This window comes from Chroicocephalus ridibundus, chromosome 8 (genome assembly GCF_963924245.1).
Source record: "Chroicocephalus ridibundus chromosome 8, bChrRid1.1, whole genome shotgun sequence".
In the NCBI taxonomy this organism is placed as follows: domain Eukaryota; kingdom Metazoa; phylum Chordata; class Aves; order Charadriiformes; family Laridae; genus Chroicocephalus; species Chroicocephalus ridibundus.
Window position 1 is genome coordinate 19,962,513 of NC_086291.1, and position 71,224 is coordinate 20,033,736.

At 41.5% G+C, this 71,224-nt stretch overlaps 2 protein-coding genes across 5 annotated transcripts in view; one reads left to right on the forward strand and one right to left on the reverse strand.

Moving 5' to 3' along the window:
• The first annotated feature begins 5,488 nt into the window (after positions 1-5,488).
• Positions 5,489-46,635, forward strand: SLC44A3 (solute carrier family 44 member 3). Of its 4 annotated transcripts, none has more exons than XM_063344192.1 (17): positions 5,489-5,559; positions 6,150-6,257; positions 6,740-6,908; positions 8,744-8,886; positions 9,484-9,620; positions 11,025-11,118; positions 13,000-13,169; positions 13,730-13,819; positions 14,492-14,616; positions 16,173-16,359; positions 24,497-24,662; positions 29,760-29,916; positions 32,453-32,536; positions 42,442-42,579; positions 43,045-43,281; positions 45,123-45,221; positions 46,364-46,634. In XM_063344192.1, the coding sequence occupies exons 3-17, from the start codon at positions 6,855-6,857 to the stop codon at positions 46,367-46,369; spliced, it is 1,887 nt and encodes a 628-aa protein (XP_063200262.1). In that variant the 5' UTR covers positions 5,489-5,559; positions 6,150-6,257; positions 6,740-6,854; the 3' UTR covers positions 46,370-46,634. The 4 variants fall into 4 exon arrangements, 3 of the variants coding, with proteins under 3 accessions (XP_063200262.1, XP_063200263.1, XP_063200261.1); XR_010072275.1 differs by lacking the exons at positions 5,489-5,559; positions 6,740-6,908 and adding exons at positions 5,770-5,931; positions 44,587-44,711 and having other exon boundaries at positions 46,364-46,635; XM_063344191.1 differs by lacking the exons at positions 5,489-5,559; positions 6,740-6,908 and adding an exon at positions 5,772-5,931.
• Positions 46,636-50,289: 3,654 nt separating this feature from the next.
• The window catches only part of CNN3 (calponin 3), a 24,222-nt gene continuing 3,287 nt past the window's right edge, over positions 50,290-71,224 (reverse strand). Inside the window, exons 2-7 of the mRNA XM_063344354.1 lie at positions 55,353-55,474; positions 54,837-54,903; positions 53,339-53,476; positions 52,710-52,826; positions 51,814-51,960; positions 50,290-51,402 (exon numbers count right to left, since the gene is read on the reverse strand). Of these exons, the coding sequence (XP_063200424.1) occupies positions 51,055-51,402; positions 51,814-51,960; positions 52,710-52,826; positions 53,339-53,476; positions 54,837-54,903; positions 55,353-55,474 (939 nt within the window). The 3' untranslated portion in view covers positions 50,290-51,054. The remainder of the gene's footprint in view (positions 51,403-51,813; positions 51,961-52,709; positions 52,827-53,338; positions 53,477-54,836; positions 54,904-55,352; positions 55,475-71,224) is intronic.

Sequence of the window (71,224 nt, forward strand, 5' to 3'; positions counted from 1 at the left end):
GGGGTGACATCGTGTGGGGGAACGCCGCACTTCCCACAGGGACTCGTCTCAAACCTGCAGTCCGAGCTGCCTCTCTGGGTTCGACATGATTATTTTCCGTTGGCAAACATTCGATAGCTGAATCCATTAATGCAAATTGCCCTTAAAAGAACTAAACTATCAATGGAGGATCTCGTGCTGGCACAAAAAACTTCAGTCTCGTCCTCGTAATGAATCTGCTGCTTATCTAGAGTTGATAAAAACCACACTTGCGTGATTTCCACCCAGTTAATGAAAACCTCTCACCCTTTTCACTCAGAACTAGACTTGACTGTGTAGGTCACAGGTATTTCTACAGACTCCATGTGGTCCAGCTTGATGTCTGTTTGATTTAGGTTTATCCCAGGTTATTCCATTTTCTTTGCTGCTCTCAAGAATGCCTTCCATTTCCGTAATTTACAGAACAAGCCACCCTTCTCCGACCTTACAAATCCACATCTTTCAACTTTTCAATTTCTCTGAAATTCAAGTGCTTAATTCCTTCCCTGGGTATTTTTTGGAGTGTTGTGAAGAGCAATGCAATCACTTCTCGTATTGATGCACTCAAATGTACTGGCATGTCTACTCGTTGGACTGGAGAGGGACATTAACAGTCCTGAACAATAGAAGTGGTTCCAGCTCAAGCTCTTCCATCTTATGGCCATTTACCAGTCAGAACACTAAGTAAGAACACTGTAATTCTGCCACCCCACAAAGCTACAGCTTTAGGTACTGTTTCTTGTTTGGGTTGGTTTATAAAGCACCATCTAATCCTGAAACACTGATCCTCTTGCTCTGTTCTAAAACCTTGAAATGAGTCAGCTCTAAAGTTTAGTATCAGATTCAGCTCAGCAAATACACTCAAAACACTTTCCAAGGGTCAGACTGTACTTTAGCTTGTGTATTGGCAGGGATGAAAGGGCTCTTTGTGCAGATCTCTGCTTGCTGGTGTGGAAAGTGGAACAAACTAACTTTCTGGCATTATACTCCTTCCTTGAATGATTCATATGGTTGGTAAATCACAGGAGGGGTGGTCGTTAGCAATAGTAAGCTAAAGCTATATAGCTGGGCTATAAGATGTGCACACTCTATTCTTCTACATCCTTGGATAATCTACTCAATAATCAATATTCTGAAATAAAAATAGAGCTCCTCAATGCATTGGAGATATCAGGAAGAAGGTGGGATTGATGTTCATTGGAAGCTGGAAATAAGTGGCTTGTTAACTGGTTATTAACTTCTTGAATTCAAGTGACATTTAAGGCTGAGAAGTGGAGCATATCAAAAATCATCAAATTACTAGAAAAAATAGTTCAATTTATCTTTTGTGCATTTTCATCATTATACGGATAACAGAGTAGTTAATTTTCCAGTTGTAAACGTATTATCAGGTGGGATTTTCCAGATGAGCAAACCAAAAGGCTAGCATGGAATATCATAAAGACACTAGTTCAAGTCATCAAAAGGATTGGATTCCCTGGCTCCACAGGCCAGACCTCTGCCCGCGGATCCAGCGGAGTAACTTCACAGCACCAGCAGGTTGATCAGAAAGCTGGCAGGGTGATGTGAGGTGTTAGTCAGGCCGGAGTGCGACAGGATGCTTTCAAGCCAGCGTTGTGGACATTTGCTGGCAGCAGAGGAAAGGCAATACTCCAGCTATGAAAGGGAGCGGTAGCAGATCCGGATTCCTTTGCTCATTCCCCTCAGTCTTAAGCATTTATGTACCTTCGGGACTTGCGCAATTGCCTGTTTAATCCCCAGATACCCTCCCCTCCAATCCAGCATGCTGTCCCTCGCCAGCCAGTCCTCTGTCCACCTCCTCTCTCTGCCTGTCCCCTACTGTCACAGCCTTCCATTTTCCTTTAAGACTTCTGTTTCTAGTGTCTTTGCTCAGTCAGTCGCAGTTACTGGGGTTCAACCGCGGCATAATGGCCCGTTGTGTACAGCATTAAGTTAAATGCTTTAATGATCCTTCCTGATACTGGCCTTTAAGAATCCCCTAATCTTTCTCAGAGAGCTCCTAGGCCCTGCTTGCCTTCTTAACTAAGGTATTCCTTATCAACTCCAAGGGATGAAGTTTCTCAGACATGAGAAAAGGCAGAAAGCACTTCTTTCTCCTTGTCCATTAAAAATCTCTGATCCAAATCACCTATAAGAATTCCCTTGCTACTACCCAGAACAGAGACACCATAATGTCTGCTTCTCTAATTTCATTCTTAGAAATGACTGAATAATTTGTGCTGAAGTTGTCCAAAAACCTTCAGCACCTGCCGTGAGAAGTTTCAGACTGACGGGTTCAAGTGAGGCAAAGTCATAAACACCAGCTCTTAGAGTGGAAATTGTCAGAGAACCTGACGAGCAGCTTGAACATAATAGGTGGCATTATATTCAGTCTCTGGGTGTTTCAGTTTGGGATAATCCAAATAACATAGCTCCATATGGACAATAGTGCCTACTTGCTAAGCTGCTGTACGTAAGCAAGATCATTTGAGAGTAATGGAAATTTTGCTCAGCTGCACCTTCTTTAACTAGGCAGAAAATATTGGCTTTTACGTTGACTTTCTCAATTGCTGTGTCCTGCTATTAAAGTAATTTTTCTCCGTTCGTTGCCTGACCCAGAAGGGGGTACAGATGAGGGTAGCCATCTCACTTAACCAGTCTAGCAAGGAACTGTCATGCTTCCATTTAAGACCTTCCTCTCCCAACCCAAATTCCTGCCCCAGTTTTTACCAGGTAAGAAAGTTTCTTGGTACGAAAGTGGAGCCTTAAGTGCAGGCAGCACCAAGATTCATTCTCTGTGAATTAACATGCTCATAAGAAATAATAAGAACCCTGTGATTAAAGCAGAGGCTTGGAGTCAGGAAATGAGTTTATGTCTGGTTTTCTTGTATATATTCTGGGTGACTGTGAAAAACAAAGAATTGAAACTAGAGAAAAATGCCCATGAGTTTTCTCAGCTGCAGTATTTCTGTTGCCGATGCTGATGAACATGTCTGAAGATGAGTAACATGTAAAAAACTACAAGTAGTTTTGACCATGTTAATGTTTATCATCTCCCTTCCTGTGGTTGCCACACCACAACACACCAGGCAAGCTGAATGGTTACTGTCTTAATTCACAATTAAATCACTGTGAGTGCCTGGGTACTCCAGGATTTTAAGTATTTTTTGCCTTTACAAGGAACATTACATACTGGAGAGAGCAGTGAAGATTCATATGTGGATGTGGACCCTCGTGATACTAATCTCCCACAAATGTGGCTGTAGTTGGATACAAGACTTAGATGAAGCATATTATAAGGTCAGCATCTTGTGACCAGGGGATCGAGACCGAAGGCTCCAACCTGGGCTTCTCAACAGAGGGAGAGCACAAGCCTGCATACGCCTCTCCGGCCAAGGCATTAGTGCCCTCAAAAAAGGAAATCTTGGCAATTTGGGCACTTGCAGGACTGAGCAAATAACAAAGAAGAGCTTTGGTATTACTTTTCGGATGTGGATGCTTAAATCCCTTAGCTGATCTGAGCCATGCTTCCTGGTGTTCTCCTCACCCGTAGCAGGGAAGTCGCCGTTTCTGCACGCCGGCTGACCGCCGCACAAACCCGCCCCAAACGCTGCGCCGTACCTCGACACGAGGCCAGAGCGCCACCTAGTGACACACCGTAAAATTACTCATCTCTTACTAAGTGGAATGTTTTACTTCATCATGTTTGAAATTCAGAAAAAAACCCTACTACAATTAAAATATTTGATTTACAGATTTTTTTTTAAAAATCCTATTCTAATCCTGAATTATTTTCTGTCAAGTATAAGATAACTTTTCCTAGGCTGGTAGAAGGAATACAAGGCGTATGATTGATACTTCTTGGTAAAAGCAGGCCTTACTCCTGGTTACAGTGTTTTCCCATGAACTTCAGTTGCTTGGAATCTGGATTTTATTAAAAATATTCGTTCCACTTGCTCTTTTCCTTTATTCACAGTAAGAACGCAACACAAAGCTTAAGGAGAATCATTCAAAAAGGGCCAGATCAATAATGAAAGTTAACATTAGCATGTGATGACAGCAAGCCATCAAATTCTAATATCAGCCTTCATCGTTGGCATTGTTCTTTTAGAATGATTTTTCTTGATCAGATAATGAGGTTACTCTCTGTCTAGGTTAAAAGTGATTAATAACTCTGGATATTTTTTAATATAATTAAAATACTAAACTTCTCTTACAGAAAAAGTTAAGTTTCACACAAAAATACACATTTGTGTTTCAAGGGAAAATTACATTTTTCACATATTTTTAGAATTCAATAGCGCAAAGTGAATTTTATTCTAAATTTCACACAAATTATGAAAATTCTCAACAAACTGATGAATAATGAGCATTAAAAGGTAAAATGCTGATAAAGGCAAGAACTGTGAGTTGGCTGGAAACTAAATTCTTTAATACATCCTTTGTAAGACACAGAGTTTTTAGAAATCTTTCCTATCCTGTCTTCTCAGAACCCCTTCTTGCGGGGGGGTCGGTAAGTTTAAATCAGTGTTGTACAGAGCTCTGTTAAATCCGTTAAAAAGTAAATTTCAGAAACATGGCAATAGTTAACTTCTTTTGAAAAATGTGGTTATTTCCAGGTAGCTTAGAAGGACTATGATGTGCTCTGGGGCAGAGATTCATTCTTTTCTTTTTAAATTCCGGTTTCTGATATTACCAATTTACTTACACGTATGCTAGTTTGTGACCAAAGTTGCACTCTGCATTTTCACTTGAGAACTGGAATAAGTTCTTTTTTCTAAGCTAAACCAGCCTAGTGCTCTGTCTCCTGTATAAGATGGACCAATTCTTAAACAGCTTTCCAAAACGGCTTCAATTTAATTCCATTTTATTGCAGTTGAAGATGTTGTATTACTTCTTCAAGAGTTTCCCATTGACTGTCAGGAAGGGAATAAAAACATCCTTTTATTATCTTTTCAATTTGTAGTATTAATTTCCTCTAGATAATTGAGCTGAACTTAGGGAACATACACATAAAAAGGCAACAGGGACAGCACTGAGAAAACAGGTTATTAAAAGCGGCTAATGATTTCTGCATGGTTGTTCAGCCTGGAGAAGAGAAGGCTCCCGGGAAACCTCATTGCGGCCTTCCAGTACTTAAAGGTGCCTACAGGGAAGATGGGGAGGGACTCTTTATCAGGGAGTGGAGCAATAGGATGAGTAGTAAGGATTTTAAACTGAAGGAGAGCAGATTTGGATTAGATATCAGGAAGAAATTGTTCACTATGAGGGTGGTGAGACCCTGGAACAGGTTGCCCAGAGAAGCTGTGGATGCCCCGTCCCTGGAAGTGTTCAAGGCCAGGCTGGATGGGGCTTTGAGCAGCCTGGTCTAGTGGTTGGTGTCCCTGCCCAGGGCAGGGGGGTGGGACCTAGATGGTCTTTAAGGTCCCTTCCGACCCGAACCATTCTGTGATTCTCTGGTTCACTGGTCATTCAGGTCACTGCTCTAATTCCGTGTGGCTACTCCGGAGCACACTCAATATATCTGGGCACCCATGAGAGGTAATTACGGTCCGACATAAGACGCCAGCGTCGCGGCAGTCCCCGAGCGCTTCTCGCCCCGGCCAACGCCACCCGTCCAACTACCCAGGGAAATTAATTGCGGGAACGTAGGGCTGCCAGGCTCCGCCCGCCCTGCCGCCCCCGGCCCGCCGCCGTTTCGGGGGGAGAAATGCCGTTTTCCCCCTCAAAGGCGGCTGCCCGGCGGCTGCGCGGGGAGCGGCGGGGACGGGGCTGGCAGTGCCCGGCGGCAGCGGCAGGAGGAGCTGCCACCGCCCGCCCCCCGCCCAGCCCGGCACCGCCCGCCGCCCCCCCGCAGCCCGGGGGCCCGGCGCGCCCCGGGGGAGCATGGAGCGGCGCGGGGGGCGGCAGCAGGTGGGCGGCGGGGCTGGGCCGGTGCGGTGCGGTGCGGTGGGAGCGCAGCGCGCCGCGGAGGTGCCGCGCAGCCGTTTGCGGGCAGAGAGAGCGCGGGTGCGTGGCGTTGTACGGGCAAGGTTGTGCGCTTTCAGAAACCGCAGTCGTTCGAAAGTGGATTTGAATTTCACAGGAAGTTTGTTGTTTTCTTCTCCCTTTTCTTTCTTTGTTCCGTTGAGGATTCCGGAGGTAGCGTTTCCGAACGGAGGGAATGGAGACCGGTGGTTGACAGGAAGTGCACGGACACGCCCTGGTTGCTCCTCTTCTTTCTTTTCTGGGCTGGTTTGGTAAGCATGCTTTTTCTTTTTCTTTTTTTTTTTTTTTTTTTTTTTCTGAAAGAAAAGTCAGATCCAAAGTTAGTGGGGCTCTGCACAGCGGTACGCTAAATCTGAACCGCAGTTATCACAAGCACAGGGTTGCACTGGGACAGAAGTGACCTTTGCAGCGGTGCCCTGCTTTATTGCAGCCTTCCACAGGCGTTGAAGTCCTGACCATATGCTTTAGAGGCCCTGCGTGCCCGGCGCTGGCTCATTTAGAATTGGCTTTTTTTGTCAATTAGTCCAGGCTCTGACTGAGCTCTTATTTCCACTTTTTCATTGTAGTCTTGTTATCTTGCAACGTCTGTCTCAAGTTAGATCAAGCCACTGTCTGTCCTGTGTTTAGAACAGCATGCAACAGGCTTTGTCTTTCTTAAGTATGAATGTCTTTTTCATGATCTGAGGCTACTCACGATTCTCGTGAATACACTATTAATCTGTTTTCAATTCAGTTCCTAATAACTCTTTTAATGGAAGCTAATGCGGAGGAATACATCTGCGTTTTGAACACCACAGAAGCTGAAGCTGACCTTTCTGAACAGGATAGCCTCTTTTACATGCTGTCTTATGCTTAGCGCTTCGATCAGTGGAGGGAATGCAAAAAATGAAACCTATAAAATGGTGAGGATTTAGGATTTTTGTTTGTTTTCTGTCACTGTTTTTTTTGCTCAGTTTCTGTGAAATAGCTTATTGCACACATGTATTTGGTTTTTTTTTTGATCTTATTTTTAGAAGATGAAAAAATTTTTGGTGACACTGATTTGTTCACATAGTGAAAAAAGTTGAAACTGCGTTAGTAAACTCAGTGGAAACGCGTTATCGCTGGCATTTATAGACACACCCCTTCAGCAATCATACAGCCATCTATTACTTAACAATAGTTATGGCTTTTATCCATCATTCTGCACTTAAAAAAATTAATTCACATGTACTGATGGCAATGGACCTGAAACATCCATCTTTAGAAGGAATACCAGGATTTTTCCGAAAGCGTATTTCAAGTCAAATTAGAATGCCTGCTCATTTCTCCTTTTTCCTCTGGGAACAATTTAATTATTAACAAATATCTGCTATGTAAATAATCTGGATCTGGAAATATTTTGTTATCGTAACAAATTGTCACAAGTAGTATGTCAACTTTAATTGTGGAGTCTCTACAAAGATCTCCATATTGAGACAGCATTAACATGCAGTCGTAATTTTAAAAAAAATATTATTTAACTATTTACACTGCAAACATGTAAGTGAAAATGAGGCTACATTGGGGACTAAGGAAGCACGTACTTAAATGTTGTTTATGAGACTCAGTTTTTGCCCAGATTTTAGTCACAAGTGTTAAATGTAGAATAACAAATGAAGGCTCTAAGTCCTTTAAGAAAGCAGTTGTGCTGGATCTGATATGTGCAGTCTGTCTCCAGCACAGCTGATCTCCAGCAAAGTCATAGTGGCTAATGTGGGACTGAGGAGACGTGCTGCTGCCAGCAGTTGGCATGTAGCCACAGACCGTGGTGGATTGTCCTTGTTGTGTATAAAATGTGGTTTACACCCCATGGGACAGAGGAGACGACTGAATCACCGAGTTCTTCAATAGCTGGAGTGCTGTAAATAAGCCTTTGGATAAAGTCGTACCTAGGACTTCATGAACTTCCCAGAAGAATTACTGCTGCTTGGCATGTGGAAAAGTTCTTTTCAAGGGGCATTTTGGCCCTCATGGGGTACAGGAGCAGGGTTTAAGTTGTATTCCTAGGCAAGGTGTCTTATACTGACTGAGGGTTGCTGCTACTTGGCCAACAGAGATGCTTAGCTGCCTCTGGAGTTTACAGGGAGCTGATCTGCTGGGGCTTTGATCCGGCAGCAGAGCATCTAAAGAGCAGGACAGTGTCACCGAGTCCACAGTGTGGCGCTCTCCAGGTTTTTCACATGTGTTAAAGAACGCATCTTCCTGAAATTTCAGGTAACCTGCATTTTAATTATGCTTCATGTGCTTAAAATATACCTCTGATTAAATTCAGTAGCAGCTGCAAGGGCTCAGCATTTCAGCCAGTAGATTGCCCAGGTGTGTCTTGGAGGGCACCCTGGAAAAACGAGAAGCAGTAGGCATGTGAAAAACTACCGTTTGAGTGACCTTGCCTAGTGCCACACATGAACTTGGGTACAGGCAGTGGTGAGCACCTTACTGCTGCTTTCCTATCGTTTTAGTCGAGACCCCTGTCTTTCTTCACCTGTGATACTCTGCTTAATTTATATACTTTCAGCAACAGATGAAGGAAAGCTCGGAGGAGGCAATAGGGCTAAACTTGTCTGTATGACTTGCTCTGGCGTTGTGCAGAGGGGGGAATTTTAGATTTAACTGTTTGCATCCACAAGGAAAAACTGCATGGATCGAAAGGCGTATTTATTGAATGGGAAGGAAAATCTATTGTAGCATGATTTCACATTAAAAAATATTTTAACAGATGTTTATAACTGGCTATGCTGTGATGGCCGGTGCCACAGAAAGGCTTGTGCTTGGATATGACAGCTTCGGGAACATCTGTGGTAGGAAGAACACTCCTGTAAAAGGGGCACCCCTTTCTGGACAGGACATGACTAATAAAAAGTAAGTACGTCAGATGAAGTCTAAGTAAATCAAATGTTTGAGAACTTAATAGGATACACATCTTCTAGTTGTGGATCGTATACATGTGTGTATATATACGTGCTTATGTTGAAAGGCAAAAAATAGGTGTAAGAATGGTGCAAAACGCTGAGTGAAACTAAAAAGTTAAGATGATAGAATTTGAAAATGGGCTACATTGTTACGCTTTATGCTGCTGCCTTCTAAAATAAGATCTTAAATAGGACTTTGGCCAAACCAGGATTCATTCTATACGGCAAACCTTTGTACTTAAGGAAATTGCATGTTGAAGTTCCCAGTCATTCCATCAACTCCCATGAACTAGTCCTTATAGAATGGCACCCGTCTTGGCAGCTTCTGATCCCATTTAAGAACGTAAAATGAAGTGTAAAAATGTAGCATATTCTCAAATTTCTTCTTAACTTCTGACTTCAAACTCCCTTTTTTTTCCATTATATGTGGAAAAAGAGTTTCGTTTGCTTTGTAGAGCTTTAAAAAGATGGAAAGAAGGCTCAGAATTTAAACCTATAAAAACCAGAAATCTTGTTTTTTGAAAAGAGGATCTTTTTTTCTTTCTAGGTATGTGTTCTTTCTGAATTCATGCAGCCTGGAAATGCAAAGCCTCAAAATCAGTTCAGTTTCCTTGTGCGTGTCTAGTTGTCCACAAGAGCAACTCAACTCTTTGGAAGACCTCCAGAGTTTTGCAAGGAATAATGGTGTGCAACAGGGAATATAAATATCTTAGTGTATCCGTAGAACAGCTGAGCAACTTGCACTTTGTTATTCTTATGTTTGCTACGCTAGGGAGTCGTTTCTTACCATTAATTTCCTGAGCAGGCCATGGCAACAGAAAATAAAATGTCTTATTTCTGCTTTAGTTCAAAGCTGTAGTTTCTACAAATGTTACAGCTCTCGTATGCAAATTCAGAAGTTGTTGATTAACTCCTGCACAATGCTGAGATTATCCAGTGGAAAACTTGCTGCTGAGGGTGAAGCAGTGTAGTTTGGTGGGGGTGCCAGTAGGTGAACAGAGCTCACGTGCTATTTGAGAAACCTGTCCAACTGGTTCTTTTAAATTTAATTAAAACTGGGGTGGAATTACTAATTCCAGAGACACACTAGTGTTTTTATCCCTTTAGACATCAGATCCCAAAGTTTGCTTTTCAACCTATCAATGTTTTTGTTTTATTCTGGTGTTCAAGATGGAGATGGTGTCAGCAGTAGCTGTTGTGCAAAAGAGGCAGCTCCAGTTCATTCCTGTCCAACACGTAAATAAAATAACCTGTAGCCTAACCCTGATTCCATAGCGTGTGCATAAACTGCAGACCATATGAATATTAGTGGCTAATTTTATTGGAGGTCAAATTCCATTTTTTTTGTTGTTGTTTTGTTTGGCAAGGATTGCTATTAAAATTGACAACAGTTGTTTTAGCTTCATTTTGGGGTATTTTACCATCATTTGGCATGTAGAGAAAGCTGTAAACACCTGTGGTACCATATGGGTATTTTCAGTGTAACTGAACATAATTGCATGAAATTCCATCTACACGCTACAACTGGTTGCATGTTTATCTCGAGGGAGAGGGCAGTGTTGCATTTTGGATGGCTTGAATGTGTCCAGCCTTTCTTTCCCAGAAGCATTATAAAATGGAGCAGGGTATTATTAGCAGAGTATTATTAGCAGGTAGTATTTAGCCTAGAGCCCAGAAAATGTTATGTTTCTGGATAAATACATAGCCTGTTCTAAATCATGAGGGGCCTGGTTCTATTGTAGCTTCTGTCATTTTAGACTTTTCTATTAGCTTAGTTTAGAGCTGAAGTATCACACCGTGGAGCAAAAAGTGTGCCTGCCCTCCAGGAAGATCAGTAAATGATGATTATAGATATGTCTAGAAGGCAATTCTAGATTCCACAGAGGTTGCTTTAGATTTACCCAATTAACTCATTTGTTATTTACATTCCCACTGGAATGTCAGGGATGAATATGGCCTGCTAAGGGATCAAAGCAGAAGTGTAAACAAAACTTAGTTGATAACGTGTTTTTCTCCAAAACTTTAGCAAATATTAAGTTACCTTTTTCTTCTTTTCTTTTTTTTTTTTCCCCTTTTTTTCCTTCTTAGGTTCTTGTCTTTGTGTTTACAACCTGAACGTTTCTAGTTACACCCTAAATCCAAAGGCAGCTGAGCTGTGTCCCGCACTGCCGGTTCCACCAAGGTAAGAGTTACGGGGTTCTTTACAACACCCTTGAGTCCAAACAGCTTCTTTGAGGATTGTTACTTCCTCACGCGTTGTATTTGACTTGGTACTTTACAGTCAGAATGGTTTTGCTCTGTTTATTTATTTTTGTGTGTGTATCCTTCTGCGGATAGCTGTGTCCTGTCCCACAGAATGAGCAAGGACTGCATTCCCTCCATTCCTCTACCCTTTAGCGGTTTTTTTCCTCTCCAAATCTGGGGAAAAGCACTCCATATGAGGAGCAATTGAACTCCTGCACAGACTTTTGCTCTCTCCCTCAATGCCAAGGGAGAGGAGCTGTGGTCTCCGGCCTTGCTTATTATCCTGAACCCAGAAGTTTCCATCAGAATCATTATTTTAGCCAGCTGGCTTGAAGCACGGGTCTGTGGATAGCACTGTCTTTAATGTTTGGCATTGTGAGTCAAAATGCTTAAACCCATGATTTTAAATTCCACTGTGTCATGAAAATACAGCAAAGAACTGGAATCTCCATGTTTGCAGAGCTAAGTCAGCTGCTCTGAACAAGAGAAAAGGAGGAAAACAGCAAACAGAAGAGAGCAGAAGACACATAAAAATGTTACATGCAGTGGATCAAAGGAGAGCATGTAAATTGATGAAAAAATATGGCATATTTTACTTATTTCTTTTTAGGCTCTTTTCTCTTTGGCAAGGAACTCAGCAAAGTTATTTGTCTTGCACAGTAATATTTCATAGTAGAAGAAAAGCTAGTCAGAGAAGTTTTTAACTATTGATGAACAGACCTCTCCTTTTTGGGTATGACTTTGACTGTTGTAGTGCAGCACTGCTGAACTGGGACAATAAATATATTTGAGAAATTTGTCTGGGATTTTAGAATGTTTAAATATCATAAAAGCAGTGCAAGGTGTTTGTGGTCTAGAATTATCTGCAACAATGTAGTTTACAGCTAGATTAGCACCAGTTTAGGTTTTACATGGGATCAAAGGAGGTGAAGAGTATTGTGTCCAGTTTTGGGCACCTCAATGTGAGAGAGATATCGAGGTGCTGGAGCGAGTGCAGAGGAGGGCAACGAAGCTGGTGAAGGGCCTGCAGAATAAATCTTATGAGGAGCGACTGAAGGAGCTGGGACTGTTTAGTTTGAGGAAGAGGAGGCTGAGGGGAGACCTCATCACTCTTGAAAGGACACTGTAGAGAGGTTGGTGCTGGTCTCTTCTCACAGGTAATTAGCAATAGAACAAGAGGGAATGGGTTCAAGCTGCAGCAGGGTAGGTTTAGACTGGACATTAGGAAAAAATTCTTCACAGAAAGAGTGGTCAGACACTGCCCAGGGAGATGGTGGAGTCATCATCCCTGAATGTGTTTAAGAGTCGTTTAGATATGGTGTAAGGGAGAACTTTGTAGAGTGGGGTTGATGGTTGGACTCGATGATGCCAAGGGTCTTTTCCAACCTAAATGATTCTGATTCTATGAAGCCAGACTGGAATGGGAATAGGAGCTGCGTGCTGATGGTGATTGAGAGAGCAGTTCATTTTTTTTCTCCCAGGTTGATCTCGAATGGATATTCTGGCACAGTGATACAGGCATGAATCTGTTGGGTGTTTATTTTGCAGATGAAACATAAAACTACCATTTGCAATGGACCGTTCCCATGCCCAGTGCCCTCCTGCGTCAGACCCCACATGCGAGGTCCCCTCCTGGGCAGGGAGGATTCCTGCCAGGTCACAGACCAGACTGTCCAGCTGGGGCTGCAGAACTATCTTGAGGATGCCAGTAGGGAACCGCAGAGGGCGTGAAAGAGAATGGCGGAGTGGATCTCTCTGGAGTTGAAACTGTTTGTCTAGTAATTAATATTTTTAACCATCTTTGTTTTTAACCTTCCAGTAAATCTTTTCCGTTGTTTAACCGATGTGTCCCACAAAATCCTGAGTGCTATTCCAAATATGCATCTGTCTTAATAAGTATGGTGAATGAAATGGATGTCTTTCACCGAATTCTGAGTGGAATATTGGCAGGAAGAGATACTGTGATAGGAATGAGTTTCCTTGCACTAGGTAAGGCTATAAATGAAAAGTAAATAATGATATTCAGATAAAATGTGAGGTTTCAAATGTTTCTGTTAACTTTATATTTTTAATTTAAAAGTGATCTTTTTCATATATTCTGGGCAGAGTTGTTTTTAAGAAAGGGACCGTGTTTTATCAGGAGGCATTTAATAGACTGATGAGATACAGCTATATGAAATTGCAGATTCTGTGTTTCTTAATATGATTGTGTGCCTTGTTTCAAGGGACTGTAAGAAATTGTTGATTAATAAAAAAAAAAGGCATCAGCGTGAACATTTAAATCTTATACATAATATTATTGAAAAGCTAATAATTCCCAAGGTGAAATATTTCAGTTACAAGCTCATTATTAGTAAGTTAAAGGTAACTGTGTGTTTTAAATGTCAAAAAGTTTGCCAGAATTACCAAATGCTGTTGCTTTTGAGACCACTGTTTAAAAATTTAAAGCTCAAATCCTGTAAGAACCTTAAATTTATCTTAAAAGTAAATACAAGTTAAGTTAAATGGGTTGTAACACTCATAATAAACTTATTTTGTATATTTTTCAGCCTTCTCCTTTATGCTGGTTTTAGCCTTCAGATTCATTCGGACCCTTCTGGTCCATACTTTGGTTGCACTGGTTGTGTTCGGGCTGTTGTGTAAGTATATTTACCTTTTAGCGTACGCTTAGTGAAATGGAGCATCTCACTGAACTGACGGAGAGGCAGCTGAGCAAACAGCTGTCCTCCTTTCCATGGCCGTCCTCGGTAACCTTAAGCTTACCACAGCCATTTCCAAGCCGAGCCCTTCTTGCCGTTAGGTGCCAAGGGCTGGCTGTGCCGTTCCAGATGCTGAGTGTTGGGATGATGATGATTTTTATTTTTGTATAGATGCTTGGAAACAAGAGTTCTTTTGGCAGACGAATGCAGTTAGGAAAATGCTACTGTTTTGAAGAAAGTTTAGTGAAGTTTTACACTGCCTACTTTAGAAAGGGAGAACAATAGGAATGTGCCCAGCTGAAGCTTGTCATTCCATAGAAGTTAACTTTGTGTCTCCTTGGTGAAATTACCTGCCTGAGCTTTAGCATAACTGCAAGAAAACCAAACGTTCTGCTGCGGTTTTACCTCAGGCTAACAGACCACGCCGTGAATTTTTCCCGGTGATCGTTGATGCCGGGCCCCTCTTGCTAGGCGACAGTATTCCTGAGCGGAGGCCGGGCTGGGCGGCGGGCGAGCGGCTGGGGAGGCAGCCGGGCAGACACCAGCAGCAGCAGCAGTGGGGCTGCAGCCCGGGCAGCGCCGCCCGCCTTCACGCTGCTCTTCTTTGCTCAGTTGTCTCAGGTGTTCTCTGGTGGCTCTATTATGACTACAGGAATGATCCCAGCACTGAACTGGAAACAGAAAAGGAAAATGTAAAATTTTTACTTGGATATGCTGTCTTCTCGACAATAGTTACCGTAAGTAGCGCTTTACCCTCAGCAACGGCACAGGCTGTAACTTGAAAACTTGAGCTACAGTGGTTCTGCAACAGGAAAAGTAACTCCTCATTCCTTTCAAATTTGAAAATGAGAATCAATTTCAAGATCTGCTTACGCTCATTTACATAGTTTTATATCTTCTGTGAAATTTGTCAGCAAAGGGCTCTGCCACGCTTCAGCCCTGTACAAACGGTGCTGGCATTGGTGCTGTAGAAATGCAAGAGCTGTGCTCCATCCCCATTCTTTTCCGCATCAGCTAACCAGAGAATCCTGTAGAATGAACAGAGGGGCACTGGCTCGCTATGAACGTGAGATCTGTGGATTCAGCCTGCTCTGTCAGTAGGAGAAAGGGGTGGCAGCTCTACAACGAAAGGGGCAGTGAAGCACAGGCAACAGTGTCTAGACCTCGAGTTATGGGGTTAAATTCTGCTTTTTTCTCATCAACGTTGTTTCCCAACAGAAAATCTGAGTGTGGCTTGCAACTTTTAAAGTGATTTTTTCACTGTGATGTTGCAATGTTAAAGGAGTCATTGCTCAATATGAGTGTGCAGACAATTTGTACTTCATGGCACATTTGTCAAAGTGATTGTTCTGTTTTCTTACAGCAGAGCAGGATCTGCAGACTGGAATTCACCAGATGTGAACAGTCTGACAGTTTACAGTGACAAATATAAATGTGTCATGGATCAGATTTTTTTTTTATATCCTCTGTAAGTTACAGCCTTTTTACTTCTGTTGATACTAAAGGGGTAAGAAAAGGTTCCTTTGTATGCACGTGTGTTCCAGTACAGCTGACGGTCGCTTGCAGAACATCCACTGCTGCAGGTCACGTTTCTCTTCAGAGCTGGCAGCTTCTTTCTAGAGCAGGCAAGAAAACTACTGAAGCGCTGCCACTGGTTGCATTTATTATTTTATAGATTCCGACTTCTCTTTTAATTGCTGCTCATAGTTCCTTGTCATATACAAAGAACTGGGGACACTGTGGGGATTTTGGCTCAGGTTTTGTTGCTGTTGTTTTTTTTTTACTTTGAGAAAAAATATTTATTTAAATGAGGATTCATTTTATGTCTGCTTTGCTTTCATACATACACAGTTCTCCAATTAGTTTGGTTGTGCTGCTGTGCTTTCTGCAGCAGAGGAGCGGTCCTCCTGCCGTTGTGAGCAGTGCCAAGCTGGCCTGAGTAGGAAGAAAGTTTAAATGTTCATGACATACAGGGTATATGAAAGCAATGTGTAACATATAAAGTACATTTGTGTTTGCTGTAAGGCAAAGCAGACTGTTTCCATTGAGTGAGTGAGAGTTTTATGAATTCTCTTGTGTTTTAAAGAAACAGCAGTAATGATTTCAGAAAATCAGATTTTAATCCACAGGCTCTTTGACAATATAGGCTATGTCTCAGAAAGCTTTTCCAGCGTGCAATAAGTTTGTGTAAAATGCCTTATTGTCGTGTCTTTGTGAAATCTGTGCCATATTTGACAACTCTGATACTTTTCATAAGGAAAAAAACCCCAACTCTTTTTATTTCCTGTAACAGGTTGTTCTGCTTTCCCTTATGTTTGTACTAAGAAGGAGGCTTCAGTTCACTGTACAGCTCTTTCGGATTGTTGGTAAAATCATTGGCAGAATTCCTTTCCTCCTGTTCCAACCACTCTGGACCTTTCTGATTCTCATTGTGTTCTGGCTGTTTTGGGTTGCTGTACTACTTAGTTTAGGAACTGCAGGTAAGTATATGCTTTCCATGTTTTTGGATGAATGCTGTTTGTTTCCGAAGTTCACTTCTTAAATATGGGACCTCCTGGTGTTAGTGTACAAAATGTGGGCTAGCATTGTTCCAGAGCTGTGTTAACTCTTTCCTTTTTTTTATTTTTGTTACTCTTTCTTTCTCTTTTTTTTCCCCCTCTTGTTGAAGTCTTCGACATTGCTATGACTCACAGAACTATGGCACTACAGAAGAGAGATTTTTTGCTCCTATAGGTGGACTTTAGTTGTTTTTTCTTTCTCAATTACTTAATGTATGATTAGATTGTGGTAGATACAGTATATGTTTGATGTATTTAAATGAAAAAAGTAACAGGAGGGGGGAGACAGCTTTTAGTGCAGCAAATGAGAATGTTAATCTCCTCTGACTATAAACAATGTCCAATTGTCGTGGAGGCAGAATGTTGTTTCTGAGCAGTAGTTTGGTGACAACTGCTATCATTATTTAGACTGGTACAATGGTATTTGGATTAATACACAGGTTCTTGCAGTTGTAGGGGATGTGCTCTGTAGAAATAATCTCTATGATGGATCTGCAAGAACAGATTTTAAGTATGGCAGTGGTATTACTGGGGGATGTACCGCTATAAGATCTGTCACTGATTGAACCAGGGTGATTTGGATGCTGTCCCTTGGCCCAGCGTCATGCCGTCCAAGGAAGGGGGAGGTTGTTCTTCTGTGCAACTTCACCCAAAGCTGGGAAGCTAAACTGCATAGCTCTGTGGATAACTCCTCATGCGGACACCAGCCTTTGGACATAGGAAGCATTATGATTTGGAGGTTGGGCTTTTTCATTTTAAATTTCTGGGGCCACGGCTAGGAGTCAGTTGTTGTCTTTTGGGTTGGAGCTGATGCAGAATTGATGTGGAGAGAGGCAGTTTTTTGTCATTCCCATATTTATTCATAGGTTTTCTATTTTCTGAATCTTGGCAGTGGTTTCTGTGTGGAAAACCAAATGCAGCAGAGCTTTTCGAATGCTTCTGTGTTACCATTCTATCTTGTGTTTCCACCACCCCTTGAGATGGTGGCTGCAGTAACTCTGTACAGACTTACAGGTCCCTGCTAGGCCAGAAGAGCCTCCAGCTTTTCTGTAGCTGAGCCCATTTGGCAGAGCTGGCCATATTCACCACCTCCATGGGTCAGGTACCTCACTCCTCTTCCATCACAACTGCTTCCATCTCAGTCTCTCCCTGTTAATTCTGGCTCTGAAGACCCACTTCACTTGTAGCATGAGAGCCGTCTGTCCGAGTCCCTGCTGGCATTGCGAATCACTCACCCATTGCTTAGGCTAGAGTAGGATCTGTTTCCCTCCAGCTTTCACTGCAGAGCCATTCAGGTTTGCAAGGGTCTCTCTGTTTCTGCTGCCTTTCCCCCGGTAGCTCATGTCTGTCAGAAATGGCTGCTTGAAGCCACTTGTCTGGCTGATAAACGGCTTCTCCTGCAAAATGGTCAGACCTAGCAAGGCACAATATCCAACCTACAGTCTCTGTGGGAGTTGTTCCTGGCTCACTAAATAGACAAGCAGATTCACTTCACTTTCAGTGCCGTGGATATTCCTTCTCCACACTCCTCTGAGGTGGATTTTCCCCTTACGGAGGCAGCAGTACGTGCTAGGCACAGCTTTGTGTGTTGTTAGCTTTTCTGCAAAAATCTTCATCCCATTTGCGCACCTATCAGCCAGGCAGCAGTAATTTTCAAACTGGCCTTGTGGGGTACCTTCTCACTGGTTCAGACCAGCCCTTCAGAGGAAGGAGGATCGCCTGAGCTATCAGCTAACTGTTCCTTTCGTGCACCTGGTTGGATCAGATGCAATTTAAGATAAACATCAAATATAGTAAATCTAGTAGCAGATGAATAAAATGAATGAGAACATGCAGGTTTGCTAAATATATAATTAACAAGAACTATTAAAGGAAATATTACATCCTTGATGTTAAGCTGAGCTGGCCCATTACCCACAGGAATGTATTTGCTGGTGCTCTTAATATGCACACATAAGGATGTGAAGCTTGCCCTTGTTAGGTCTAAATTTAGAAAATGCCAGCTGAGTCTGTTGCATTCAAAAGCTTTTGGAAACACAGCAATCATTAGAAGAGCAGAAATATTTTAGCTCATATGACAGAAACAGCTTGATGATAAGTGCAGGGTCGGGAATCAGTCAGGTATTTCCTGGATGCTTTTACAGGCTTTGCAGGAAAGTAGTGACTTGTGCATTATATCTGAAAGCAAATTCCACATGTATTCACAGGGAAATAAAACCCAATGAAAACTGCCTTTGAGAGGCTTTTTAATGCTTTTTCCATGTTGTGCCATTTTCTTTCATAGGTTATATTCTGTTTCCTGCTAGACATTTCCATTCAACCTTTTTTTTATTTTAGTTTTTTTTCTGCCTGCTTGGAGAGTAGGATTCAAACAGTTTATGACCTGCTGTTACATTCGTAGTGCAGCTCACGTCTTCTGGCTCAAAGGTATTTTATTTTTTGTCTTCTCCCTAGCATAATCGGAATGCTGATGTTTCCAGCGCGTGGTACAAACAGTACAGCACAGAAGGCAGCATAACCTTGCTGCACAGATGTTAAAGTTTCTAGGACGTGCTCAGTTTTGAAAGAATTGACTTTTGGCAGATTTAGCATGAGAAGGGAAGGTCATTTCCAGGCACTTAACTGTCAATATATTGCTCCTATGAGGAATCCAATAAATCATATGTTTTGACTGAGATCTTCTGCCGGGATATTTTTAGTGGAGATGTCAATCCTTGTAAGATTTTTCTGTTAACACTTAGCGTGTTAATATTTAGAAGAGAATGTGCATTTGATAGATAAAATCCAAATCAATTCTAAGTTACAGCCTAAGCGTGAATGCAGATAGCAAAATGCCACTCTACGTATTCGATTATTTTTCTGGTTAAAACTCGATTCTATTGATTTTATCACTTGTATTTGTAATTATTCTTTTTGTTAAGCTTTCTACGTTAAATGGTGGCTGTTGTCACCCAACAGGTGTGAACAGAGTTCTTAACCAAGTCCAGGGGCTGAGGGGTTTATGTAAATAACATGTAAATGAGCTGCAGCAGCGTCAGCGCCCGCTAGGTGCCGATAAAGTAGTGGGAGAAAGTTTCTTCTGAAGCCGCTCGGTTGTTTACAGCTGCTCTGATTAGGGAGTAACTGCTCCCGAGAGGAGTTCGAAGACAACAAAGGCAGTTTTAGCCTTTTAGTGATGTGGGGAGGTAGTGAGGGACTGTTTTATCCTGCTCTCAGGATGAGGAGATTTGTCGAGGTGCCACAGGAGGTCAGAGTCAGCAAGGGGTATGATAGTAGTTTGGATTTCCAGGTCCATCCTCTGCCTCAGATTTGTTTTGTAGTTCAAAACCTGGGACAAATGAACAGTAGGCTAGATTGGGTATTGAGGGTATTCCTTTAGGTTTTATTTCCAATTTTCAACCCAAATCCAAGTACTCTGAAATGCTGCCTGTTAAGGCAGCTCAGAGTACAGGAGCTCATTGGGGGTCGTTTTGCTGTTCTAGGATGACTAGTACTTACAGCCTGTTGAAATAAATAAATGTAGTACTGTATGGTTAATAATGCATTGGTGGAACAGCTTTGTATTTTCTACTAGTTTTCTACAATCTCCCTGTAAATGGAAGACATTTCTCTTGATTTTGAGTTTTGGGGACTTTTTGCAGCAGCCGAGAGTACTTCTCTGAAGATCTCCCAAGATGTGCTCTCTTTGAGCAATTTGGTTTTCTCCGATGACAAAGTTAGTTGCGTATCCAGGATTCAGTTTGTAAAATACAGGTGAAGGTTTTCTTGGTATTGACACTTTGGCTTTTTATTCTCACAAATATATTTTCTGGGGCTATGCAGACTGTATTTTAAATGCAAATATACCAAGAAAGCTGAATAAATGAAATGTTTGCAAAGACACTAGTCTTTTTGTCTAACACAGAGAGATGGCAAGTGAAATTGGCTTGCTGCTGTGCTGCACCTGTTCTTAACATTTTCCTTGAATCTTCACTAGTTATATATAGCATTTATAGCATCTCCGCATCTTTCAGCTCTGGAGCACTTGATCCTCGCTTCAGCTGTGGTGCACCTGATCGTTATGCGACCACACAGACACCTTATTTACATCCCCTCCAAAAGTTAGTGTTACTCTGAGAAAAGATTAATTTCTTGGGAGCTATAAAAGACTAGAGCCCACACTTGGAAAAGGTACTTATGCACATGACTAACTTGAAACACATGGATAATCCTATTAAAATCAGTGGGTCTACTTATGCATTTTAAGGTAGGCACCTGCTTAAGTACCTTGGTAATTCAGAATCTGTAAGATCAGCGGAGGTGGAGTGAATTCCAGACCTAGAAAACTAGGAGAAATGCCAGACTCCATGAGACTCGAGACAGCACAAACAGTGGCACCAGTTAGAACCATTAGCTGGCTAGGAATGGAATTCAGCTGCGCTTTGGAAAAGCTGATATGTCTGAGGGTTATTGAGTTTTATTGTTTGCTAATTGGTGCGGCGTTTCACTGCAGCACTGAAGTGGCGGTGGCACAGCAAAGCATGTCGTTCAGCTTCCCAGCGTGCGGGAGCTGTGAAGTCCACACGGCGTCAATACAGTAATGGGGGATGAGAAAGCGGTGTGAGATTTTTCGTGTAATGAAGGTGCATCCTACAGGCAAGCGAGCAATAAAACTGCCACATAAAGCTGCGCAGCAGCAAAGCCAGCAATAAAAATGTATTTCCTGCAGGGTCCTTGACATTCCAATTACAGCCAGCTAGCTTAGCTGTAAATACCACTGCAAGGAAAAAAATCTAAATAAAATAACACAATAAGTTATGTTGCAGGAAGGACGGCGATTCAGTGTATGATGCCAGAACCTTTCCTCACTTAGCAGTGGGAAGGGCACATCATATTTTCATGTTAACAGGAACTGATAAACAGGCTCTCGCTATTCTCTGGTCAGTGGTTCTTTGTTTCCGATACGGAAACTGCTGAACTAGACTTCCCAGGAGTTTTCGTCCCTTACAGCAGCCTGCTGCTCCAGGCATCAGCAAAACCTTGCAGCAGCAGTTGCCGAGTAAGAGCATCGGAAAGTGTCGAAATGCAGCTAATTCACTCCTGCCTGTGCACGCTGAATGTGTCTCGTTGCATTGCGCCGACACCACTGGGCTGCGGAGTCGGACGGAGAAACTCCTCTGAATTCTGCTACAAGCACTTGTGCCCGTTTGCATTGCTGACAACACTTCTTTGAAGTGTTGGCAGCAGATCGGGGTTTGTACTGATCAGAGGTTTTCAGATTTGGTGGTTCAGCTGTCAGGACAACAGTTCTTTGCTGACTTCTTGATGTTATCACTGAGAGTGCACAGTACACCAGACAGATTTGTGATTATGTGGTTGGAGAAAAATATTCTGTTAACAAAATAAACCATGTTTCAAGGCTTTATTGAGAAAGTTTAGCTTGTATGAACAGAGAGACCACAGTGGAGTGAGGAGGAAAATGACATACACTTCTCTCAACAGGGTATCTAGCATAGCTTTAAAGTTTATCTGTGCTACTAAGACTGAAATATGAAAAATAGCATTGCATGTAATTCTGTTGACAAAATTATGCATGTACAGTAGGCCCAGAAGACAGGGAATCAGACACAGGTGTTCACATTGGTAAACAGATTTCTGGGAAGTAACAAAACCAGTTTACCGTACCTAGACAGCAACACGATCGATGGTGAACTCGCCAGTGGACGTGCCTGGTTTCTGTGCAGCAGAGCACAGCGCTCTGCACATCCGCGTCTGTGAGGCCGGCCATCGAGCCATCACGGGCGTTACTGCGGGTGGTTATTTCAGTAGGCTGGTAAAAAGCAAAGAGAATTAGTTTACCGTACATACATTTGTCAGTCTTCATGAAAAACTACAGAAGCAAAGCCTGAAATGTGCCTTTTTTTTGGGAAATGTCCAGGTGGATTGTATGGGGGAAAACGTGCTTAATTCTGCTACCAAATGGCATAATGTCTCCCCATAAAAATGGGGAGGTAGGAGGCCTTTTTGTATCTCATTGACCTGTCATTTGCACGAGTTCCCTCAGTAAGGGCTGTAGGCGATGGTTAATGATCACATTTGGCTAGTTGTGTGTGCTGCAGAAAATGGCGATCCAGGGCCTCCAAACTTGCAGGTTGCATCCAGTCTTAAAACCAGGGCGGAAGAGATCTGAGTAGTAGCTTTTTCACACCATCAAGTATCTTGCATTTCACAGGCTTAAAATACATTTGAATATAATGGAAGCAACAGTATTTCTGTGAATGACCAACCGTACAGCACTGCAAAGAGCTTGCCTGGTTAGCTCAGATTTCCCTTCGGAAAATAAAATAGCTGGCCCATATGTCTGTGTTTGCGCTTCAGCAAAGGCTGCCTTGAAGAACAAGTCTGACACACAGAACCTACACACTCCTCCTTGAGGCCAGCTGTGCTGTGTTGATGGATGCAGCTCTTGATTACAAGAGTGCTGAGAATAAGATTGATTTAGCTCTGGGAAGAATGCTTAGTTTGTAGGCTATAAATCTATTCACAGACTTACTCTTTTCTTCTTGCCTCTGAATAGCAAATAGCTCTTCTCTCAGCGTCTGAGAGGGATGAGTTTCTTGTAGTGCTAATGTTATAGGAGTAAAATAATTCAATTTATTTTATGCAGATACATATTTAAACTGTATAATAATTATGCACCGATGTAGTGATTTTTGATCCTGTCAAAGGACTTTAAAATAATTTTGCAGTGCTACTATGATCTAGATGAATATTTTTCATAATTTACAGACAAAACGGACCTTGGTTCTGAAGACTTATAAAGCTTGTCTAGACCCGATGGTATTGCTGAGAGCAAAGCTTTATTGTTTCTACTTTTAGCTACCGTTGAGTATGAACTCTGTGACTATAGAAAAATAGGACAGAAATAAGTGAAGCATTTCATAGGTAGCTTTGTATCTGTGGTAGTTTTGAACTTGAAGGTGATGTGCTGTCCCGTGGGAGACCGTGGAGTGGTAAAGCTTAAGTTACAATGCCGTTGTAGCAGTAATAGACAGTTCCATGTCTCGCTTTGTTATTTCTTTCATGGAGTTAGAATAAGAAACTGCTCACCTCCAGAGATTGTTTTATTCTGTGAACATGTTTATCTTTAAGGTTAATAGACTTAAGGTGTGGTAAACTAAAAACATAGCAGGTTATGGACCTAGAGACTTTTCACTAGGAATAAATGTCCCGATGGCGTTATCCCTTGAGTAGACTTCAGAGTCAAGTGGCGTAAATAGAATTGCGTAGGGAAAGGTCTGATTGCTAAGTTAACTGAGTTACCCCCACCTTGTGTGAAAAGCCATCTATTGAATATGGAATAAATCCTTTGTTACTAAGAGAAGCGGAGGCAATTTCTTTTTAGCTTGAATAAGTCAATTTGTCAGTGTTCCTGAATACAGTAGTAACCCTGCAGCATATCCTGCCGTACAGATGTCAGCTTTATGTGCCTGCATTTTGCACAAAGATTGCAAAGTATAGAGAACAGAAAACTATTTGCCATAGTTATAATTAGTGATAGTAGTTAAAATAATTGTTTTGTTTTGTTGCAGTGGTATGTGACGCATCTTTTATATTTTTCTGCAGTCTTTCTCTTTTGCTTCTTATAAAAAAAATCTAAAGCATTTCATAACTATGAATTTTTTTCACATTTGAATTAAGAAAATTAAGAAATACTTTTACTTCTGAAACATTTGATTACTCAAATCTTCGGTAATGTTTTCTCATAAATCTTTACTATTTTGTAGATGAACTCTTGACTTTGTTGGCAGATATGTCTCAATCCCAATTTAAACCCAAACTTTTGCTTTTTGTGAAATTTTATTTTTCAAAATTCTGTTTGAATTACAAAAGCTTGGCACTCTGTTAGAACGGACAGAACTGAGTAGCACCTGAATTATTTTTGTTAATAATTTTATTGAAGGAAAGTTAAGAAAAAGGGTACAGAAGCATTTATGTGTCCTTTTTTTTTTTTTTTTTCTTTTCTCCTCTCTCTGGTCTGGTGCGTTATAATAATACAGTGGTGTAATCCCAACTCCAGGTACTGCGCAGACTGCTTCAGGAGGACAGGTAGAATACAGAGCTCTGTCCGGAATTTCCTACATGGCATGGTATCATTTCGTTGGCCTTATCTGGACTAGTGAATTCATTCTTGCCTGTCAGCAGATGACAATTGCGGGGGCAGTGGTTACTTGTTACTTCAACAGGTGAGTGCAGAATTGCCCCCGTATAGTTGGGGGGATTTTCCAGCATTTACTTTCAATCTTTCTCCAGGCAAAATAGTCTCAGAGAGACTGCAATTTGTGTCAGTATCCTGGAGTCCAATTTAATATAAAATAATGTTGCTTGGTGCAAGATTTTGAGTAAGAATTTACAATGTGTATGATATTAACGTGACTCACCCCTACCCCTGGAGTTACCGGACCAAATTGAGCCTTGGTACAAGCCAGTAGAGCTCGGTTGACTCTGGTGAAATTGTCGTTCGTAAGGCACAGGCTGCATTTGACCCTTTTCCAGGAGACTGAATGTGCTCCAAAAGGAGATGCCATATAGAGCTCCTCGGTAATTTCATGTATTCGTGGCCAGTTCCAGCTCTTCCTAAGTGTTCATCCCTGCTCTGGGTTTCCATTTGTTCTGGCTGCATAATTGCCTTAGGCTGCTACTCTTTTTTTCATCCTGTGCAGATATTTTCAGTTGACTGTAAATGCTTTAACACCCCTGTTAAGAATTTAGAGTTGTGTAAACAAACTGTCTTGAATTGTATATTGCCTTGAAATGTAAATGTTGAGGAAGTGAGGAAAAATCTCTACTTTTCATGATTTATACTGGTTTCTAGACTTTCAATAATGCAAAATTAAATTATATTGGTTTCATGCACTGGAGCAGTGCTATCCGGTCACTGCAGGGGAAGATTTAAATCTCACAATACATCGTTGAGTTTTTTGATGATGAAGAGAGTAGTATCCTGAAAACACTTTTTCTCATAAGCATTTTCTGCGCTCTCTCACCCTCATTGCTCCGTTCCTCTGCACCCCGTGATGGGATTTTCTGATCTGTGAAAAACCCTGGCATTTTAAGGTGTTTCTTTGTTTTGTTTTAGAAGAGTATGGTGATAATCTCCATTTGTTGGAAAATTAGCCCTTGAGGAAGGTGACCTGAGAGTGAGTTGAGGAGCTGGGTGGGAGAGGGACCGGGAACCCTGGCGCACTGGCTGCAGCCACCCAGGACCGTCGGGCTCAGGTGGCTGAGAAGGGTGGCTTTGGGCTTCTCCAGGACCTAGGTAGCAGGTTTCTGTCGATGGTCTCTGGAATGGATGTTTCAGTTGCCGATAGAAAGGCTTCCTGCTGCAAGGTTTCCAAATGCTCTGCTCCCCTCTGCCCACAGAGGCAGCAGCAGGGACCCCTGCTCCAGCCAAAGCAGCAAAGCTGGGAGACCTGCTCACAGCCAGGGCCCACCAGGGTTTTCAGCAACGTTTTGCCTTCCCATCCAAAAGGCCAAGGCAGGGCAGTGTTTAACACGTGTGTCAGGAGCCTGTCTCTGCTCGGATTCTCTGTGCAGCCAACAGCCGTCCTGCTAGTAAAAGTGCAGACAAAACCTAAAGTGCTGCTTTTTCAAAGGTTGAGGTCTGTAGACAGTCTCACACTACTATTTTACATGCCATGATCGGTCTTGAAAAGGGAGGAACTTGCATTTCTTATGTCACCTCCTTTTTCCTATTGAAGCTCTAAACCCAAGTAACTCTCGTGGCTGTGGTTCGGTGGGTAACGGGCTGCTCTTTGCTTCTGAGCAAATTTGTGTTCCTCAAGCTTTAGCAATTGATTCTGCTTTAGCAGCTGAATGCTGAGGCAGTATGGGATCATTTAAATTGGCTTGCTTGAGAAAGCACAGGAAAGAAAAGCAGTTTCACTGACTTACTGCTGTTGCGTGCTGCAGTGCATTTTGGTACCATAAATCATCTGAGTCTCCAAGGCAAAGACACTGTCCATATCTTCTTCACACAGAGCAGGGAAGCACCTGTAGAAGCTGCTGTGATGACATTTACTGCCCTGTTAGGGCCTTCCGCTTCCCAGCTATTTTTTACTGCTGCAGGAACTGGCCGCAGAGCACAGGAGGTTCCTGCACCCAGTTGTATTGAGATCATTTTGTACCTCTGCTGGCGAGCCCTCCCCTTGCTTGCCAGGTGACGTGGGCTGTGTTGGAAGGGGAAAACGCAGTTTTTCTGCGGTGGTGATCACTCTCCCCGGCCGTTAGTCTGTCGGCACAGCTCTGCAGAGACGCGGGGCAGCGCAGGAATGGGGAGGGGATGCTCGGCTGCAAGAGCAGTCGCACCATCCAGGGCAAGGGTTATCTCAAGCTGTTCCAGCAATTCTGAGCTCCTCTGCTGTGTGTTTTTAATGTATTCCCTGGGGCAGCATCATAAAGGCATGTCAAGAGTTTGTTTATGATACCTCACAGGGAGGCTTTCTTCTTGGCTTGGAAGCGCTCCGGAGGAAATGGCACGGCCTTTCCCTGCGGAAATCTCCTTGCACAGCACACGCAGCGATGTGCTGCCCGGCCGGCAGCCACGGTGGAGTTGCAGATGGGGAGGGCAGGCAGTCATTTTAGCTGCATTAGCTTTACAGGTGGCATATGTTTGACCTGTAGTACTACCACTGCAGATGGATTTTTGCCTTCTTTAATCTCAGATGAAACATGAATACATGAAAGATTCCGTTTCTTTAATAAAATAAAAAGAACTTTTTTGCTCAATGATTACTTTCATGACTTGTGAAAAGGGCTCAGTCTTTTAAAAAAGCTTCTTATGTTACTATTGCTGTTTTACATCAGGGTTTATTTTCATCTTGGTGTGTCTAGGCGTTATGTGCGTATTTACCTTTCCAGTGAGATGAGGCTCTTCTCCTCTCTAGGCTTGAAGGAAGGTGGTATGGTGACTTGACCCATGTCACAGGTGTCACTGTCCTGTCCATGTTTGAGCTTGTGCAATAACTCCAGTGCATGTATGTCACTGCACAGGGTTGAAATTAAGGAAGTATATAAGCATTGGCAGGATTGGGGGTTTCCACCTGATGCTAAGGTGTTCAGGTATTCAGCACCACAACTTCCCATGGATTCAGTCAGAGGTGAAATACGTACATCTCCCAGGAAGTCAGAAATCCAGGTTTATGGATTTGCACCAAAGTCATTGAGAGATGAACTAGGACCAAATTTTTAAAAGATTCCTCTTCCCTTTTCAAGTACATCTGCAATATGTATGAGCATCCGTTGCCCTTTGTACATACATGACCTGAGGCATGTCAAAGAGCCACCAGCGTGTATGTAGTTGGATCTGGCCCTTGTGGTTTTGAGAGCAGACAAAAGGGCGGTTGGAAGTAGCCTGTGTGTTCTCTGTTAGTCTGATAATGTCTCTTTTATTACAAATCTTGTCATTTATTGTATGTGTTTAAAAACTTAGATTCATATTTACTTGAGGAATATACGATTCATTCCTTAACACTTCTAAAGTATTTTACACTAAATCTCATCTTAGGCAGTCATTGAAACAGATGAGGCAGCACTGAAAAAAACTATAGGCACAGTTCTGAAGAGACGGACAGGCTTTTAAGGAAATGCTGCTTTTCCCTCCCCCCCCCTTCAAACATCCATGTCTTTTGGGTGTGTCAATTACTTTTTTTTTTTCTTCACACAAAAAATGGTTTTAAAATGAAAGCTGAGATGCATGTGTGATCGTTTGATTTGAGGAGCTCAGTGTTAAGAAAGATTTTGAGTGTCACAGAGCTCATAAGAAAATAAAGACAATTGGCAGCACTGAAGAAAGGGAATTATTAAAAGATGATGTGGTATTGAGTATAGGTTCACAGGCTGGAATAATAGTGTTCTGTGTAAATCAGACAATCCCATGGTAACATAAAATAGGAATACCAAAGAGGAAGAGCAAGCTGGGACCCCACTCAGTCTTGTAACCAGTTCCGTCGGGCAGATTCCTGTTCTTCGCTGACACTCGTGTGCCCGCGGTGCAGTCTACACGCACGGAATTCAGTGCCCGGCAGGAACTGCCTGCACAGCCTCACGCGTGTGGCGGACTGTGTGCTTCTGCTAAACTCACTTCAGGATTGCAGCCATATAATGTACAAAGCTGGGTGAAACTTCATCCTTAGGGGTAACTGGGTGTAGGTGGATGATAGAGCCAATCTTGAGCTTGTTTAGAGTCACAAGCATCACCTCTTGTCGTGCTTAGCTGCCCGTTTTCCTATGTTTCCTACGCTGAGCCAGAATTATAAGGAAAAAATCTTTGCTTTTTTTGTAATCTGTTTGGATGCAAAGCAAGAAGCCTTGTCAGACCCTGTTCTCCTGAGAATTCCTTTGCTAGGACAAGGAGGTGTGGAAAGGCATCCAAATGGGTGGAAATTTATCTAAGCTTCAAATTTTGACATTCCTGATCATTAATCAGTCCTGTTAAAAATATCAAAACCCTTCTTCATTTTTCTCTTCAGTAGCTAGTAAATTATTAACACAAGAGTAAACTTTGTCCTTTCTGTATTTTTTACCCTTGGTTAACATTTAACTTGCATAAACCTAATCTTTTATATTCTGAGATCTGACTGAGACTGTCATATACAAGGTAGTGTACAAGGGAAAAGGAAACAATGGTACTATATGGATAGAATAACTCATCTGTATTGCAGTGGATGTGTTTCTAACACAGAAACCTGATGACTTAAAAAAAAAACCCCAAACCTGCCTTATTCAGTATAAAATTCCACTGTCCCCCAAGCCGTTCCCCTAGTTGTAAGACCAAAAATAATAAATGCAGCAACTGCTTTGCTGGAATTTCCTATTTAAAATAATGTGGTATATTCACATATTTAAATACAACTTCTCAGCTGCAAAGTATTTAGTGTTTTGAATGAACTGCAGTGATACCTTCAGGATTCTTGCATGCCGTCATACCTACCTTGATACAGTATGTATGATTTAAATCCTTGTTGAAGTGAGGATTTATTAAAAATATATTTGTACAGCTTTTTTAGCCCCAACCAGTCACACTCTTATCATGGCCTTTCTATTTTTCAGTTTCTTGTGCAAACTATTAATTTTTAAAGATAACAGAGATTTTGAAGGAATCACTTATGCTCTCCATTGGACTAAAGCGAACATTCAGATGAAGTCAGTAGGAAAACTGGTGTTCAAGTGGGGAAGGAGATACCAGCTTAATTCTTTAAAGTTCCAAATACTGAAAGGATACAATGTATACCTTCTTAAATAAGTTTCTAAAACATTTTAAAACTGTTTCTTTTTCTTTCTAGAAATAAAAATAACCCACCACCTCACCCAGTCCTGTCTTCCATATCAGTTCTTTTTTGCTATCATCTAGGAACCGCTGTAAAAGGCTCTTTTCTAATCGCAATACTGAGAATACCAAGGATTGTTCTCTTGTACCTTTATAATATCCTAAGACAAAAGGTAGGTATATACTTCTGTAACACTATAAAAAAAGTAGTTAAAAGGTGAAATTCATGAAAAAAAATTTGAAAAATGTGCTTCCTGCTTAAAAATGGGTGATATGATATGGATTTTATATTTTATCCCCTTTTCTTCGTTAAGAAAGCTTTTTCCATGTGCTTCCTTTTTTTCGCTCAACTCAGATATTTTTAAATGCAGAATGCATTTAAATGCAGCCTCTGTTTAATGTTTATATATAAAGGCTTTTATGAAGGATAAAAGAAAAATTTGGCAGAATGCTCTATTTAAAATTTTTGCATCATAAATTTTAAAAAATCAAAAGTAAGAACATTATTGTTGCATATGAAGTATCTTCTAGAAAAGATTTCATTTGCCTTGTAATATGAGTTTATAGAAAGAAAGTATGAAACAAGAACTATTCCAGAGATTTGTGTAGGATGCAAACCCCATCTTTTAAGATACATAAAAAATATAGCTGGCCTGTTTTGATTGTTGCTTGCCTTCTGTCTATCTTGCGTGCATCTCCGCAATTATCTTCTTTTGCAAATTGCCATTGCAGTTAGTTCTGACACCTAGGCAAGGAGAGAGGGCTGTCACGACTGCACAGCTCTGATTTTAGAGGACAATTTAGGCAAAGGTTTTAAATGTAGGTCTTTTCCTCCAGAGTTTACCTTGGCCTTGAAGCATGTTATGTATAGTTATGACAGGGTATTTACATTGACCTTCCCTGGTACCTAGGAAGCACATGTGTGGAGTATAGTTTGTGAATGCTTAAATAAAAGCCCCTTGTAATAAGATACTTGAAAGATATGTAAGTGTCTGGGTTTATGGCACTTTCATATGAAAGCCTTGGTTATAAAACTTGGTGAGTTGGGTCAACTGAAGAAAGTCTTTGTTTAGAGATGATAGGTGGAATGAGTCGTGCTAGAAAGAAGATGGAGTATTTTCTGCCTCTAGAGGAAGCAGAGTAAGTGGACTTGTCGGGTATCCAGTTTTGTAATCTGAATAGCTGTAGAAGATTGAACTAGCAAAGGATAGTTTGTATATATAGCAGTGTGCTACGAGCTCCCTTTGGTCCAGTTGCCAAGCATTCAGCTGAGGGTGTGACATGACCCGTTGCTGCAACTGCTCCTTAAAGAGGCTGTAAAGTGCTCAGGGCAGATCGTGTCCCCAGTCCACAGAAGGATCCCCCCCCAAAAGTAACCTTTCTCCTTCCCATGGAAGAAAGGACAGGCTGTGGCCCCTTTCCATTGAGGCTCTTTCCACAGGGGGACAGAGTAGTGGTACTAAACGATGGAGAAGTGATGCTGCGTTCTTGTAGAGCTCACCCAGACTTTACCACCCTTGGAAAAAACGCTGCTGTTTTCTGTGAACTGGAGGAAAAGCCAGGGATCTGTAAGCTTGCAGGTAAATTCACAGATGTTTACTACACAGCAGCCTTCAAGCAGAATCAGAGAGGGGATTGCAGCTGAAGTCCCTTGCTCTGGTTTTTAATAAACAGTAGTTACTGAGATTAATACAGTTTTAGTGAACTATCTCTCCAGCACTACACAGCAAGATTGAAGTATTTCTCTGATGTGAGGATTTTGCATTTTGTTTGTGTGTTTACATTTTTAAAGGAATTATTCCTAGAATATTTCCAAGAACGTCTTTGGAAAAAAGTTGGGAGGTTCGTGGTTTCTACACGAACATTGGTAGTTGTGGCGACCTGAGGTTTTCATGTAGTGACTGAGAGATCTCTGCTTTCCGAAACAAAACAAAAACATTCTGACCTCTGGCAAAAGAAGGTTAAAAAGGCTCAAGTATCACTGAACTGCATTTCCTTTTGCTGAGGAAAAACAGCCAGTTAAATTTGGAAGGCTACTGTGGCTAGCAAGATATCTTTTACTTCTGTTGCTTGGTAAAATCTTTATATTATGAACAGTTCTGAGCTCGTGATGTGGTGGGGGTGGAGGGGGGGAACAAACTCTGAGCTTTTCTGCTCAGTTTTTAACATGAAATTGATATAGATCAATGGTCTGTTCTAATACATGCTTTTCCTCCTGTCCTGAAAAATGAAAAGTATGCTCTGAGTCAGTACACACACGTGTGCATGTAAGTCCTTCTGCCCATTCTTTTATTTTTGTTCGTTAGGGTACCAGTCATTTCAGATTGCAGTCATTTGATAAACAAAAAAGTTAAAAATCTGTGAGTGTACTCCCTGATGACGGCAAAGTACTGTAAGGGTTACTGACTTGCCTGGTTTGTTCTCCAAGCAGCTGTTTGCTCACAAAGCCATTTGCAGAACTTATTTTCTTTTCCCAGAGAAGAATCTTCCATCCACAGGAAGAAAAAAAAATATGCTCAGCTCGTCAGTCATTAATTACTGAAGGGTCTGAATTAAAAGCAGTTCCTGTAATCCAAAAGGAAATATCTGCTGCCTAAGTGAACGCTTTATTAGAAGAGTCAGTCACCTGTAGAGCAAGTTTTCCTAAAACAGCGGTTTTGTTTGAGTCTAATTCTGTGTCCAGTAACCAAACGTTTCATTCTATTGCAGGAGAGTGCATGTGCAAAGTGCCTGTTCAAGTGCTGTTTCTGCTGGTTTTGGTGCCAGGAAAGTTGCTTAAGATACTTTAACCAGGTACGCTCTGTCATCCCTCCGTCACTCAGCCACCTGCGTACCTAGTCCCCAAACCGCGTGTGTGCGCCACCTCCATTTAGCACGACCAAAGCCGCATCAAGTGCCTGCAAGCCAAAGTTCCCTGCCACTGGCCACCTAAACTAAACAAACAAAAAAGTCTTCCGAGTGTAGATGGAACCTATTGCAAAGGAACAGGGAATTGACAAACATGGCAGGTGCAAGATTTTAGGAAACTTGTTAGTAATTAGAGCATGAGATAGCCCTTTCAGGGGGCCGTTTGCCATTTCTGAAGGTAAGAAGACTTAACGTTTTGTTGAGTTGTGCCAGACAGACTACTGAAATACCGAGGGTTCAGGTGGAAGGAAGCAATGAAGAAGTAAGAAACCCACCTGGAGATGTGTCATTAAACTAGATACAGTATTTTCCACCTAGAAAGTCCTGAACACAGAAACTTGAACTCCTGGATGGTTTCCATTATCAATATATCTGGGAATATGATCCATGATGAAAACGCCAGATGATATCATATTCTCTTTCTTTGAAAGACATCTTTGTTTTGTTAGCAGCTTTGTTTCAAAAGTGTTTCTATTGGAAATGGATGATTTCTAACGTACAGCAGTTTTTCAGATACTTTACTTTTTCTGTCCTGATGCTTTTCTCCAAGTGTTTTCCAGCTCTGTATACATCATTGTAAATAGTTAGTTTTTCTCTTTGTCAGTCCCCTTTTGTTATCACTGGTGGATGTGGTATTCTTAATGTGAAAGGGAATCAGGTGTTCATGCTGATTCCGAACTCTCTGACTGTTGCTTTCTTTGTTCTCGTGGTGGAGGGCGGTAGGGAAGTAAACAAGAGAATGCTGATAAAGGGTCTGACTTCTCCTCTAAAGTAGGTGCATAAATTAAGCTTAATCTTGGACAACTAGGAAGAGAAAGTTTCTTACTTAGTTCAGCCTAGATTAAATACTCGTGCAGTGAATTCTCTGGTTCTAGACAATGAATTTTCCAGACTTACATTTTTTTTTAGGTAGATCTTATGGTCAGGGACTTGGTGAGGAATCTCAGAGTTAGTTTTGACTCCAGGCTTTCCATTTGTAGTCACCCTTTCCCCTTGGCTTCCTGCCTTTCAAAGATATATCCAGCATCCTGGTGTTTACTTTCTCCAGCTGTTGTATGCTATGTGATTGTTAAAAGAAGAATTAATTACTGTAATGTTCTTCCTTTTGTTTCAGAAGGCTGAAACTTGTTCCCTTAAAAGCTCTTGTTCCCTTAAAAGATTTCCTGTTTCCTAATCTATTGTAGGCAAATTTCTGTTTTAATAAGTGTTGTAGTTTCTAACCTAATGATCATAATACTGTGTTTGCTGTTAGATAATTGTTTGTTTGAACATCTTTTTGGCAAAGATGATGGCGTTCCACGTGCTCCAAATCCAGGGCAATTTGGGCGAGGGTTAGAGGAGAAGAATAACATGAACACACTGTAAATTTTAAAAAATGTTATCTCTGTGAAGGAGTAATATTGGTCTCAGATTATTGCATTTCATAGAGTAATTAATGCATCTAATTAGTTTTTTTTTTCCTATAAAGAATGTATTCAAGCCTATTTCCTCAATTTTGTAAAATCTGCAGCCAAATGTAACAAAGAAAGAAAAGGGAAAAAAAAAGACAAATATGCAGTTTTAAGCAGCTTAACATATGGCTTGATTAAGAGAAGTACTGAGCTCTTAAGAGCTCTTTCTGAGGTCAGTGAAAGCTGCTGAGTACAGCCTTGAAATTTCACATCGGTGTTGAACATGGACTTGAGAGTAGGACTTGGGAGGGGTCCAAAAATTGCTTGTACCTATGTTTCTAACATTTTGCAAATATTTTTTAGTTCAGATTTTTATTTTTGTGTGAGTTGAAATTACTGAAATGTGGAACAGCTGTTATAAAAGTTGGTCCAAAGCTCATTTCCTTACTATATTTTTGCCTTTTATTCCAGCATTACTTTCATTATAGTAGTAGGTATATAATTACCTGAAACTCAAAAAAAAAAAAAGTCAGCCTTCCCATCACTTCTGCCTTCTGCACTGTTTTCTTCAACCTGTTGCTGTATTGCTTAGATGATTTAAATTCTTTCTGCCCCTTCATTCACAAGGTTAATCAGGATTAAACAGAGCCCCTTGTTTTCCCTCTGGGGAACTTGCAGATGAGAAACAGGTGCTGGAGGAAGAAACACTGGTGGAAGAGCGCGAGCTTCTCTCTTCCCGTGCGGTATCAACCGAGTGCTCTGTTATGCTGTCAAAGAGTGCTTTTCGGGCTGAGGTGCCATCTTTTAGGTGGGATTTCACACTGACATTGATAGCTGCATACATCCCAAAGTGGCGCATTCTCTGCAGGCTCAGCTAAGTTTTGTTCCGCTCTCCTGGAACTTAACTGAAACGGGACGAGAAAGGTGGCCTGTCGTCTTCCCGCCGTGACAGAGTGCTGCGCCAGACGCTGACAGTTGCCGTATTTCCAGTGGTGGTTGTTGGAGGAGGGGTAATGTAAACCCAGCATCCTGCACAGATTGCAATGTGGATAATTACATTCTGCCTTCCTAAATTTCTCTTGGACTCGCAACTGGATCCTGTGCTAAACTGTGGTGTAGTGTTGCTACGTGCTGTTAAACAGTTCACTCCTTAAGCTGTTCCATTTCAGTCATGGGCAAAGTGATTCATGTGTGTGTATAATCCATTAGTAACAATTGTAAAGCACTCTGGGTTCTATCTGGACGAAAAGTGCTTTGTGAATATAAAGTCATTATCCTTACTTGACAGTTCTGTTTGCCAACACTTGTCAGAATTACCACAGATTTTTCATCTTCTGGCTCTGATGGTTTCAGTATGTTCCAGATAAACATACCCAATCATCTCAAGTAAAAATCTGGGAGATTGAAATTTCTCTTCCGTAAAAAGAATATATTGTTTTTTTAATGTGGTTTGGGAGCTACAGGGTCTGTCTGTCTCCTGCTTTCTTAAACTGTAGTGGCAGTCTTAACTTTTGATACACCAAAGCGCTCGCTTTTTTTTCCCTTTACAGCCTTGTTGCAGTGAGGTTGTTTGTTTTTTTTTTTTTCTTTTCCTAAAACAATATAGCTATTTCAGGATAGTTTTGCTTTTCCTTGTCTGCTTTGGGTTCATCCGCAGCCAGTTGGCAAGCAACCGCTCCAAAGTGCAGCACGTGGATTTCTGAAGGAGTTGCTGTGCAGTCTGTGGTTTCTCTGTTTTCACCGGCGCAGTTACTTGCAGCGTAGCCTTCCGGGCCCCCTGGTAGCCATTACTGAAGGCAGCAGTGTGTCAGCCTGCATTTGCTGGTACCGAGACCCTTCACTGACACCGAAAGCTGGCAACTGTCTAGTGTAAAAAAGCAGAAGCCAGTCTGTCTAATGGTTGTATATCCATGGCAGTTGGTTGTCTCTTAAACTTCGGATGGAAGCCTATCAGGAGGTTGTGGTTAAATGCCTCATGGAGAAGTGACCTAGATAAAACCAAAATTCATGTGCTAATGTAAGTACAGTTCTCCTCTGCGCTGCCAAACACATTGTGCCTCACCCCATCAAGTACTTCTTTTCCCTCCCAAAAACAATACTGCATTTTAATGCTACTGGCAAAATTGCTTCTAGATTTTCAGTCATTTGAAATTTTCAATCATTTGAAAAAACAGTAGGCTGAAATGTTAATCTTCAGTGAAATTGTATTTTAAATATGTTTGTTTTCCCTCTAGAGACTTTATATAAGCGGTAATAAGAAATAACATTCCTTAGGTCTTTACTGGTTTTGTAGGGTGAGCCATGTAGGGGATAGAGATGAACAAGTGACTAATTCTTGCTTTGATACCGTTCTTCTCTACCCTATCCCATTTAAAAAAAAGAAAAAAAAATCAGAGAGAAAATAAAAGGCTGTGAAGCAAGTGACCAGTAATTCAGTGCTTTTAATCAGAGCAATTTATTAACAGCTCTCTGAAAATGTTCAGTTTGGTTTTATTTCAGAAATCCCAAATGAGAACATTGTCACCCTAACTGCAGAAGCCACTGTAAGCAACTCCAGTAGTGATGTAGTCACGATGCAATGGGCACTTAAAGCAGAGTCTTTGTGGTCCAACCCTGTGTTTGAAGTGGAGCCCAGGCACAGCAGTGCGATGCTGCAGGAAAGGACACCCAACTCTGAGGAGAAAGTTGTGTTGGTCCTACCCACTGGATGACAGCCATGGGGAGAGCAGATGACACACAGAGTAGGAAGCAAGGACAGCTGAAGGACAAGATTTTCTCCAGTGGGTCCAGATTGCAGATATAAGGTGGAACAGAAATAAAGGAAAGTTGTGCTTCTTGGGCTGCTTGAGAAAATTTGGAAGGCTAATGAAGGGTTTCTTACAGATAGTAATTAGCCTAAGAATCAAAAATAACGATTTGTATATTAGCTGTGTGCTTACTGGTTAGACGTGGGGGAGGAGAATGTTCTCTGTGTGTTTGTCAACCACAGGACAATAGCCAGGGGTTAACAAGGCTGCAGAAAGGGCAGATTCAGTCCTGGAAGGTAAGAGATTAAGTACTTGCACCAGAAACAAGGGGATAAATGCCATTGTACAAGTTGCTGGTTAGGTGATTGGCACAAACTTGAACGTAGGAAGTTCCACCTAAACATGAGGAGGAACTTCTTTACTCTGAGGGTGGCCGAGCACTGGAACAGGCTGCCCAGAGAGGTGGTGGAGTCTCCGTCTCTGGAGACATTCCAAACCCGCCTGGACGCGTTCCTGTGCAACCTGCTCTAGGTGACCCTGCTCTGGCAGGGGGGTTGGACTAGATGATCTCCAGAGGTCCCTTCCAACCCCTACCATTCTGTGATCCGGCTTATCTCACAGGGACAGGAGTATCCTGGTGTGGCTTCTTTGACAAATGAAGGGGAAGAGCAAGGCCGTCAGCCGTCTAGGAGTATATCAAGAAGAGAAACAGCAGGGAGGGATAAAAGCCAAGGCAAGATCAACAGAAGAATGAGTCAATGTAAACTGTTCATGAGTAAATGCTGTCTGGAAGTTGGAAGAAGGTTCCTAAGGACCAGAGGGACAACTGTCTGGAATAGCTCCAAATGTAAGGACTGAGAGAGGGAAAAGCCCTAAGTAGTTTAAAGAGGGAGCTCTCCGCTTAAGAGAAGAAATCATATGATGTGCTAATCTCAAATAGCCAGACACTGGAGTGGCTGAAAGTCCCTTCCAGTCTTGCATGTCCTCATCTCTTTGGTGGGGCCTCGCAGGCCCACGTTGCTCTAATTTCCCACCACTATCTGAGAGACACACTGTGGCTTTTCTCAGCGGGTCACTGACTGCTGTACGGCAGCCACAGAGATGTCGTTGCCTCTTGCTACCTGCCCTGGATTTTGTTTTCTGAGGGGATCCCGCTGGCAGCTGTGACGCTTGCGAGCTGAGACCCTGCGAAGTCCAGGCTGAGCCACGCAGCGTCGCGGTGGGGGTAGCAACCAGGGCAGCAGCCCCTGCCAGAGTTGGCAGCAACAAGATCAGATCAGGCTGAAAACGCCGACAGAGCAGAAGAAGCTGAAGTGGGATGTGAGACCAGCAGGTCTCCTGCTTCTTTTTTTAAGAAGATTCTGTTGCTATGGCAATCCTCTCTTCCCCAAGCTCGATTTTATTAAAGCAAGTCCTAGACTGGAGGAGTGAATTCAGCTGCTACACAAAGTAGCAATTATTCTCAACAATTGGGGAACTTATGGCCTGGATGTGAGCCACAGCGCCTTTCTCATGAAACCAGCAGGTCAGTTTTTCCAAGACCTTTGACATTCTGTGTTGTGAGGCACAGAAGGATGTATTCTTTAAATAGGTTTTTTTTTGCATACTGTGGTATTTGGAAATATGTAAACATTCACATTCCTTATTTATTCATCCTGACACTGAGAAACTAGTGTCTAGTTCCCAGACTCCAAGCCAGAGGAGGCTTGTGTTCTTCACAAAGGTGGTGATACAGTACCAACTTGCTGGTGTGAGGATAGAGACTGTTCTGACCCACTATCTCCCACGCTTTCTGATCAATGGTATGCTGTCAGTGCCGTTATTACTTGCTTGTCACCGTAGCAGAGACTACCACTGTAAAACATCATTTCATTAAGCAGAGATAAAAACCATAATAGCTGCATTGGGACAGACTGAGTCTCTGTCTAGCTCAGTATCCCATCTCCCGTGGCTGTGAGTGAATGCTAAGGCAGAACGAGTGTGTGTTTCCCTGTTCCCGTGCTGTTTCTGAATCTGTTTTCAGCCCAGGGACTTCTTGAGCTGAATGTGTTTCCTCTGTGTTTCATAACTCTCAGTGGATTCCTTTCCCAGTCCCCTTGAGCTCATGCGAACTTTTAGCAGCTAAAGCATCCTTTGTCCAGCAGTTCACAGCTTACAGACTTACAGCGAGAAGAAATGCCATCTGTTTTCAAATTTGGCTCCTACTGCTTTGCTTGGTCCTCCCCCTGCCTAGTCTCTTTTCTGGAAGAAACAGTGAGTCATCTAACCCCAGCTACCCTCTCATTTCTCATCATTTTGTAGCCCTTTTAGCACGTCCTCCTTCAGTCGTCTCTTTTCCAGGCAGAAGAGCGTGGTGCACTCAATTGTTCTCCAGGCAGAAGACATTCCATACCTTTTGGATCATTCCTGCTGCCCTTCTCTCAAGCATTTTCAAGTCCATGAAAGCTTTTGTGCTTGGGAAAAGAGAATACATTCTGTAGAAAAGCACATTTGGATAACCTGTTTCTAAATGATAGCAGGTTCTAGACCATCTTAGCCTTTGCAACTGTCTTTTTGAAGGGGATTGTGTTGTTGCACATACCCTGCAACTGGAAAATGAATGGCATGTCTAAGCTTCTGAGGCCAAAGTCTAAAATGATTTGCAAATATTGGTCATAGCTTGCGTGTGTTCGGTGTTCTTTGGTGGGTAAGGAGGAGAAATCATTTGAGCTCATTTCTGTGCAACTCTGAGTTTCACGGAAACATACATTTGCCTAAGTGTTAGACATGTATTTTATTAGTGAGAACGTGTGGATTTCTATGTGGCCGGATGGGATCAGGGTATGGGGTCTGTGTGGAAAACTTGAGAATTGTGAGGAGAGTGTATAGAGCTGCAGTCTAGGCTGAAGAAGAAACCCTCCAAATTATTGTTTTTTTCTTTTTTTCTCAGAAATGTATTTTTTGCCAAAAGGTAGCGATCAGTTGGCTAAGTCTTCACCTTGTACTAGTAACGTTCTTGCTTCACCTACGTCAATGATTATTAGTTCTGTAGCCTTCAGCATTCTGTTCATTTCTGTGTCTCTCTTAACTCCTTCTATAATGTTGGCTGCCTTTCTTGATTGGGCATTTTGACTAGTTGATACGTGATTCGTTGAAGTTGTAACCGTTATAAATGCCGTTTTTTATCAACTAGTTTGTAATATGACAAACGCCTATGCAGGTGGTATTCAGTCTCCAGCATTATTTTCGGTCTTTCCAAGATAACACTTCTAGTTAATAAATATCAGAAATTCTTTTCGTTGCACATTCCTCGGATACCAAAGTGGCTAATTCAGGAGTGCAAACAAATGGTTATTTATTTTAAGTTTGGAAACAATGTTTGTACAAGTGCACATGCACTTTTGACATTCTTTTTTAATTTTTAAAACAGGACGTTTTTTGCTATTTATAATGAATACAGAATCCCTGTTTAATTTATTGGCAAAATTTATACTGACCTCACCAGATGAGGATCTGCTCTGTGAATTTAGTTCTTAAGGGACAGAAACAAACTTAGAAAAGCCTATTCCACCTTGTGTCTCAATTTCCTGTCTGTTAATGGGAATGATGAAACAGACTTAACTTGCAGAGGGCAGACAGGGAGGGGGGAACTTGACTGTTGACTTGAAGCCATCGACCCTGTGCCTGTGTCCTTGGGGAGACAGTAGCCCGGCTGCCGAACTGCCGTCTCTCCTGCTGCCGCATCCTGGGCCGATGCTGCGGTGGGCGAGCTTGCCGGCCATCGGGTTTCACACCTCTGGGGTGGGGTGAGGCAGGTGGGACAAGGATGCTTCTCTTTCAGGGGTGTAGGCAGGCAAGATGGCAACGGTATTGCAGTCGACACCCGACTGAGCCAAAGGGTCCACCTCTCTGCCAGTCCTGTTCCAGCACTCCCTGGGGAAAGCAGCAGTGTCAGAATAAATGAAAGTTAGCACAGAAAAGCATTTTTTCCTATTTAGGAATGAAGCGAACTTGCTTCTTTAAGCAGATTTTTATGCAGACACTCTACGTGTTTCTGTGGAGTTCAGTGGAGTCTTTGATTTCTCTTAGAGTAGGCAATAATTCTATGGTCTTCGTTTATACTTTTTCCATCTACGGATGCATTTGCTACTATGTAAGTAGAATATTTACAGGATGTCGCTGTTTACTTCTACTCTTTTTTTGCTTACTATCAGAGAAAAAAATCTCCTTTGTCATATATAAAATAAATAATACCCACAAAAAAGAGACAAAAGATCTTTGACTGCATTTAATTTCTTTCTTTCTCTGTAATATTTTAAGATACTGTCAATATAGCTTTGCCTCACTGCAGTATGTTACAGAAATTGCTATGGGATAGAACTGGACTCTGCAGGAGTAAATTTTCTCTGCCTTCAGATATCTGAAGCTACTTTCTATTTTGATTTGTAAGTGAGAAAAACCATATTTTTGAACAGAAAGTGTTTTGCAGTAGGCCAGTGTAATTCACTTTCAGCAAACCAGTTTTTTGTTGGCTTTTTTTTCCACTTTCAGGTGAAGCAGAAAGTAATCTAAGCACCAAGTACATGTTGAGGTGTATAAGCTCCTTCAGAACAGTAATCCCTTGCACACGGTGGTTCTTACTGACTGTACCAGATGTAATGAATGTTTTGTGGCATAATAATCTTTTTATATAATGTTATATATAATATTATTATAGTGTACTTTAATCTTACTACTCAAAGACTTGCTGGTAAAGTTCAGCATACATTTCAGGTATCTTGAGCGCTGTTTTTCTGAGCTGATGTTTTGGACACAGTTTCAAAACCTTGTTGAGGAGTTCCAAAAATGGGTCGTATATGTCAAGTTATGCACAACAAGTGCTAAAATAATCCAATCCATGAAGGAAAATATTCTGTTCTCCCCACCTGTCTTGGCAAGTTTCCACAAAGAGAAAGCTTGTGAAATTCTCAATACCTCGAAAAATTGTGAGTGCCCCAACTGTCTGTTGAAAATCTGGGGGGTTTTTGGTGACGTAGCACGCACTGATCTAGTCCAGGATCCTTTAGCTGTTCTTTTCCACTCATTTTCACAACTGGTTTCATCTTTCTTGAAAAGGTTTATTTTATGGCTATAGTCATAAGCTTAAATTTCAGCAGCGTATGAATAGTTTGAAAGGGCCATGTATAAAAGATTTTTAATCAACAACTTTTAAATGACTTGATAACTACGTAACTTGATTGTTCCACTTACATAGCTTGACAGTAGTCTTGGAGATAGACTCATAGAAAATAAGTGAGTAAGTCTGGACAGTGTGACTGTAGGTAAGTAAGTGTTTTGTGGTAACTGTGTCCTATTCGTTAGCAAGAGTTAGGGTAGAGAACTAGGGTAGAGAGGTGTTTTAAAATAAATTGGATAAAGGTGGGTTCAGAAATTTGTTTAGTCAGTATTGTAGCATTTCCTAATGGTGGAAATTGTGTGGAAAAACTATTTGAAGTCACAAGCATAGTTATTATAGTCACTTAAAATAAAATTGCCACATTGTGCAAAATAACTCTTTATATCTGTAAAGTCAGTATTTCCAAATAGTGTGTTTAAGGGTTTGCGTTTTGCTGAAGTAAAATCTGGATTATAAGAGCCTTTCTTCTCTCTGCATTATTATCTTCTCTCATTTCAGCATGCGTACACAACTACAGCCATAAATGGGACAAACTTTTGTACGTCAGCAAAGGATGCTGTCTTTATTTTGGCGAAGAATTCTGCTAAACTTGCATCCATTAGCTGTTTTGGAGATTTTATCCTATTTCTAGGAAAGGTAAGAGTAAGAAAAGTACTGTTCTGTAAGAACTGAGTGAAAAATCAGGGTTTGATTTTCTTATATCTAAAGTAAATAAAGTTTGTCTTTGTTAAACTCAATGTTGTTAATGCTGTAAAGTGGGTTCGGGAGAGAAGATAATGTTTGAGGAATTTAATCCTTTTCATAGTCTTTACAGAGTTATTTAGTTGTATTACAGTAGTGTCCAGGCCCCACTCTTACAGTTCCCATTGCAACGAGTCTTTGGTAAATATACCGTAAAAGATTGCCCCCGCTTGACAGAATTTACATGCTGAATTGAACACAAATTGTGACAACTACACGATACCAGAAACCGCATAGCTATCTCCCAGATGAGATGTGCTGTTAAAATATTGGCCTTAGGGTTTTGGGGTTTTTGCTTGTTTTAAGAAACTTTTCTACATGATTAATGAGGCTGCATTTCCGTCTCACTGCCCTTTACAGGTATTTGTTGTGTGTTTTACTGTTTTTGGAGGATTGATGGCATTTAACTACCATCGGGAGTTGCAAGCTTGGGTCGTTCCTCTTCTGCTGGTTGGATTTTTTGCCTACCTGATGTCCCACAGCTTTCTGTCTGTGTTTGAAGTGACAGCAGATGCCATGTTCCTTTGCTTTGCTATTGATATGGAAACAAATGACGGATCTGAAGAGAAGCCATACTTCATGGATCAGGAACTGCTGGTAAACCTCAGTGATAACAGCAAAGATATTTGTGCTTCTCTAAGCTTTTGGGAGCTTTTTCTTTCCCCAAGACCTAGTAATTCGAACCCACAACCCATGCTATTTCCTTTCCAACACCTTAGAACAGGTAGGCTCAGGGATACAAATCAGATACGAATTTGTAAACTGAAGTAAATGGTGCTCTCTGCCTCCTGTGTGCTAGCTATGATCTGCTGCCGCCTTTTAGACCATACCCTGTAAGTAACGTCTGACTTTTTAGGCCTTACTAGATATATGTGCAATGTATTGTTGGTAATTAAAAAATATAAATAAGTAGATGAGCTAGCTGCAGAGACTGATCCATGGGGTGCTGTAAGATTAGATGTTTATATTTGTTGTGACTTATTATACGGTGGTGAACAAAAGTAAACAACAAGGAGCTTCTTGTTGCCAGCAGCAGGTCAGGAATCCATCTGCATCCTGGGGATGCTGCACTTCTGAACAAACTTTGGGCAAACTCGAGTTGCGCTGCTTCGTATCTATACGGCTTCTTTTGCCAAAATACTGTCTTCTGTCTCTTGATTAAATTCTTCTGCCTCTGGACAGATAGTTCTGTGCCTTTACCCTCATAATTACTGTATTGTATTACAAGCATTTTCATGGAGAATCATTACATAGCTAATAGTGACAGAGAACTTCAGTTAATAGCTGTATCTGAAGCATTTGAATGTATATCTGCCATCCCTTTCATATTAAGAGAATATTTGAAGATGCAGATGGTTTTTTTCCTTCCATGCTATTTTTGCCAGTTCTGTCTTTTCCTTCATAAACGATGCGACAAAGAAAATCTTAGTAATTCATGAAAAACAAACTGAGCAGCCAGAATAGCTCATATGATACGAATCTTCTGGATGGATTTCTTGAGGACAGTGTCAAAAGAACTGGTTTGGGGGTTTGTTTTTTTTTTAATGCTGCTGTTAGATTTCCTGTAAAGTTCATAAAATTTTGTTGAAAACAAAAAACAACAAAAAGGCAGCCTAAGGATAGGCTTTAACCCTTTGTACAGAAGAAAGCAGATAGATATTCTTTGGCCTTGATTCAGAACAGTACTTAAGCACATGTGCCGAATAGGAATATGTTACTGAATGGAAAACTCTGAAGCCTTGACCTCTGTTCTTCTCCCTCTGCTTTGCCAAATGCTAAAATACTTCTTCAGCCAATTCTCCGTCATGAAACAAACAGAGGCTTTCCTTTCTCCACTTCCAGACTTTGTGGTAGTTTCTCTTTAACTCTGGACTTAATTTCTTATAATTATCCATGCCCTAGGGCCTTGGGTGAAGAGAGGACTTCCCACGGGGGTAAGGAGTCTTCCAAGCAGGGCAGGCTGTATAACCTTGTATGGAAAAATTGAGGGCCACACATCCAAACTCCTCCTCATTGCATGATCAAGAGTAAGTTTACTCATGTAGCAAAGAACTTGGGAGTTTCCCAACACATGAAGGTATTTGACTTGGGACGTCTGTGTTACAGTCAGGTCACAAACATCTGGGGGTGGAAGGGAGGCTCTGTGGCCCTCAGGACAATATATGGCAGTGGGCGGGAAGCCAGGTGAGGGATGTCAGGCAGCCGGTCCTCATTCCTGGAGTAGGAGATGTAACAGACATTCTTGATTCATCCTTCTCAAGTTGCATTCATCACTATTGCTGCCTCTGCTGGGTCCCTCCCGGTATCACACAGTGTCGTCCAGCTAGGAACCAGCTACAGTTTCTTAGCCCCGAGCTAATTAATTAATTTTGCCAGGTGTTTTTATTTACATAATGGTTTGCATTCCCAAATGATCTCAGCCTGGTTTTCGCTTGTAGACCTTCATGAGTCAGAGTAACAAGTTGACAGAAGGGCAAAAACACAGAAGCACGAGACCTTTCCAGGACAATGAAGATGGGACAGAGCTCCAGCCTATGGTGAGATGGGACTCTGGGATATGTATTTATCTGCCAGCTACTGTGTTTGCCTTAATGTCCCAAGAGTGGATGTAGACTCCCATGTATCTCCTGATGTCTTACAGCAAGCAACATGCTGTACCCAGTGTCCTGTTTTCCCTTCTGTTGCTTTCCCTCCTCAGGAAACCCTCTGCTGGTGCAAAACGGATGGATCAAATATTTGTTCTCATGCTTCTTCCCATTCCCCAGTGCACCCAGCAGAGGAAGAGAAAGACTTGAACAATGGCAAAGGGGTGGGAGATAAATCCCATTCAGATAGTCCTTGACATGTCTGCTGTAGCAAGGTCAGAAGAGTGGTAGGCTGCTGGATTTCATGCTGGAACTGCTGAAGTTCCAGAGCTGTAAGATCAGAGCTTAGAGGCCTTCCCTCTCCACCCCCACTCTTTTTCTTTCTTTCTTGTCTGTCAGCGTATGTGTTTATTTACTTTGGTTTATGCTGGGGTAAAAAAGCTGAGATGCCAGAAGGGAGTGTTCCCCCACACCCAGGCTTGGGAAAGTCCTGAGAGTAAACGTTCACTAACTGACATCTGAAAAAAATATTGCAAATTGCCCAACCTGAGAACTGCCCCAGCAAGTTCAGAACCTGGGCTGATTTTCCCCCAGCACAAGGGGAGACAAGCCAGGGCTGCCGGAGGAAGGTTCTGCGGCAACAGCTACTCTGGCACCTACTCCTGCTGGACACAACTACTAGTGTCTTCTGCCCTCCCACCTACTTCTTACAGGAACGTAACAGATGGTGGTGGTTTTTCTTGTTCTGCTTTCAAGAGGTACCAGGCTCCAGGGAACTCTCGCGCAATCCTGTGGGCATTCTGCTATAGGCGGTTGGGCAACAGAGCTCAGCTTCAATTTATTGCTACAGCGAGGGGTAGTTCTACTTGATTTTTTTCATTGTTTGCTTATGTTATTGAATTCTTCAGTAATTTTTTGTGGAGCGCAGATACCGGGGGAGTGTGCGTGGGGGTTATTCCCTGCGAGAGGATTGTGGATTTGAGACACAAAAGAACCTTAATTATTTTCCCAGTTTACTCTTACGACATTTAAATGCAGTAACAGGACTGGTGCTACGCATTATTTGACTCCTTTTTTTTCCCTCTCTTTTGTAGACTTGAATGTGAAGCGCACCAGGAAGCATGAAGGCAAACCAGCAATAGCAAAAACAGTCATGGAAAAGAAGTAAAGGTTGCCAGTACCCCAGGACAAAGTGTTAATTCTCTAAATATCTGTTGTACCTTCTGCACTGGTAAAATGACGCACAATCTGTTTGTATGAATAATGTATTTTGTGTGTCAGCACACCTGATTTTTATTAATATACTCGTTATAATGGTCTGAAAATTGTTAATAAACACACTCCTTGTAAATTTCTGTGTTGTCAGACTAAAAATACTGAATTCGACAAGGTCATCACGCTGTCCTTTTTAGCTTTTTGGTGTGTCAGCTAACACGGGGGCGTTTCACGCTTCTCTGGGAACACTGGGCCAGCCATCTCTGGGCGTAGAAACATTTGTAGAAGAGGCACCCTGAGATGGCTCCTGAGTTATTCTGTGTATGTATGTGAACAGCCAGTGCAACCAATTAAGGAACTGTTCCAAGCTCATTGATGGAAATGACTATTGACAGAAAATTCCCTGTAGGCAAGATAAATAATGGTTACGAGGTAGGTGTCTTTCTTTCAATTATACTCTTTTGGGAATTTTTTTTACAAGTTAGTATCATAAACTATCCACTGACTCCTATCCAAAGGGCAGATGAGGAATAGTCCTTTTTCTGTAAATAAAAATAGACAACTACCTTCCCTTTGCAACTGAAAAGACAAAGGAAGCAGAAAAATCTGTATTGAGATTTAAAGCTTGAGCAAGTAGCAGATGAGCAGTGGCTGGACAAAAATGAGATAAAACAGTGCTATAAATACTACTTTATAGAAATGTTAGCTGTAACATGGATGTGAAATATAAGATATCATGGAGGAATGTAGAGAAGAGACTGTTAGGGCTCTAGACAGAAGAGGAATACGATCAGCGTAGACACTTTTTAAAAAAATAACTTGGTAACAATCTGTCAGCCTTTTCTGTGAGCAGCTCTGAGGTTTGTTTAAACTTTGTACCTGGACCCTGGTTATGATACACTATTTTGGGCTCCACCTCGTCACCTCGTTCTTAGTATGGGGCAGTTTTTGATTTTACTCAGTGGAACATTGTTTTATTCTCTATGTTCAAAAGCTCCTTTAACAACTTTTGTTTGAGGAGAGGTCTGAGGTGAGAAGATGACGCCGACCAGGGACTTCAGTAAAGTATGTATCAGTCGGGCAAGTGAGACATCCCTGCAGGTAAGTGACTCATACGCTTCCATGATGAATACATTGATAAACCTTTGATTAGTCACAGCTTGGAAATGCCATACAAAAAAGCTCATTGATGGCCTGAATGACAAAGCTGTTTCAGCTAAATACACTATCTGATCTGCTGTTGAAAGGAGACTAGTTATCTGCTAGGGAATGCTAAGAAATACCTGCTTTTTATTCTTCACTTAATTAACTTTTGTCTACTTTAATATGAGCCACTTCTACAAGTTGAGGGACATGGGATAGATGATGAAAAGGGGAAAGAAACAGATGAATTACCTTCTGCTTGGCAGGTGAAGATGGTCAGCTACTGACTGTGACTCACTGCCTCTCATCACTTAAACCTGCACGCTTGGGTGCTGCTGGTGCTCGGCTTCTGGGAACTGAAAGCCACGCTGAATAAGCAATAGCTGCCTAACTGCTTGGAAGTTTAAAAAAAAAAAATCAGTTCTTACTACACATTGGGGATTTTTCCTGTTTGTATTTGATGCTCACACTGCATGGTTTTGGCCCTTGGCGCAGGAACTCTCTTGTGGAAGAAAAGGAGGGCAATTTTTATATTTGTAGGTCCTCATTTTCAGACAATCCCTAGATGACCTCCAGACGTCCCTTCCAATCTCAGTAATTCCGTGCAACTGTGATGCAGTGTCATTGCCTTCACTGCAGTTCCTGCGTGGAGAAGGAAGGGACTTTTCGACACTACAAACTTTGGTTTGCTTTTTAAAGGAGGAAGGTACTGCAAAATCCCAATTAAGCTGTGTTTGAGCGTGTTTCATTTAAGCACTGCAGTACTGCCCATAGTCCAGAAATTACAACTGCGACAATATGTTTTGAGTCACGTAAGTTTTTACAGAAGAGTTCCAAATGCATACCTTTTAATTAAAACTTTGTACACAAAGCATAGCTTTATAGCTTTCAGGTGCAACACAGGACCTCCTGATCTTACATAGATTCCACGAGCACTTGTGTCACCAACCAGGCCGGTGTGGTGGGAGCCCCCACCTGAGCCAGAGGGACGGGGCACCCCTACAGAAGCTGATGCTATTTAGGGCTCGTTTCTCATTGCTCTCTTCCCCTGCAGGGTATCGTAGTCGGGCAATGATAAAGCAAGCTGGAGGCAGGTGGTGGGGCTGGCTGTAGGTAGAGCCCGTGTGAATACGCAGTTAGTGTTAGTTCAGGTGCTGATGCCTGTCCCAGCCGCTTCTGGTATTTCAACGTCTGCCCTGCGAAGCTGCCCGACGCTGGGCGGACTCTTTCCTGCAGCTATGGAAGATTGGCTTCAGAGGAATTAAAGGTACTTTTATAACTGTATTTCTTGAAAATAGGAGATGGGGACCTACTGGTGTTTGTATCCCAGGAAATGGCTAAGTATTATAGCTTATTGTTTTAAGCAAGGTAGTTTGCATTTGGTCTTGCTTCGCGTCTACTTCAGAGTCTCACTTAATTCAGTTATGATTCCACTGTCTACCTCTCTGGATGAAAGAAAACAAGCATACTGAGAAAGTTTGGGTGTTGTTTTGTTTCCTCTGCTCAACAAATGTGTGCAAGCAGTTTAAGGCAAAGTTTGGGATTCAGAAAGAGCAGGAGGGCTTGGTTCAGGCTTTCCAAAGGAGACCGTGTTTTCACCCAAACTATGAAAGCAGTAAAGCTTTTGTTGTTGATCGTAGCACTGCTTTTCAGCATTCAATACAATCGTTCTAAATTGTTAAATACTATTATTTTGATGGGGGAAATAGTGTCGTTCAGGAAGAGTAGGTCTTAACAGACGTCTTGGTAATAATTCTCTTGCCTCAGATGCAGGGCCTGGACCAGTGACCTCCAGAGGTCCTTTCAAATATAAATTCTGTGAAATAAATAAGCTTAAGACTTATTCAACAAATAGGTCAGTTGGAAGTCAGATCACCACGTCACACCCAAAGACAACGGAAACTAATGGAGCAAAGCACAAACTTCTAGTCTTGAGGGAAGAATCCTTTTCAAGTCCAGAACTTGCAAGTATCAAACATTTCATATGTTAATGTAAGTAAGTTTAATCTGGAGTAAATATTTTAAAAATACCTTTAATTTTTTTTTTTTTAACAAAAGTTAGGATCAGTAACAATGGGCCCCATTGCTAGCATGCTCTTTTTTATTCCTGTTTAAACAGCCCAGGTAAATTAGTACAGCCTGTCTGCACTCCCTGGTGAGGAAGAAAGCGTTTTCCATTTAGGAATACAGCCCTGCCATCGGTAACTAAAGAGCTCAAACTGCCGACCAGCAGGCACAAAGATTGGGGTATCTCTTTACATACTCTACAGAAGAGATCCGAGAGCGGTGGAATGAAGGCTGCAGGCAGAAGCAGAGGCAGCCTTAAATATGTGCAGTTCTTCATGTGCCTGCAGAAAGGGGCAGGGATTTAGTGAACAGCTCAGGATCCCTGGTCATAACCTCACAGTCACGTAGAAGGGAAACGAACTCTGCTGCAAAGGAGCTACATTCCTTTCCTGTTAAGTCACTGTCACTCGGTCTCAGGAGATTTTTACAAGGCTGTTGGATTAAATCCCACGGAAAAGAAAGTACCAGAACTGCAACAGAGAGCAGTTCTACATTACCCTGAACACAGGCAAAGACGATGCCGATTTGGGAGTAATTTCTGTGGTATCTAATCTTTAAGAATAGTAGCATAACAAATGAGACAGGATCTCCTACATACCTTTAAGAAAAAATATTTATTTATAAAAATACACTGGGATCAGTTTGAGAAGTGTGGCAATAAATACAGTTCAAGGAAGAAAAAGCATTTCTACATGGATATATTATGGCACAATAAAAGGTAAATGCACCATCAATCATGGGATTTCTGTTGGCTCAAGACTTTGTACAAGCTCCCTTTTTAGTAAGACAACTATTTCTAAGTTTGGTCAGTGTTGATAATGGAATGAATACACAATCACAAACGCACACTTGTGTCTAATGCAGGACTTACCATTAGCAAACAATACCTTAGAAACATAGTAATGATATTTAAATCACTCATGTGATGTCTTGGATTTAATTGGCAAAGACCACATTTAACATTAAGTATGAAATTCTTGTATCTCATCTGGAAAACGGAAAAGCTATAACTATGTAAAATGAAGGCTTTACATGGTATGTAAATACCTGCTTAAGTAGAGATTGTGAAAATGCATAGCTCCTTATTGGACAACCTGGCTGTACAAGAGCACTCCCCCTTTCACAGTATTCCTTTTACTTCATATGCAGTTACTGTTTATGCTGTAGACTACAACTGTTACAGCACTAAAGGCAACTAGACAGGGAAAGGGCAGAGAAAGGAAAAAGGAATGTATGTAAGGCAATATTTCTTTAGGTACATTAAGCATAGTGTGTAGGAAAGACAGGTAACAATTCCACAAGGCTAGTTTCGTTCTTACTGAATAAAATAATGGACTAATACTGAACTTTCGATGCAAAGCTAATAATCAATGCCCTGGTCACTGTACTGACCATGGTAATCTCTTTGATAGTCATCTTGGTACTCTCCGTGATAGTCATCTGGGTATTCTGCCTGATAATCGCTATCGCTGATTTCTGACCCATTAGTTCCTGTTCCTTGGCTGCCGTTATGAATGACAGGTTCTGTTGGCGCAGCACAGTACTTGGGGTCATACACTTGTCGTCCAAGCCCATACACGCTCATTCCCTTCTGTGAAGCTACTTTGTTGGTACCCATTTGTAATGAAATAGTTGAGTTATCCACAGGTTGCAATATGTGCTTCTGATCGTAGATGTCTCTCCTGGTGCCCGGTGCCAGCATACCAGCCTAATAAAACAGGATTGTAGAGCTTCAGGAAGAAGGTCAAGAGCCGTGATTACTAGATTTATGATTACAATTAGTACACCTTACTAGAAGTGCTATAAAGTAGGAATTAAAGTGTAACAAAACAGCACAGTAGCATGCGTTCACTAGCAGGTATGTCACAGAAGGAAGTCCTTGCAGAAAGGCCCAGTTTATTTCCCTCTTTGGAGAGAATACACTAAGTGTTCGGGCTGAGGTAGTGCCCAGGAAGCAACTTTTTAGCACTTGAAATGAAGTTACTGTTTCTTTCTGGTATAACACAGGGATTCGGAAATTCTAGAAGCAAGGGGTCATTTTTATGCCCTAAGATATTGAGCACAGAACACACTGGATAGGAATAAGAAATCTCCAAGTGTCACTTGTGGTCCCGCTTACCTGACTGGCTCCTTTGTTAGTGCCCATCTGTAGGCTAATTGTCGTCTGGTCAAATGGCTTATCGGTTTGCATTTTTGGATCGTAGAGGTGTCTTCTAGTTCCATAAGCAGTCATGCCTGCCTGACTGGCACACTTGTTGGTGCCCATCTTTATTGGGGAAGGAAGAGGGGGACAGAAAAAGTGATTTATTTTTTTTATTGTGTACAGCAACCTCAGTCTAAGGAAACAAACATGGCTGGTAACTGCGGTGGCTGGTGGCAGAAGTAATTACAGTGCATGCATCCCTCACGTAGCTTGACCACTACCTGTAATCAACCACCCTTTCTCCATACGGAGCTTCAAAAGGAAAAATAAAGGCAACGGTCATCCGAAGGTGACTGGTATCTGCCCGACTGCACGTACAATTAGAATGGACGTACGCATCAAAATGTAATACTGTACTTCTACCCCAGACAGTAATGATTCAATTACGCTGCCACAATTTCTCTACCACAGGAATTTTAAGGTTTTATGCCAGTTATTTTGGGTTTCATGACCATTAAGGAAAGTGGAGAGAAAAAAAGCTTCTACCATATAAGGAGCTTTAGCTATCCCAAGACTTCTACTTTAAAACCACTTTAGGGGACAGAGATGATACTGCTAATATTAGCTGTTCCTTTCCTCCTTATCACTCTTATTGCAGATTTAAAGCAAACAGAAAAACCTTCCAGGCAGTCACTTGAGCTTATAAAGCCGATCAATGGCTTTCAAGAACTAAAACCTTATACGTCCTTCCATGATAAGAATATATTGCAATTCTGCAGCTGTTTTTGCATAAACAACGTATCAGTTTATCAAAACAAGGAAGTTGTTCTCAAATACAACAGATTAAATGCAAACTTGAATTTCATACTTACCTGCAGGCCAATTACACTTTGACCAGCTTTTAGTTTTCCTGCATCAAAACTTCGTGCTTGTTTCTCTGCATATTTGACACCAATATCAATTGTAGTATGAAAACCTTTGGTTTTTGCCTATTTAGGGAGAGGGAAAATAGAGTATTCAGTGTTTAAAGTATATATTCTGCTACTGGAGCACTGGCTTTACGTCCCTGGGCTCTCAAGTGATGCCACAAGCAGGTTTCTCTCTTATGAGAAACTCCTCTCCGCGTCAGGGGTGAGAGAAGGTGACAGTTCCCCATGCCATTTGACGGTGGCACTCCAAAGCCACCCAAGTATCTTGTCAGAAGGATATTCTGCAGGGATTCGTGGTCTTCTGTGAGCCTCCCCGGTGCTGTGTATGCCCACGCAGCTCCAGAGCAAGGCCGCCTGCAGCCAGGAATCCTAAATCTGAACTCCGAGCCTTCCCTGGACGCATGCGGTAGGACACAGCCCTCCAAGTGCAACCTCTGCAGTATCTCAGACCCCCTGAGTCTCTCTCCCCTCCTGACAGGCTGTATGCCGTTTGCCACATTTACGCGAGTGGCAGGGGTGCATCTGGACGGGCCGTGTGGATTTGTGCCGATTCCAGGGATACAAATACTTACCAGACCTGCTAGCGCAACTAGAGTAGTCTGTACTTGAGTCATGTTTCCATTTTCAAAAAGATCGTTTGCTTCAAAAATATCATGGGGCTTCATGCCGTAGACTTGAATGGCTTTGATAAAATTCCCAATGTTCTCCAGCTAAACGGAAACAAAAAAGCCAGTTTTCTACTCAGTGTTTCAATTCAGAAACTAAGTAATTTTAGAGTTTTCTGGTGTTGGCTGGTTGGTTTGTTTTGCTTGTTTTACACAAGTTCTTTGCCTTGTGCAAACTGGACAAAACAGCTGGCGTGGTTAGGCGTGACTGGTATGAAGTTTGAGATTATTTTTCATCAGTATTAATATTTATTTCAGAAATCAGTCTAAGGGTTTATCTAGTCTGGCCCCTCTCCATCAGTGAGTATCATATACTTTGTTAGAGAGGGCTTTGATGACAAAACTGCCTCAACTGTGTCCCTTCCAAGAGAGATCCTAATCTAAAACCTGATGCAAATTGGAAAAATTGACAGTGTCCATGCTATTTGACTTCAGCAATTGATCATTTTGAGTAAAATAAAAACATAACTATGTGGATAGTAAGAACATTTAACTTAATTTGAAGGTATTATCTTGCTCACCTCCTAGGAAAATTCAACTAAGCTTTTGGGGTTTATTAGCACTTTTTAGCACTGTGTGCTGTAGAAATTGGAAAACAAGATAGAGTACAACGAGTAAGGACTGAACCTCCTCCTTCCTTCTGAAGTCTTCAGAGGTATTAAAACTTTTTAAAACAATAAAAATCCTCCACGATATTTAGAAGCGTTCAATGCCAATACAACCAAGAGGCTGACAGCAGAATTAACTACACCCAGCAACAGTAAAGGCAGTCAACTCCAATCAGCAACCCTTCCAGTGCCTGCTGCCTTTGATAGTCCCTTGTCGGGGGAAGTGCTAGATAGAGCACTCGGAAGAAATCAAATCTGGATACACTGAACTAAAATACGTACTGTAGTTTGCACCATATTGTTTTCTGAGTTCTGTTACACAACCATTTCTTCTGGGATTGTTCTGGTCCTTTCCCTCCCAGCTGCTTTGTCAGGAGGACATTTCATAGAGTGATGTCCGGGTACAGGCAAGCTGTTGTCCTAACGCCTTGCAGCACTGCCTGGATGGAAAACTCCGGTTGTGATTCAATAAAAAAGCTAACAGCTTTTTTTAACTTGGAAAAAGGCCTTGCTATAGGGCCCTCTTTTCTTCTTCCGTCTGAAATTTCACCCAAGGCACTATTAAATATGTAGACTCAACTGCCATTTATGAGCCATCTCACCTGCAGTTGCTTTCTGTTAAATTCTGTTCATGTATGCAGTATCCTCAACTGTTGTGTATGTATCATATACAAAACTTGGTGCTATTAAAATTTAAGGTGTACCATATTCACAGCAAATTTGTTAATACAGAACAAAAGAACTGTTTGGGGGTCGGAGGGGTTAGAGGTGTAGTTTTGGGGTTTTTTTTGTTTTACCTGGTGCCAATTTAGTTTTGATTGATTAATTTTCTTCACTGATCCTGGCTGCAGTTTATTTATAAGCCTGGGGAGGTGAAAAAAAGGGAAATGCTTAAACAATAAATCTCATCCTTATATCATCTGTGCAGGCATTATATAATATTTTCACTCATGCTTTATTAGTTGCATTAATTTCATCAAAATGGTTAATTTTTTGGTTTATACAGAATGCCTAGCTCAGATCTCAGGTCTAACAAGTCTAACAGACCATAAGAATTTTTGTGTGCCATTTGATTATTATAGAAAAGCGCTTCACCATTAGATTTAGAAAGACTTAGAGATCTTTGCTGAAATTAAAGGAGATTTAAGTTTTCACTCTTTTCCACGGTTTCAAAGAAGCTGTCTCCCACCCTACTGTCAGCTGTCTTTGATTATTATTGTTGATGTGTTTGAAGGGGAGTCTTCAGAAAGTCCCTCCTTAGTTCCTCAAAAGTGGAAAACTGCTAAAAATAAGGTTACTTAATAAATGCTTACTCGCATAAAATTATGCCGTCTTTTAATCCCAGTTGAAAGTTTGCACCAATGCTCAGCCCTGTAACCTCTTCTATCCAGTTACGCAGATCTTCTTCTATCTGGGGGTCATATTTCAGGGCAATCTGTAACACAAGCAGTTATAAAGTTACTCACGAGAGAAAACTGCAACTCCTCTCCCCCCAACAAATCCATCAAAGAGTATGCTGTATTACTTATCCAGTAATTTTATTGCTGGATTTTAAACTGTATTTTAAATATCAGTGTACAGATGTAAGTCTTTTATCCCTTTTGCTATAATGTTCATGGCTTTACTAAATGTTCATTTGCAAATAGCGCTTTGACGCCCTTAACAGTTCTTCCTACTGTAAGAATTGCTGGAGCCTGTGGATAGTCTTCTGAGAGCTGCAGAGGTATGATACTTTTTTTGAAAAAAAATATTCTACCCAAGTTGTACTTCAGCAGGAAGTACAAAAAGTGAAATGGTGTGTTATGAACACAAGAATTCTGAATTGCCGTGCCATCGGTACTACTGCTCAGATGTAGATTTCCACATGGGAACATTTATATAATAGATTTGAAGTTATTCAGATGAAGATTATGGTGGGTTTGCTTTTTTAAGCTAATTATGACTAATGGAGATGACCTAGTAAGTTTTCCCCCTGTTGCTACAACATTAAGAGTTATCTTGCTGGGGGTTGTGGGGGTTGTGTGCGTGGCTTTTTTAAATTTAAGCTTTAGTATGCCTGCTATTGCTCTTTCCTTTGGCCTTGCTGGAAGACTCTGATGGAATAAACTGTGATCTCATGTCTTAATTGCAAAGAGAGAAAACTTGCAATGGTCTTTGAAGTTAAAGGCATCAAACAGAGGCCCAGAGTTGTTAGCAAGGTGACTTAAAAACTCCTTTTCCAGATGTTCAGGCTTCACTGCTCAGCATGTCAGTTTATGCTTCAGTCACTAGAAATCAATCCATGTGAATGGAATGCTTAAAAATGTCAACGATGCTGGCAGCTAACGGCGCCCATGCTCCGCTCTCCGCACTTCGTTCCCCTCCCCTGAAGAGACTGAAAAGCAGCTCAAACTTCCTTCAGCCTAAACTTGTTACTTTTGCAACACCTTCCAGTATTGGCAAGTTGGAGAAAAGGGTTTATATCATTGAAAGCTACTTTTTCTGCAAACAAAACAAGTTATCTGAGCACAAGATTTTATGGCATGAACAACTCCCACTAGTGCGGAGGTTGGCAACGCTTTTCCACCTTCATTAGACGTTGTCCCACCTGGGTCAGTAAGACAGGGACAGAGGGAGCTACCGTCGAGAAACCCGACAGCTGAGCACAGAACGTACTTGCAGTATTCCTAACTAATGGAAAACCAGCTTACTTTACTTACTTCAGTTGCTTACAACGTCCTAATGAGAAACTCATGTAAAGTCATTCATGTTCAGATCAAAATGTAAATTTCAGACTTTTTACATATAATTTTAGACTTCAGCCCAGAAAGGCCAGATATTAGCAGCTATTTATACTGCAGGAGATTATCATTCCAACCTATCTGAATTACTTGGATAGAGGCAATTGCTACATTTTGGCTAGCGTTAGTAATCCCCAACTCCACGCTGACCAAACTAAAAATTACAGTCTTCTGTTCTCTATTTTTCTTCTAAGGGGAATGGAAAATTCCTGTATCTCTGGCTTTACTTCAAAAACCTTTTCTGAGTAATACTTATTTTCCTTGGACTATTTGTAACAGTGGTGCTATGGTCCCTTAGTTACGGGTCAGAATAATGGACTAACCCATTCTCTTATTCAGATCTTGATTAACGTGTAAAATTTTGTGCAGTATTCTGTACCAAGCTGGTCTAAAATAATCAAGATACACCTTAAAAGGAAGAAAGCTCAGGTAATATTGCCTAGTGGGAGGAAAATGTCGTGACTTTTTTTTTTTTTAATCAGCCCTTTTGGGTATTAGACAGCTAAGATGCAAAGCAGACTAGAAAAGCCAGCTGTAGTTCACAGCTTCACAGAGAAATCTGCTGCATTTTTGTCTCTTGGATGACAGACCGTCCTCTTGTACCTTCCTTAAGTTTAGCACCAGAAGCAGCACAACCACATTCTTCATTTATAGTGATGGTAATGATAGTAAAGGGTGGGTAATCCCCTTTTTTGAGGGGCTACCAGAAAGGTTAGCATCTTCAAAAGGTATATGAGGAAGCTGGTTATCATCTTTCTCCTCCCTAACCCGGTGATTAGCTTACAAACTACTTTTCATGGCTATTTTTATTTCCTATGGAAAAAGGGCTTATGTGATCACAGCTTTAATTTGTCTCCCCAGTAACATTTGGCAGAACCCAACTAGCTTGTCCGAACTTCTAGAAGAGCAGCAGTCTTGGACATGACTGAGTCAGTTGTTTTGTATGAAAGTAAGTATCTGTGCAGAGGAGAAGGATCCCAAAACATCCCCAAAAGACTGAGATGTAGCATCATACTCTTCTTACATGTTAGAGAACCTACAGCGATCTTACAAAGGTGATCTCACCCACAAAATCTTAAGTTACCTGTACAGATGAGACACACAGTAGATAATATATTTCTGTACAGCAGTTCAGAAGAAGAAACAGCATTTGCGGAAAGGCCAGAACTTGGTATGTTCTGATATTCCAGTTAGAAGAGAACAGACAATATGGGCTGGTCATTTGTATGTCGGTAGTTCACATTAAGTTAAAATCACAGTTCTAACACGCACGCAGGTACAGAGAGGGGTTTAAGCTAATATCTTCCACAATCCTTTAGTTAGTTAGAAATGTAATGAACATTACACTTTCTGAAAATTCAGGCAGTTTCTGTTTCACTGTAGCTTAAAGACAATGCTAAGGCATAGTATAGCCATCCTGCAGTAGGAATTGTCTGGAATACAACTGGAATTGTCTTTTTACAGCTTCATTTCTTTTTAAGCACTGGTAATCGCTTTTTTTTTTCAAAAAAAAAAAAAGAGGAAATGAAGTCTGTGATCACATCACCAAGAGACACATTTTAAAGATCACTCTATGTCCCCCCTTTCCTTTAAAAAAAAAAAAAAAAAAAGAGTAAATATGGAAGCCAGTGAGAACCTTAAAGAGTTTTGCAAGTGTGGCTGTTTTAATCTTTCTTGGCAAGCATATAAAGGAAAAAAATGGCAAAAATTTTCCTCATTTAATACTAAGTGCATTCCATATGTGATATTACTACTGAGCTCAATATTAAATTGCTGCCCCCAATGCTTGGGGAACTTAGAAGTAGTCAGATGGAATTTTATCACTTCTCCTGAAAATATTTACTTTATGTTGGAGTACTTCACCATGTGTTCGGATCTTGAGTTTTTCAAGAGGTTTTTAAATTGTCATGGGGTATCATTACAGTGCTTATCTAGAGATAGGAAATAAAAACCACTTATACACGTGAGGAAACTTGTCTTGTTGCCACTAAAAGCATTACTGTTAAATCTACTAGTTCTCAGAACTGTCTTTGCTACTGTCCAATTTGACTTAAATATGGTAAAGTTTTTGTTCCGACTTTGGAACTGGTGGGAAACTAGGTTACAAAAAGTGAAGAATGGTGATAGTTTCTTTGAAAATCACATCTCTAGTTTTTCAGGTAGACTGACTTATAGAAACTGGAGAATCTGGTTTTAAACGTGACAAGAAGGGGTGAAACAGGGTGCGTGACAGGTCAGGTCCTAGCAGAAGCTCGCGATGAATCCTTGGCTCTTTCACTCCCGATGGCACAACCAGAAGTTATGTAACACTAAGTGAGGGAATACTTCATATTTTCCACATGTCCACCAGAGTTGTTCCAGTTTTCCTTTGATTGCTATCTACTAGGGGAAGTTGGAAGCTTTGATATACATGAAAAAAAAACTTTATGGCTTTTTCCATTACTACTAATCAAGATGCCAACATTTGATCCTTTTTAAGTACTGAACTTTCATCAGAGATACTTAAATCTTACAAGTCCACGGCAAAAGAAAATACCATCTGCTAAAGATGAAAGCAGTAGCTAAGCAGCTTCATTCAAAGTATACGTCATCAGTGCCATGAAAGAAAGCTATGGTTTTAGAACACTGTAGAAATGATTCAATTGTAGCAACGGATATAAAGATTTTACAGAAGTTTAAAACCAGAGAGCAGGAAGCCAACTGTTAATTTCTTTACTATGTTCTGACGAATTGTGAAAGCTATATAAAGCTGTAGATGCTACGCTTTTTGTTGATGCTGCAGAGATACAGATTTAATAGTTAGGAATATCTTTGAAAGGAAACTAAAGTTTGTACAAGTGGTCAAAATTGCAGGTGATCTAAGGTTGCGGGAGGAAAAGAATAGGTGTTACTTGTCTATTACAAGCTGATGTACATACATTTATACTAATGTATGCCTCGGGCTAGCATCCTCGGGTTAAACTTGATTCCTCTGGCAACTTCACACCCGATTCTCGCCTCCTGTTCTGTTCAGGTAGGACTTTCCTGTTTGGGACCTCTGACCATGTAAAAACTCTCCCTCCATGTGTAGCACAAGAACAGCAATCAGCCCTCTCTTTATCAAGTGTATGGATTCCTGGAAACAACTGAAGTTATGCTGGCCAACTTTCATGGTCTGTCTGTGTCCCTTGAAGTTACTCGATGTGCCTGTAGCATGTTGAGTGATGATGTTAACCAGGATTTCACACCATAAGTGATATCATGTGGACTTTCAATTGTCCTTTCATACTAATCTTTTCCAAATTATGCAGTACACACTGTACGCTAAGGGCTACGTATATGCCAAATCTTCAGTTTAAGAGTTCAGCTGTCTATATTGCTGCTACTCTGGAAAAATAACGTAATAGTATACCTCAAGAAAGAGTTTAAGCACACTGTGTAGTACTAGTAAGCATCTGAAGAAACTTCTCTCTGGTCAAAAGTTTTAATAATAAAAGCATATGCTTGTCAAAGTGAGTGAACAACTCTATCACAGGAACAGTGTTTGTCAACAAAACCTAACCTTTATATACATATAAAGTGAGCAAAATAGGTTGTATGTTGCTGTTTTCAAGGTAAATGAAGCACAGGGCCATGTACAGCGAGAGAAATAGCCAGGGCTTTACTCCAAGATCGTATATGAAAAGGTCACACACATACTTTTTCACCAAAATGAACAGAAAAATAAATAAAGCCCTAAGTTTCAGATGTTTATATTCTTTACAGGGGATAAATTTGGTGTGGACCCATATCATTACTTGAAGTGACACAAAATTACTAATTTTTCAGTCAAAAAAAAATCTGGATTTTTAATGAGTCTGGGAACATATTCATCTTGTACTGAATCTAACCCAGGTCTAGCTAGGGGGTTTAATAACAATTTTACTTTTACACATTTAGGTCATAAACTACTGAAAACAAATAAAGATAACTAAAGGAAAACTCCAGCTTTTAAGACCTAAAGTTGTACAGTTTAAATTTTAAGCAGCAATTTGTTCCTCTATCAACTTTTCAACTGAGTGAAGCTGAGGTTTTATTGTTTTAGTGGTGGCTACAAACACCCTTCGCGTTGAAATAAGTACCACCCTCAGGAGCGATTTGCCTTGCAGAGGCCAAAGATATCAATGCTGATACTTCTTTATTGTTTGCTTGGCCCTCGTTTGCGATGAGATCTTTCTCCTCCCCTTCGTAAGGCTTTAAGATGGTATAGGGAAAGATGAGAGCATAATGATCTCCTGGTATCAAGGCAGGAGCTCTCAGAAGGCCTCAGTCCTCCGAAGCGGGAGTGAGGCAGACCCATGGCCAGTCCCAAAGTCCTCTCCAGAAATCCAGCTACTGGCACCTGAGCCGCCCCATTCTGTTCATCACCTGCTGTTACAGAACATTGTTCTGAATCTCATGCCTAAAATTTACACAGCAAAACGCCTGGGACAAAAAAGTGTTAAGAGCTTACTGGTTATGCAAATGACCAAGAAAAAGGCGCAGAACAGTACGCGTTCTTCTCGTAAGCAGGAAGAACAGTTTTTTAGATTTTTTTTTTTTTTTTTTAAATTATACAACCGAGTTAAAACTTTCTGGTTAAAATTCTATGGTGTAAATAGATTACTGTACATATCTAATCTTCAGTTTCAGAGGTGCAGGAGAGTATATTTCTGCAGAACGGTTCCAGTTGTCTGTCAACAGAGTGGTTATTTAGTCATAGAATAAATAAATAGCACAAGTTTAAGTTGAGACAGAGAACCCAGGACAGCAGGGAAAAGACGAGGGTTTGATTTTTACTGAAAGTGGGTGAGAAGCGGGAGGGTACCAAGGTTATTGTCAAGTGGAGCTTCTTGCCATTTGAGCTACCAACTCAATGATCCTTCATCATAACGGCAAATTAAAATTCCCTGTTAATTTCATGTACGTTGACCAGGATTGCCTGCAAAAGCACATGTCAGAGAAGGCATATTTGTGCCTGAGAAACCCAAAAGTACAGGGAATGTAAAAATCCCGACGAAAATCAAGGGGGAAAGTACTTAAAAAACTGAAAGCCACCTTTAAGTAGGCCCTGGTATTTGAACATGTATTTTTTTCTGTCATTATGGACTGTTGTGCAGAATGGCAAAGAACACATTGTTTTAACGTTAATATTGAACTCACGATATCCCACTACGCTACTTAGCACAAAAATCTTACAGCTGCATCCATTTTGCTTAAATATTCAACAGCATTTTTTTTTTTATGTGTAGCATAATTGATAACTTGCCCACTTCTCACTGTTTTCTCTGTAAACCAAAATTTAAGCTACGACCTTTAAAGGAGGGATGGATGAGCATTGATTCAAAATTCCCAGACCTCTTCCCATAGGCACCAGTGTAAACTCTAAGAACAAGCCATGCCTCAAAGTTTCCAAGTCATCTTACAAGTAAGACACCTGCAGTCACACAGGGCGCCTGCTGCCAGATTGGCAGGCTGGAAGAACTAAGTGTTCTACTCCCTGGCTGTCCAGTATGGTTTTGGGACAGCTTGCAAATGATTCTAGAAGCAAACGCTGCCACCTCTTCTCCCAGAGTGCACTGACGCCTCGGATGCACGCCTGCCCTTGGAGGAATGCTGTTTCCCTCTCATTCTCTGCAGCTGCAACGCTCTCGCGCAGTTCTCACAGTTTTTCCTCATGTTTCTTGTTCTTATCACATCTTGTCATAGTCACAGTTTTCTGGCTTATAACTCCAATTCTCCTTAGTCAGCACCTTCTGGTCCTGCCACCAAACATTATACTTCTTGATATCGAGTCCCTTTGCACTGTATCTTTAGTCCGTATATTGCTGAACAGTTTAAATTTCTCTGCAGAACAGGGTTTCAGTAATATCCACTATGTATTCTTAGAAATCGTTGCTGTTTTCATTTTAAAAAGGACCGGGATATGAAGTTTCTTCCCAGCTAAGACAGTGTTGATCCAACCTGGATCACAAAAGCCAGTTATTCCCTGAAGGAGAACAGATTCTCCTTGCTTTGAAACCCACCGCCAGTACGGCTGGCTTGGGCTCCGATAGGACACAGCAAACCTGGGCAGGCTCTGCCATTGCTACCAGTGACGGCTGCTGGAACCACGTGCTGAAAACACTGGTAACCTGCTGTACTGATGGACTTCACCGATACGCAGTTGCTCTTGTTTTATGGGGAAAAAAAATATGATATTAATCTAACAGAACAATCTCGTGCATAAACAGCAAAAACCTCCCTAGTTTGCCTAGTATTAACCCAGGAAGTGTCTCCTAAGAAGACTTCTACTGTAACTCTGGGGGAACCGTAGCTCCCAAAGGCCAGACTGAGCCTGCAAACAGGAACAGTAACATCAATGATCGTTGTTATCTCTCTGATACTACTTTTCTAATCTATTACTACAGCAATCCAGGGAATTATATATTCTTTCCAGTTTATTTTTCTCCCCCAGCAGAACGCCTTTTAAAACATGCCATGTTACAAGCAAACTGTATCGTGACTCTGTAGCCCTTCCCCAAGGCCCAGCTGTGTTGACAAGTCTTCCAACTTCACCTTCCGAAGGCGAGGGACAACAAAATTGGATGAGTCTGAGTCTCTCTTCTTTTCTCACCTTTCTTCTTTTCTTCAAACCCTCCTCACTCACCAACAGCAGAGGGAATTGTGTTCTACAGCAGCAAGCGGCTAATTAGTAACTCAAACATAGCTCTCAGAAAAGTTAGCTGAAGAAAACTGAAGTCTGTCGATGCAGGTTTTGCTAAATGTTACTCGAAACGCACATTCCCCTCTGCCTCTCCAGCAAGGGCACAGTCCATGCTGTGTTTTCTCCCTACCTTTTTCAAAGGTAAATCTCAAGACTCTGCTGTTTTCACGCCGCTTTTGTCCCCCACCCAACAAGCTCAGACCCTTGACTGCTCACTGCCGCTTGGGATCCCAGGCAAAGGCTCGGACGAAAAATGAACCAGACGACATGGCAGGTCCCAAGGTAGTGGGCATTCCCCAGTTAGTTAGTAGTGCTCAGTGTCTCTCACCGACTGCTCTGATCGCATTTGGTCGTCTGTCAGCCTGCTCCCATTTAATTCCATGAACTCACATTGGCTGAACAGAGTAACTGAGATGCCTGGGATAAGTATTCGTAAGGAAAATACAGATTTCTCTCATTCTTACCACCAACTTCATCCTTGCACAAAATGATTTAAACTGTGTTTTTTGTAAGTTAGGTGAAAGACATGATTTCTTAACAAGTTCCTAAGCTTCTACTAGATAGCAAAGTCTGCCTAGATATTTCTTTCATATGGGTAGTAGATCAAAATCTCTGAATTCACACATACCACATTTTTCTGGTTGAGGTAAGTTTCCCCATATCCATTTTTTTAGCAGAAGCATAAGAAAAGCAGATTTCACGCTCTAATCTTTAGAATATCTTGCCTATCAGCTGCTTCATACTGTTGTTTTGCTTTACGATCACCAAAAAAAAGTTGAAAAAATGAATTCAGCACAAAGAATGAAACGTAGTAATCTGCTTCTCCTGCTCCTTGCCCTCCACCACCCCCCCGCCCCAGGGTATATCTCTGACCGGTTAAAGTTCAGTAGGTGATACACAATGTTGGTTATATTCCAGTAAACATGCAAAAATATTTTGGATATGGCCACCCAGGCAAGTTGTGCTTTAACCACATAAAAAGAGCCGTAAGAAGAATACGATCTACAATTAATGTGATATTTAAAAAAAAAAAAGCTATGACCATAAACACATTACAAAATATTTACTTAGTTTTGTAATAACATCCATCTTTAAAGGCCTACCATTAAAATTTAGAAGATTACTGAAGAAAGTCTAAGAAAAGTAAGACAGAGACCGGCTCTGTCCCTGCTCAGCACAGGAGGGAAACGCTCTGGCGGGGCCCACGTTAGCAGCGAGGTAAGAGCTGGCTTTCACCATCAACATTTGAATATAATCAAATCACTTCCCCAGTGCGTATGTCTGTTATGCCTTATCTTTTGCCAGGAAGGCTCCTAGCATGTAGTCAATTGATTAGGGGCAACATAAAAATACTTTTCAATTAAATTACTATTATTGCAAAATGAGGAATACTAAGATAATGCTCTCCATCTATAAGTAAGAGGCTGTAGCCGTGGAAATATCAACAGGAAAGCAATATAACAGGACAGCCTTCTTAGCAAGAAAGCAAAGTAAGGTTTTTATAGTAGTAACGTCCAGTTTTACTCTGGGAAGAGCCGTGGTCCAAATGTGCAAAGCAGGGTAGAAAGGTTTGTTTAGAATCCATCTATAATTCAGGTAGCTAGGACTTGCAGTAGATCAGATCCCACCTTCATGAAAGCATTTCAGAGCAGCAATAAAGTGCAGAAATATGTTGGTTTTGCCCAAATCTAGGAAAAGGCTTGGCGTTCAGGTCCTGTGGGGTGTGCACAGAAGCCTCATACAGTTTCACTTCCCCGTAACTCTTAAGGATTACTCTAAAGCGAAAGGATGTCAGCCTAAATGAAGTCCTCAAGAAGAATCCTGTTTAGACCCCAGAAGCTCAGGTCAAGACTTGGAAGGGAAGCAGTAAAGGCCCTGCAGGGTTAAAGTCCTGTTTCCAGGAGCCAGCCAGGGTCATCGAGCAGAGCAAGTCCAGGCTCCCAAGGCTTAAAGCACACTTGGCCCCATCCGCCAGGGCTGGTACGGCTGCTTGGTGGGAGTCCAAAGAGGGCAGTGGACCGTAGCTGTGACAGCAGCACTTCATGCCTCACTGTAATGGTCTTCTCTTACTGCCAGCTCCTCCAGTGTGACTAACGCCTTTAAATCCTGGTAACTTAAACATCCTGAATTGCATCTGCTTCAGGTAAGAGACAGTTTTATACAAGCAACAAGAAGTTTAATTACGTCTCCCCTCCTAATAGCTACTAAACTCTGCACTGGTTTAAGGAGAGTGAAAAAAGAAGAAAAAAGAAAAAAAAAGAGAGAGAAAAAGAGGGGTTTTTTGAGGCTTTTTTATTTTAAAGGAAAAAAACCCCACAAACATAGAACCCCTCACCTGAAGAAAGTCAAAACTGTTTTCAAGAAAAACACTGTAATTCAATCCCGCTAAATAGAAACAACAACATACGTTACTCTGAGGCACTCCTGCAAAACCAAAAATATTTACCCAAAAGAGAGCATTTGCTGCTGAGCATAGCTATACAAGTTAACAGTTGTTTAGAATCAGATACTTACAAAAAGCATTTTTAAGCAAAAGAGTCCCTCTTAAAGAAAAAAGAAGGATTTTCACATGATCTCACTTAGAAAAAATCTGTTTCAAATTGCCCTACGTGTCCTGGCCTCGAGCCTGTTTTTACTGAAGGCCTTTCCTGTACAGTTCCATAGGGGATGGGAATCTCTACAAAGTTTGCCTTAAAAGGATGTGTCAGATGCACAGCGTACGGTGTTATGTAGCTACAGAAGCTAACAATTCTGAGTACAAAGAAGTTTCTAGCCTTTATTCTCCAAGGCAAATTATAAACTATTTGGAGGCAAGAAAAAGCCTCGAAATTAATGTCCTGACAAGAAAAGAAGGTGAGAAAAAAAAAAAAACACTGATATGCCATTATCCCGAAACAATGCAGGCATCCATCCATCTTTTAAGGGTATTGACTCAGCAACAGGAATATAATAGGTATTTTTCTTGAAATTTTAAACTAAGTCTAACTCCGAAACCACACAAAAAGCACATTCATTTGTACATTTTAAACAAGCAAGCACTACTGTAATGCAAATCAAACCTTTTATTTTCTGAGACTACTAATCCTATTTAATTGTCGTGACTCGCAAAGTCTATTTGCTTTCTGCAGAGGTGTCCTGGCCATAGGAGGTACACTGTGAGCTTGTACCTAAGGCAAGACTTGATACTTACTCCACGCCCTTAAACATTAACCTCAGCAAGTTTTATGTTTTTCTAGCGCCAGTAACAGTTTTTCTAAAAGTTTATAAATCCACCAGAAACGAGGTCATTGTAATACATTTCATAAATTCACAGAAAGTGCTTTAAATTTGGGAGTGCAGACACAGTGTGCTTCCTAAGGCTAAACATAACAGAAGTTCACAGCAAACACCCTCACTCTTAACTTCGGTAGGCATCGTGCTTCGCTGGCGGCAGCCCTGGTGGTTTCTATCTGTGCCGGCACAGGAGCGCACACGCACGAGCACTCCGCCTCTGCTTTGATGTTCGTGAGGCAGCAGTAGCTGATCCCGGCTGCGCCGTGCCATTCATCACCTTCCTCCCAGGAAAAAATGGTATAAGCTGAGAGACAGAACTGGAAATTACATCCCTCACGCAGGGCTTAACACAGGGCAGCGATAAATGTCTCGCAGTTCAAGAACAGCTGTGCGCCCTTCCAAGTGGCAGTTCTGAGACACGCGAGGACTCCAAGAGACTGTCAACTGTCAACTTGGCAATGGCATGTCAGGGTTTACTGTGGATTTAAACCATCGAGAAAGAGAAATTAACTCCTGTAGTCAGTGGATTACAGCAACAACTGCCAAAGGTCACCAGGGTAGCCACTTTCACAAGTCTGTTTCATCTCACCTACCTGGGGGCTACTGACCAGTGAAACTGGTTATAGGGGATGTCCACCCTGTGGGGCTGTGCAAGGGCTCCCCGAGGTAAGTCGTCTTGTTGGCAAGCTTGGGCAGGTGTGCAGAATGGGCGCTGCCTGGCTGACAAACACAGGGGGCTTTAAGCAGATGGCAGGGGTGCTAACACCCAACTTGCTGGCAAGGGAAGTGTTTCCATGGCAAATTACTTGCTTCTGCTTATTGTAAAAAGAGATGTATCATAGGGATGAACTGTCAACTCAGTGCTACACAGGTTTAGAATCATAGAATGCGTTGGGCCGGAAGGGACCTTTAAAGGTCATCTAGTCCAACCCCCCTGCAGTAAGCAGGGACATCTTCAACTAGATCAGATTGCTCAGAGCCTCATCCAGCCTGGCCTTGAATGTCTCCAGGGATGGGGCCTCCACCACCTCTCTGGGCAACCTGTTCCAGTGTCTCACCACCCTCATTGTAAAGAATTTCATCCTAATGTCTAATCTAAACCTACCCCGCTCTAGTTTAAAACCATTGCCCCTCGTCCTATCGCTACATGCCCTTGCAAACAGCCCCTCCCCAGCTTTCTTATAGGCCCCCTTCAGGTACTGGAAGGCTGCTATAAGGTCTCCCCAGAGCCTCCTCTTCTCCAGGCTGAACAACCCCAACTCTCTCAGCCTCTCCTCACAGCAGAGGTGCTCCAGCCCTCTCATCGTTCTTGTGGCCCTTCTCTGGACGTGTTCCAGCACGTCCTTACCTTTCTTGTAGTAGGGGCTCCAGAATTGGACGCAGTACTCCTGGTGGGGTCTCACGAGAGCAGAGAAGGTGAGAATCACCTCTCTGGATCTGCTGGACACACTTCTCCTGATGCAGCCCAGGATGCGATTGGCTTTCTGGGCTGCAAGTGCACATTGTTGGCTCATGTCCAGCTTTTCATTCACAAGTACCCCCAAGTCCTTTTCCACAGGGCTGCTCTTTATCACATCATCCCCCAGCCTGTATTGATAATGAGGATTGTTTCACCACCATCAGTTTGTAGCTGTTAGGAGGTCTACTTATTACTGCCATAGTATTAATACTTCTATTGAAGTAGCCACAGAACTGGAAACCTATACCTGATACGTGCTCAAGAGAGCAGACCTGTCCCAAGACAGTAACAGTGAAAGAGGAAAATGGATTAGACACATCGAGACAGTCAGAGATGGACACGCTGAGGTAGACAGTGAAGGACAAAGTTGAATAGAGACACTGCAGTTAAGATTCTCCACTGCTGGAATACCTTCCTCCTTTAAAAAAAAAAATCTCACCAAAACATGTAGCTATTGATTAGGGCTACTGCATTAATATGACTTCTCTATCAGTAAGAGAACTCTTCACACGCAGATCTTACACTAGGAGAATACAAATTAATAGGTTACTACAGCTGAATAAAGCTAGTGTTTTACTGGGTTTCTTTAAAAAAAACAACAACCAAAAACCAAACCAAACCAACAAAACCTCTGCAGAAATCCCAGGAAAAGACTAAACTCAAGTTTTGGGAATTGAGGTGGCAAACATCTTCTCAGAAGCCTAAGATGCTTTTGCCCAAAAAAGGAACACCGCTTGATTCAGAAGCAGAGGGAAACATGCAGCAGGACCATTTTCCGGGAAGTGTTGTTGAAACCAAGTTACTGAAATTTAATATTGTCAGTCAAGGTAAAACTAAGCATCAGAACGAACTAAAGAGCAGGCATATTGTAATTAATTTAGAGAATTCTCATCGTGTGGTTGGTGATACATAAAAAAAAAAGCATCTTAAAACTAACTGACAAAACACAGGTTTTTGTTGTTTATATCACTAATGTGTTTTAAGTGATATATGCAGTTCTCGTGACAAACATTGATTGACTGTAATTTAGCTATGGAATTAATGCACTGTCATATTTATGTTTTGTGGACAGTTTTGCCATTCACTCTGTTATCAAAACTGCACCATTAAGTACTATTGTCTTACATTGAATGCATTCTGTGTGTCTGGTTGATAGATTTCTTGACTAAACCTACAGCAGAAGTTTTCACTCAGCATTTCACTTATCTCTATGTGTTACAATTGTAAAGGAGGTTTGGGAACAGCCATTAAAAAAATACAATGCTTGAAAACTAATGCACAGAGATTTCTGGAAGACAATAAATATAAAAGACAAAGTTATGAAGTTGTTCATTTGAACTGCAGATCTGTTACTAAAGCCTGGATCCAGCTGGAGAAAATTTCACAGTTCTTTGGAAAAAATACAGAAACTGGACACAAAGAGAAAAGTTTCAGTGCTATGCACATTGAAACTGATATTTAGCTAGCAAATGTTAATTTCAAGAGCTATGATCAACTATCAGAAACCATGAACTAATTGGGGCAAACTGAAGTTCAGGGCTTGATCTTGTAAAATCTTTCTGCTATTTCCTCTGAAATTCCCTTTGTAAAATCTCAGTGTATAGTTCTATTATAATAGTTCTGACAGCACCAAAATATTGGATTTTTAATTTATTCTCCATGGAACAAACTGAAAATCTGTATCATGGAAAAGGTCATGCAGGCTGATTTTATTTTAAACTAGACACCTGAATTTAATTCAAAACCTGTAAATTAAAGATATTGCTTCTTTAAAAGCTATACAGACATCTATGTACAAAAGAATGGGAATGCAGAGATCCTATGCTGTCAGTTACTGTCACAGAAGACATCCACCCATGCTCTCAAAACTAAGTTTTCATTGCCTTTATCCAGTACAGTCTCCATCTTTATTTCAGACTAGAAATATTGATTTCTATATTTCTATTATATTTTTCTAAAGATTTCTAAAGAAATAGAAACTTTACCAGCAGCAAACATTCTTACCTAAGGTTCGTAAAATTCAGTGAGGAAACCTAAAAGTTTGCTAAAAGGAAACAGTCCACAGGAAGTACGGAAGTGTAAAGCGAGTATACCATAGGAACGGTTACATTTTAAGAAGGAAAAGGATACTATTACTGTTTTGAAAGGAGAGGTGAGAAAGAAGGAGGAGAGGGCCTAACAGTCCAGCTACCGGCAGCCAAAACTTCATCTAGCTATTAAATCACTAATTAGAAAATCTGAAAGTTAATGATTTGAATCTGGTTCCCAGTTAAAAATATTCATAAAAGAGTAATTTCTGGAGAAAGCAATTAAATCTGTTTGTTTGGCCTGTAGCAAATGAAATACAGTACAAGAATTTTCTCCTCAGCAGTTTCAGGAGGGACACAATAACCATACCTGTGACTGGTTAGTTAGTATTATTCACCACAGACTTCAAGTCTTTTTCATTAATCTGTACTTGCCCTCAAGAAGGAAAGCAGGAACTACTGCTGCCCTCCTGCACACTTGCAAAATAGGAGGCATTTTGTTTACAGGCTTCATTTGCCTAACAGCCTGCAGTTTAAATAAAGTTTGTTTCCCTGCCTTTTCCTTATCACGAACGCTTGACCTCCCAGGGTGGCGGCTGCAGGGACAGGAAAACTCACCTCAGTTACTCAACTCTCTTTAAAAAGTTTGGAAAATGATACTGACGGGTGCCAGCTTCCCAACAGAGGGATGGCTTAGCAGGAAGGTCAGAGACTGGAGTCGAGGCACGGGACAGCCAAACGCCATGCAAAGTTTATACAGACCATATTTCTGCCCATCCTTCCTTTCACATGGAGATGGAACTGGCAGTGTATCAAACACGAGAGGAGGGAGAAGATAAACGCCTGCCTGATGCAAATACCATTTCCATGGGAAGGGTGGAGTCAGTAGGAAGCAGCCGAATGAACTGGGACCTCTCCTTCTCCTGCCCGGCGTTCCTGTTGG

Excerpts from the sequence above, each read along its gene's own strand:
- SLC44A3 (XM_063344191.1), top strand. The coding sequence starts at position 5,905 with ATGGAGCGGCGCGGGGGGCGGCAGCAG. Across the intron at positions 11,119-12,999 it reads GCACTGCCGGTTCCACCAAG|TAAATCTTTTCCGTTGTTTA; the intron begins GTAAGAGTTACG and ends TTAACCTTCCAG. Across the intron at positions 24,663-29,759 it reads GTTACTTGTTACTTCAACAG|AAATAAAAATAACCCACCAC; the intron begins GTGAGTGCAGAA and ends TTTTCTTTCTAG.